This window comes from Hibiscus syriacus, unplaced genomic scaffold, assembly GCF_006381635.1.
Source record: "Hibiscus syriacus cultivar Baekdansim isolate YM2019G1 unplaced genomic scaffold, ASM638163v2 tig00110319_pilon, whole genome shotgun sequence".
In the NCBI taxonomy this organism is placed as follows: domain Eukaryota; kingdom Viridiplantae; phylum Streptophyta; class Magnoliopsida; order Malvales; family Malvaceae; genus Hibiscus; species Hibiscus syriacus.
In genome coordinates this window covers 3162934-3234527 of record NW_024062678.1, presented here as the reverse complement: position 1 = coordinate 3234527, position 71594 = coordinate 3162934, and the positions used below count along the sequence as shown (strand labels likewise).

At 34.0% G+C, this 71594-nt stretch overlaps 8 protein-coding genes, 1 long non-coding RNA gene and 1 pseudogene across 11 annotated transcripts; 3 read left to right on the top strand and 7 right to left on the bottom strand.

Annotated features, from left to right (window-relative positions):
- Positions 1-3663: 3663 nt before the first annotated feature.
- On the top strand, positions 3664-9986 carry LOC120117404 (probable copper-transporting ATPase HMA5). Of its 2 annotated transcripts, XM_039137689.1 has the most exons (7): positions 3664-3755; positions 4909-5223; positions 6670-8070; positions 8176-8430; positions 8578-8700; positions 8808-9287; positions 9376-9986. In XM_039137689.1, the coding sequence occupies exons 2-7, from the start codon at positions 4942-4944 to the stop codon at positions 9790-9792; spliced, it is 2958 nt and encodes a 985-aa protein (XP_038993620.1). In that variant the 5' UTR covers positions 3664-3755; positions 4909-4941; the 3' UTR covers positions 9793-9986. The 2 variants fall into 2 exon arrangements, with proteins under 2 accessions (XP_038993620.1, XP_038993619.1); XM_039137688.1 differs by lacking the exon at positions 3664-3755 and having other exon boundaries at positions 4851-5223.
- Positions 9987-12108: 2122 nt separating this feature from the next.
- On the bottom strand, positions 12109-15467 carry LOC120117463 (FT-interacting protein 3). Its single transcript, XM_039137743.1, has 2 exons — positions 15435-15467; positions 12109-15301 (listed from the first exon to the last, which is right to left on the bottom strand). The coding sequence occupies exon 2, from the start codon at positions 15228-15230 to the stop codon at positions 12210-12212; it is 3021 nt and encodes a 1006-aa protein (XP_038993674.1). The 5' UTR covers positions 15231-15301; positions 15435-15467; the 3' UTR covers positions 12109-12209.
- Positions 15468-24596: 9129 nt separating this feature from the next.
- On the top strand, positions 24597-26219 carry LOC120117223 (probable xyloglucan galactosyltransferase GT20). The gene has a single exon (XM_039137512.1). The coding sequence runs from the start codon at positions 24597-24599 to the stop codon at positions 26217-26219; it is 1623 nt and encodes a 540-aa protein (XP_038993443.1).
- A 2292-nt stretch (positions 26220-28511) lies between these two features.
- On the top strand, positions 28512-30961 carry LOC120117401 (probable phospholipid hydroperoxide glutathione peroxidase). Its single transcript, XM_039137687.1, has 6 exons — positions 28512-28637; positions 28775-28851; positions 28972-29033; positions 29564-29682; positions 30043-30210; positions 30774-30961. The coding sequence occupies exons 1-6, from the start codon at positions 28590-28592 to the stop codon at positions 30798-30800; spliced, it is 501 nt and encodes a 166-aa protein (XP_038993618.1). The 5' UTR covers positions 28512-28589; the 3' UTR covers positions 30801-30961.
- LOC120117403 lies at positions 28918-29511 on the bottom strand. The gene is made up of 2 exons (XR_005515626.1): positions 29434-29511; positions 28918-29095 (listed from the first exon to the last, which is right to left on the bottom strand). It is a non-coding gene; the product is annotated as an uncharacterized LOC120117403 (long non-coding RNA).
- An 831-nt stretch (positions 30962-31792) lies between the features above and the next one.
- Positions 31793-35319, bottom strand: LOC120117399 (AT-hook motif nuclear-localized protein 5-like). The gene is made up of 5 exons (XM_039137684.1): positions 34364-35319; positions 33837-33904; positions 33207-33338; positions 32519-32677; positions 31793-32125 (listed from the first exon to the last, which is right to left on the bottom strand). Exons 1-5 carry the CDS (start codon positions 34800-34802, stop codon positions 31904-31906), a joined length of 1020 nt encoding a protein of 339 aa, XP_038993615.1. The 5' UTR covers positions 34803-35319; the 3' UTR covers positions 31793-31903.
- A 2202-nt stretch (positions 35320-37521) lies between these two features.
- Positions 37522-41280, bottom strand: LOC120117400 (putative pre-16S rRNA nuclease). 2 transcript variants are annotated; one of them, XM_039137686.1, is made up of 7 exons: positions 41178-41280; positions 40851-41006; positions 40518-40575; positions 39426-39494; positions 39253-39348; positions 38831-38920; positions 37522-37800 (listed from the first exon to the last, which is right to left on the bottom strand). In XM_039137686.1, the coding sequence occupies exons 2-7, from the start codon at positions 40997-40999 to the stop codon at positions 37744-37746; spliced, it is 519 nt and encodes a 172-aa protein (XP_038993617.1). In that variant the 5' UTR covers positions 41000-41006; positions 41178-41280; the 3' UTR covers positions 37522-37743. The 2 variants fall into 2 exon arrangements, with proteins under 2 accessions (XP_038993617.1, XP_038993616.1); XM_039137685.1 differs by having other exon boundaries at positions 40851-41003.
- Positions 41281-51738: 10458 nt separating this feature from the next.
- Positions 51739-56484, bottom strand: LOC120117222 (lysine-specific demethylase 5C-like). The gene is given in 12 exon segments (XM_039137511.1): positions 51739-52028; positions 52104-52305; positions 52381-52469; positions 52552-52647; positions 53139-53275; positions 53385-53442; positions 53927-54049; positions 54354-54411; positions 55051-55896; positions 55898-55988; positions 55991-56381; positions 56434-56484. Coding segments are annotated over 10 exon segments (1926 nt in total). The 3' UTR covers positions 51739-52028; positions 52104-52305; positions 52381-52394.
- Positions 56485-60602: 4118 nt separating this feature from the next.
- Positions 60603-62881, bottom strand: LOC120117398 (tubulin beta-7 chain-like). Its single transcript, XM_039137683.1, has 3 exons — positions 62398-62881; positions 62059-62328; positions 60603-61484 (listed from the first exon to the last, which is right to left on the bottom strand). The coding sequence occupies exons 1-3, from the start codon at positions 62789-62791 to the stop codon at positions 60814-60816; spliced, it is 1335 nt and encodes a 444-aa protein (XP_038993614.1). The 5' UTR covers positions 62792-62881; the 3' UTR covers positions 60603-60813.
- Positions 62882-65961: 3080 nt separating this feature from the next.
- Positions 65962-71343, bottom strand: LOC120117397 (annotated as a pseudogene).
- Positions 71344-71594: the final 251 nt, after the last annotated feature.

Sequence of the window (71594 nt, the reverse complement as noted above, 5' to 3'; positions counted from 1 at the left end):
TTTGATATAGAATTTATTTCTTTTTAATATATATATATATATATATATGATTTTTACATATTTTATTAATCTATTTAATATTTTTTTAAATTATTTATTGCTTTCAATAAAATTTTAACAATTTTCTACTTTATTTATTGTTTTAATTATTTAAAAATTCTACTTTATTTAAAATTTTAAATATTTCTATACTTTTCATTATTTACTTTCTTAAAATTAAATAAATCATCAAAATTTAAAAGAAAATTATTCAAAACCCTCTATCCCATCATCGTTAACACGTTAATTGTCGGATCAACAAAGAAACAACCATATCAGCACAATAATAATTGATATAAAAGTTATGGGTCAAAGAGTTGATCTCATAAAGTTAACTACTTCAATAAATTAATCAGATGTAAAACAATAAATAAATAAATAATATATATATATATATATATATATATATATATTAAATATTCTTATACTGTAAGCCTGATTTCATTTACTTCAGTAAATGGTTTGCTTTGTTAATACTCTGGTATTCATAAAATACATAAATAATCCCTTGACTATAGAATATCATTTTATTAAGTCCTTTGACTATTAAAATTTATAAAATGTTCCCTCGACTACATGGATTTGCCTTGTTGAGTCCCTTAACTATTAAAAGTTATAAAATGATCATCTGACTTTTCATTATATTCCAAACTCATTCTTTCTCTTTAAAAAAATTAATGGCAATCTGAGTTGGACGTTAACCTGCTGACTAAGATATGATAAAATATGATTTCCTAATCTCTAATGATTATCATATTTCAGTCAACATGTTAATGTCCTGCTCAGACGATCATTAAATTTTTAATGAAAAAGGACAAGTTTGGAACATAATGAATAGTTGAGTGATCATTTTGTAACTTTAATAGTCAAAGGACTCAACAAAGCAACTCCCTATAGTCGTAGGACCAATTTATAACTTTTAATAGTTAGGAGAATCAATAAAATAGTATAATAGAGTCGGAGGACCAATTTATAACTTTTAATAGTTAGGAGAATCAACAAAGTAGTATAATATAGTCGGAGGACCATTTGTGTACTTTACCATTAATAAAATATTATTCAAATTATTTAAAAACAAGATTTTTGAGATTATATAAAATATAACTGTATGATTGAGATATTTAATTACTTTGTTTTGGTAATGTTAATGTCTTTTTCAGTTCCTGAATATAAAATAAATGGTAAAAGAAAACTGGTAAATACGATAAAATGAAATAATTGTCTATTGTTGTGCTGACTCGAACTGACCTCAGTGAAAACGTAAACTACACTGGCGCAACGACAAAGGATTTAGTTTTCACGTCCTCAAAATTTTATTAACTCTCAGGTCATTCTCGCGTTGTCACGATAAATTGTTTTATCCAAAAATTTGTTATGTTTATTGATTTATTATATTAACTGTCTAATAGTTTCAAACATAATTATTATATTCGATTAATACAAAACCAAACTACTTCAGTAATTGAATGAATGATTATTATTCTTAGAGATCTCAAGTTCGAGCACCGAAAATTACAAGGATGATTAAGTTTTCATTGTCAAATACTTGAGAATCTCTAAAACATATATTATTTTGTAATCACACTAAATTAATAAAAAAAATATTATATTTAATTAACATTCATAAATCTATAATTCATAAAAAACTTCAATGGTAAAAAATAAAAATATATTCGCTTTTATAATCAATTAATTAAGAAAAATACGTAATCACTTTGTACTAATAAAAAAAATCTATAAATCTACAATCATATAATATTTTAAATATATATACAATCATACGAGAATTACAATTATATTTAATTATTGTATTTATATATCAATCAATTAATAAATATTAGTGTATTTATAAGATATATTATACTCTTAAAGAGAATATAAAAAATTATTCTTAAAAATAATATTAATAAAAGAGGTAATAACGAACTTTATTATGTATCATAAAATGAATATAGAAATACTAAAAAATATATTGATATATAAGGTCTAAATTAACAAACTATATGATGGATTTTTTATACAAATTTCAGCTTATTAAGTTTAATCTTTATTTGCAAGCAGTTTTTGGAGAATTTCACAACTTCCGTCCTAGACGTTTTTGAGGTCTGATGCATAGACGCCACATGGATCAAATTACTCCACTAATTTGATAATGAAGCTATTTCTTTTTCAAGAAAATGTGTTCCTTAACCAAACTTAGATCATAGTGTAAATAAACATAATGATTGATGAGCTATTTGTGAACCATTTGTATAACATTCATTTATTAAGTTATATAAATGAACAAACATGAATAAAGATGTATTTAATTTATTTATGTTCGTGAACAAACTCGTTTATTGGCTCTAAGATAGTTTATCAACTCGTTTTTATGCTTGTTTATTTTTTGTATTTTAAATATTGATGAATATAGGGACTAAATTGAATATAAGGTGAATTTTAGAGTTCAAACTGTGAAGTCTAATGAACTTAATGACTAGTGATGTGATTCAACCATTTTTCTTTAGACAACTCTGTCCAATTTTAAATTAATTGTTAGGAGGAGCTTCCGAAATAGAAAATCAGCACATTTGTTGTGCTCTCTAGATCAAAGTCATGACTGCTCCACGGAGAGACCTCCGTGTCGATAAGAAGCATATTTTGCCGCAACTTTCGAGCCATGTCATTTTATGATATTCTTTCAACTAAGGGGAAAATTATTATACTTCCTCTACAGGTCACGTTAGACAAATAAACCCTATACCTAACACCAACATTAAAGGTCAATATTTAAGTCACTACATGAGATTGAAAAGGATGATCGTCTCCTTTTTCTTTTACTTCATCGATTATTTTCCCTTTTTAAACTCCATGAACCAAATGATCTTAAATGTTTGTAATTCTACCACGAACAACCGATTGTGGTTATTCGTCCAAATCAAAAGAGGTAAATTGTCAAAAGCTAAGATAACCACTTTATTTCCATAAATAATGATAATTTATTTAATGAATCATTCTAGGTAGAATGATAAATATATATTTAATGATTGTTATATTTTTAAATAGTATTTTTAAGTATTTTTTTGTTTTTTTTTTGATAAATTTGAGGTGAATATAAGGTAATATTTGTTTTAAGACTTTCAGCACTTTAGCAACGAATGCTCATACTTCTGCATACGCAGTGCTTGAATCAGAAACTTCAAAAAATAATAACAAATCTCTTAACCATTAAAGTCGCTTGATTTATACCAAGAGATTTGATTTTTAAATTACCTTTCTCACTACTCAGATTAACCAAGACAAGTAACCCAACCAAATCAGTTGGGGTATGCTAGTGGTGGTATAAGAGCAAATCAGGCTCCAATAGTTTGGGACAATATTCTATGTCTCAAACCAAAACAAAAAAACCTCAGCAGTTTTGACCTGGAAAAGGACATTGTTGACAAAAGGGAATCTTAAATGAAGAATCAATTTTGTTTTTATATTGAATTCAGCAAACTCAAAATTAAACTACACAAGTTGATAACTCAAAGTCATTGCTTGGAAGGGAAGATAAGCATATGATTAAAATAATACCTGCGTATGTAACCACGTTTCCACCCATTTTTTTTATATTTCATTTGTACATTATATATACGTCTTGCAGAAGAAGAAAACCTCGGACTGTTCTCTGGATTCAATCTCATTATCTTTCACGTAAAGTCTTTATTTTCTGTTAACCATTTTGTAGAAAATTCTATGCATTCATAGCATAAACTAGGGATTTAATTGTTGTTGTGGTCGTGTTTTGCTTCATATTATATTTATCACGATCGCATATATAACTGATATTATTACCATCATCACATATATTCGTAGAATAGCATAAGAGTGATCTCTGAATTCAAATCTTATTATCTTTCACGTAAAGTCTATTCCCCATTTGTAGAAAACTATAGGCATTCGTAGCATAAACCTAGGAGTTGTTTGTCATTTCAGATCACGTATATCCATAGCATAAACACGTTGGTGTATTGCATGTTACATATTTAGGTAAACTACACATTTAGTACATCAACTATTATTTTTGTTCCATTTTAGTCATCAAATTATTTTTTGTTTTGAAATCATACCTAACATTATGTTTTGGTTTCATTTTGGTCACTCACCGTTAAAAATTAAGGGTAAACTACATGTTTAGTACCCCGACCATCACTTTTGTTCCATTTTGGTCACCCAACTATTTTTTATTTCAAAATCATACTTAACATTATGTTTTGGTTTTTGGTCACCCACTGTTAAAATATTAACGGTGATGCTAACGTGCTTCATAAGGTAATGCCATATCATCGTTGAAAAAAATAAAAAAAATTATCATGTTAATATTTTTGTTGCTTTTTAACGGCAGGTGACCAAAATGAAACAAAAATGTAACATTCTATATGCTTTTGAAACAAAAAAATAGTTGAGTAACCAAAATGGAACAAATGTAATAATTGATGTACTAAACATGTACTTTACCTACAGATTAACGGTGAAACTGATGTATCTACATACGATAATATTATGTCATCATTGATTTTTTAGAAAAATTTCACGTCAGTAATTCTATTAATCTTTTAACGATGGGTGACCAAAATGAAACCAAAACATAACATTAATTATGATTTTGAAAAAGAATAATAGTGGAATGACCAAACTAAAATAACAAAAATAGTTAGGATACTAACATGTAGTTTACCCTAAACAGTTCTTAATGTTTTATAATCCAAAAGCTAAAGAAACATGGAATCCAAGAAATCAAACAAGTAACTTTAAAGGGAAAGAAGAATGCTTTTCTCCTTTTCTCCTTTTCCTTGAAAATACCAAATATAATTCACTGAATCAAACTTCCAAACCCTGTTTCTATTACAGTAAAATTTAAGGAGCTGCAAGAGGTAGAAGATGGCGAGCAAGTTGTTAGCATTGGCATGCATAGGGAAGGAGAGTTATGGAGATTTGTCGCCAAGGCCTCATTATCCATCGATGCCTAAGTACCCGAAAGGGATATCGGCACAAGTGCAGGGGTCAGAGGCCAGGGCAATCTTTTCTGTCATCGGAATGACATGTTCCGCCTGCGCCGGATCCGTCGAGAAGGCTGTCAAGAGGCTTCCGGGAATCAAGGAAGCCGTCGTCGATGTTTTGAACAACAAGGCACAAGTTCTCTTCTACCCAAGTTTTGTTAATGTAAGTTTTGTCTGATTTTCTTGTTATTTCCGGTTTTCAGTTGGGTTCTTTGTTTCTCGTTTGTTGGGATATTGTTTTCTGTTTTTTCCCCCATAAAGTTTGTCGTCTTTATCATTTCTTTTCTTCCCAATTACTTTGTCGCTTTGCTTGTGGAGGATGAAGAAACACGTCAAGCTCACACTATTAAACCTTTATTTTTTGACTTCCATTAATGCTTTACCAACAAAACTGCAGCTCCTGGACTAATTACTCAACCTACATCAATGGGGCAACGTAGTCCTCGGATGTAGGATCTCAGGTTAGGGGTGAATTTTTAAAATTTTATGAGGGAGCTAACTTATAAAATTGACAAAATAGATTATCAATTGAAAATATCTGAACTATATGCTAATTTGAAATTTCCATTAGGCGAATGTCCCACCGGTCCCCTCGGTCCCCGATGGTTTTGGACCATGAGATTGAGACCTGAGCTGGTGTGTTAATCAAACAAACCCCAACTGTGTCCTCTCAACACAGTTTTTTTGTCTCATATTGTCTTTGAAAGATTAAAGTGCTTATCTTTGCTTAATTTTGTTTTCCATAACTTATGTTTGAAGAGATAAATGGAGTTTAAGATATCTGAAAATACAAAAAGCATAAACTCCATTATTATGAATGAGTATTCACCTGCTTAGGTTATGGTTTTATGACCATTAGTTAACTGAAACGACCAAACACCTTTCTAGTACTTGATTTTAACAAGAGTACTCGTATGTATGTCAAGAATTGTGTTTTATCTTGTTCCTTTGATATGGCTTAGGGGAAAAACAGCCTTCAACTGGTATAATTAAGACTGAAAATTAAGTAGAAACAAGTTGGAACTCTAAAAAAGCCTCTAATTTCTTTCTATTCATTCAAGAAAATAGTAAGATTAATAGTGTTTACTGTAAAGCTTACAACTTATTTACAGCACCTAAAACCAGATATGCTCTGTTGCTCCGGCTCCACATAATGAACAAGGATATGGGATATGTGTTCATTTCATAATAATCTTATGACTGGCTGAGAACTGAGAAGAGAAGAAAACATTAGAAAAAGAAGAAGAGGGGTTGGGTTTGAAGGTACAAGATACATAAGTGCCATCTCGGAGCAAAAACGAATTAGACCAAGAGCTTTAAACAATTAATCGTTGTCCATGCAGCAAGGGAAATAGTCATGTGAAATTATATATGATAGGCAAGTTTTGTAACAGGTTGTGCATTATTACTGCTGCAAAAGAGCTTACTTGATTACTGTGTGTGAAAAGTTGTATATTTCATTGTTCTTGCAATTTCATGAAGGTGCAGTCTGACTCATAACTTAATAGATGCATGCTGGCTTAATTCTGTTTTGCTTTCTTTTATTTCCTATTTGTTGTTCTTTGTGCACTTGTGTTATGCAAGCTTTTGAAATTGTAAACATTTATAGGAGGAGAGCATTCGGGAGGCCATTGAAGATGTTGGATTTCAAGCTGCATTGATTGAAGATGAGACAAATGAGAAATCCATTCAAGTATGCCGAATACAGATTAATGGAATGACGTGCACGTCTTGCTCCTCCACTGTTGAAAACGTTTTGCAGGCAATTCCTGGTGTGCAAAAGGTCCGAGTTGCTTTAGCAACTGAAGAAGCAGAAATTCATCATGATCCAAAAATTGTGACCTACAATCAACTTATGGAAGCAATAGAGGACACTGGATTCGGGGCCATACTTGTTAGCACGGGAGAAGACATGAGCAAGATTAATCTTCGTGTTGACGGTGTAAGGACTGATAATTCAATGAGAATGCTTGAAAATTCCATTCAAGCACTTCCAGGAGTTCAAGTTGTAGAAATATCACCTGAGCTCAAAAAGATTTCAGTCTCATACAAACCGGATATGACAGGACCGAGAAACTTTATCAGAGTGATAGATTCAACCGGGAGTAGCAAGCGTTTCAAGGCAACTATATTTCCCGAAAACGAAGGAGGTGGAAGGGAGTCTTATAGAAAGGAGGAAATCAAGCAGTACTTCAGATCCTTCCTGTGGAGCTTGATTTTCACTACTCCTGTATTTTTAACTTCCATGGTGTTCATGTATATCCCAGGAATTAAGCATGGTTTGGATACCAAAGTAGTCAACATGCTAACTATAGGTGAGATTATAAGGTGGGTGCTAGCAACTCCTGTGCAGTTCATAATAGGGCGGCGGTTCTATACCGGATCCTACAAAGCATTGCTCCATGGCTCTGCCAATATGGATGTTTTAATTGCATTGGGGACTAATGCAGCCTACTTTTATTCTGTATACACTGTGATAAGAGCTGCTACCTCTCCAGATTTTGAGGGTACCGATTTCTTCGAGACAAGCGCAATGCTTATATCATTTATTTTACTTGGTAAGTATCTGGAGGTTCTGGCCAAGGGAAAGACATCTGCGGCCATTGCGAAGCTTATGAACCTTGCACCTGAGACGGCAATATTGTTGACTTTGGATGAGGATGGAAATGTGATAGGTGAAGAAGAAATCGACAGTCGATTGATACAAAAGAATGATATTATCAAAGTTATACCCGGTGCAAAAGTAGCTTCAGATGGTTTTGTTTTGTGGGGGCAAAGCCACATAAATGAAAGCATGATAACAGGAGAGGCACGACCAGTGGCAAAGAGGAAGGGTGATATGGTTATTGGAGGCACCGTCAATGAGAATGGAGTACTGCATATTAAGACAACAAAGGTTGGTTCAGAAAGTGCACTTGCGCAGATTGTTCGGCTTGTCGAGTCTGCTCAGATGGCCAAAGCTCCAGTGCAGAAGTTTGCTGACCGCATTTCCAAATATTTCGTTCCTCTGGTGAGGAAAAACTGTTGTTGCTTCATGTCTTTTTAGTGTTTTTCCCCCATAAAGTTGTTTCACATGTGCAACTCTTTGTGAGCTACTCACTGTTGTCTTTCACAGGTGATTATGCTTTCATTTTCGACAGGGCTTGCATGGTTTTTAGCAGGAAAGTTTCATGGCTACCCAGAATCATGGATACCACATTCTATGGATAGCTTTGAGCTCGCACTTCAGTTTGGAATCTCTGTCATGGTCATAGCCTGTCCATGTGCCCTTGGCCTTGCAACCCCAACTGCTGTTATGGTTGGTACCGGCGTTGGTGCATCTCAAGGCATATTAATTAAAGGAGGTCAAGCATTGGAAGGTGCACATAAGGTTAGCTGATGCTTTTCTTCTTTTACGTCGCCAATTTTCGTGAATTGGACTAATTTATTATTTGTCTTAAAAAAGAAAAAAAAAAGTTACTGCTTCAGGACCTGTTTTCTGCCTGGAAATCTTATGCTGCAATGCTTGATATTGCAGGTAAATTGCATTGTATTTGACAAGACAGGGACTCTCACAGTTGGAAAGCCAGTGGTTGTTAACACACGACTCTTGAGAAACGTGGTGCTACATGAATTCTACGAACTTGTTGCTGCAACTGAGGTAAACACTTTTTGTAGACCTACTCGAGTGGATCTCAATGAGATTCAAATGGATTGAATCAAACATTTTTTTCATTACAAACGCTGAAAATATGGTGAATTGGTTAGGTAAACAGTGAGCATCCGTTAGCCAAGGCCATCATCGAGTATGCCAAGAAGTTCCGAGAAGATGAAGAGAACCCTGCGTGGCCAGAGGCATGTGACTTCATCTCTATTACAGGTCATGGAGTGAAAGCCATTGTGAGGAACAGGGAAGTGATTGTGGGAAACAAGAGCTTGATGTTGGACTACAACATTTCTATTCCAGCTGATGCTGAAGACATGCTAACAGAGACGGAAGGGATGGCACAAACCGGCATTTTAGTGTCGATAGACGGGGAAGTGACTGGAGTCCTCGCCATATCCGATCCAGTGAAACCAGGTGCTCAGGAAGTTATTTCCATTCTCAAGTCTATGGATGTAAGAAGCATCATGGTGACTGGTGACAATATGGGAACTGCAAGTTCCATTGCTAGGCAAATTGGAATCGAAACTGTCATTGCAGAAGCCAAACCCGAACAAAAAGCCAATAAAGTTAAAGAATTACAGGTACATTTATACACACACACATATAATCATTGGTGGTTCATATAAAAGATTGATGGCATATCTGTACTTTCTTTCCCCTTGACCGCAGGCGGAAGGTTATGTTGTGGCAATGGTAGGGGATGGCATCAATGATTCACCGGCACTTGTGGCCGCTGATGTCGGTATGGCAATCGGCGCTGGCACAGATATTGCTATAGAGGCAGCTGACATTGTTCTGATGAAGAGCAACTTAGAGGATGTGATCACTGCCATACACCTTTCCAGGAAAACCTTTTCTCGTATCCGCCTCAACTATATATGGGCTTTGGGGTATAATATTCTTGGGATTCCGATAGCTGCTGGAGCTCTTTTTCCATCTACCGGATTTCGTTTGCCTCCATGGATTGCTGGAGCTGCCATGGCTGCCTCCTCTGTTAGTGTTGTTTGCTGCTCCCTCTTATTAAAGAATTACAAGAGACCCAAGAAGCTGGAAAACCTTGAGATAGGTGGAATAAAGATTGAATAACATATGATAAAAAGCTCTATATCCAGTGTTTTATGTGTGTAGTATGTATATACCAGTCACACACGCACACACACATATAGGTTTAGGGGTGTGCAATTTGTCAAGTAAATAATAAAGCTATTATGAATAGAGTGCTGCCAAATTCTGTACATATGTTGGGGTTTTTATGATTTTCAATGTATGCTTAGTTTAAAGTTAGGCCAAGGGATTGTATATTATTTGGCTACTTGCTAAATGGTTTTGAGTTCAATTAATATAAAAGTTTATGGAGTTTGAAAATCCTGTTATTTTCATATAATTATGGGTTTAATCATTTTTCTATTAAAAAAAGTTGGTTGTGCAATAACCAAGCGACTTCAGTAGTTATTGTTGTTATCTTTTGAAGTTTCGGGTTATAATGCCATGTAAATTAGAATATGAGCGTTTATAGTTAAAGGATTGAGAGCCTTTAAATTGATACTATTTTCTATTCACTTTAAATTTATAAAAAAAAATTACTTGTAAATTCAAAATTTTAATAATAGAAATAACTTGCTTTAGCATAAATTTAAGACATTAAAAATTGATCTGTTAATAAATTAATTAAGTATTTTATTTCGTCGCATAAAATTTAAAGGTATTGTTGATAATTAAATTAAATATTAAAATAATTCTTTTTAAGTAAAATAATAAATGCATAAATTTATATTTCAAAAAGTTTTACTGTTTTCCTTGGCTTTACTTCAAGGATAATTGATAAAATGAGTTTTAGGTGATGTTTGGTTCGCTGGAATCATTTGAAATTAGGGGGAATTGGAATCCAATTTCATCAAGAGAGGGAAAGTAAATTTCATCCATAACATGATGAAATTGAAATCCTTTGGAGGAGAGAATGTGAAATTTGACCATATTACCCTCATCAATCTTTTGGTATTTGGGTTGGATTTTTTTAAAAAAGTTTTGGGATCGGGTTGGATTTTAAAAAAAAATCGGATTCGGGTCGGGTTTTTTTAAGCGTGATATTCGGGTCGGGTCGAGTCGGGTGAAACTTTATTTTGGTCGGGTCGAGTCGGGACTCGGGTGGAGGTTTCCTTGTTCTCGGGTCGGGTCGGGTGGACCAAAAACCCGACCCATGACCATCCCTAATTGGGATGATTTTAACTTATGATGTTTATTAGTATGATTTTTATAAGTTATAAAACAAACTAAAATTAAGCAAAAAAAATAAGAAGGGTAATTCTGTCATTTTACATTACTGAAATCAAATTCATCTGACATGTGTGCGAACCAAACAGAATATGAAATTGAATTCCAATTTAATTTACTGCCAACCAAACAAGTTTCAGATTCAGATTCCAATTCCTACAGATTCTAATTCCTTCACAGATTTCAATTCCCTTAGAAACATTTCAGAGAACCAAACGTCACCTTAGAGTAAAGTGGGAATTTATAGTCCTTTCTTTTTCTTTATTTTGTTTTAATTAATAAATTAAATTATTAATTTGTTGTTGTTGTCATTTTTAGAGTGAAATTGCAATTTGAGACTTGAGTTACCTTACATATGCTTGGATTTGAACCCAAATATACTATATCTGAGTTAAAGTTGGATACGTAAACTAATTATGTAATATTCCGAATTCATTATATTGCACTCTCAGAAAAATTCAACTTCAAACAGCATAAAAGATTTAAAAAATATTATATCTTTAAAAATATCTCGAGAAACTATCAATTCTCTTGACTCGTTCACTTACTAAATTTTTAAGGTATTTTTGTCCTCTGAACATAGGAATTCCATGGTTTCCGAATCAGTTACAGTACATAAACAAAACCTTTGATAAATCCACGTAATCTACAATAATAAAATAAAAAAATCTAACAATCAGATTTATTTAGTATGTTGACCTACATGTAACTATAATTATTCTACGCCTGACATCATCAATTAAAGATGACCATGACCATTTTTTCTCCTTCTTTATCCCCATCTTCTCCTTTATGTATTTGTCTCTCTTATAGTGAAATATTGACCAACGATCGTTATCTCACCAAATACGATTTTTCGTCTAAAGGGTGAACCGTTAACGGCCAATAAGACACAATTGTACTCATCAACAAAAATATATATAGTATTTATACTTTTTCAGTTGAAAAATCATTTGCTACGGTATAAACTAGACCTTAAGAGAGCATAGAAATCAGACGTCTGAAGATTCATTGGACAAGTCAGCATATAAATAAATAGAGCATTGAAAAAGTTTGATTATTGAAACTACTCTTCATTTTATTCGAATACTGAGTCAGCATATAGAGAAAACACATTACTTATGGATCAAAATATCGGCAGAACACTTGGCAGATAATAACCATGATGCACCAGGAAAAACATAACGACTTGGAGAAACACTAGGAGGTTTTGATTGTCTTTAAACCATCCCTTACAACATGCTATCTGTCCTGGAAGGCAGCCGGCGGAAGAAGTTAATAGGCACTGGTGGCAATCGATAGCGAAATCTGGGGTGTCTCATCGCAAAGAACCCTGCCAAGGCTGCTATCACCTGAAATGGTGTCACGAACAACACGATGGCAGCTACGAGGCAGAATGTAATAAAGATGGCAGTAGCACGAGGGTCTCGCCAGCTTAGCAGTGCTTGAAACCGCTCGCCCTGTGTTGCAATATCACCAATCACAGTCTGAATTCTACCGGCCACACTCCTCAACCGATCATACCTCATTTTGACAAGCTCTGGACTCTTGCTTGTTGGAAAAGTATCGAATTCCTCGTCAAGCTCATCGGGGTGCACTGCTTCAGCTTGGCAAATCTTTGTGTTCATGTGAGGAGGATACCTTGGTCGATACCGGTAGTTCCACACCCCTATCATAAACATGTAAAGGAAAACTGTAGGCAATATCAGTTCGGGGAGGCAAACAAGCATTAGAAAGAGCACGTGAACCAAAACTGTTGTGATAGGATTCTTCCACATGCAGATATCTCCAAACCACTTCCCAACAGCAAACAATCCCGAGAAAACTGTCATTAGTCGGAAGAAATTTGCTTTGCTTTTACGCATACTCCAAAGGTGTGAGTCCACATCGGACATATACTCAATTACCTCCTTCCGAAGTGGAGGCTCTGCTCGACCTAACCGTGCTGCCACTATACTGACAGCTTGGTGGCGTAGCATGTCAAGCTGCATCACACTAAAGGGCCTTACATAGTGCATTTTGGGTAGTAGTGGTTTAGAATACTGGTAAAGCAGGTTTATAAAAGACGTACATGTAAACCGTATTGCTAAATGCAATTCCCCCATCTTCTTAACTCCAGTAGGATGAAGAACCAACAAAGGATAAGAATGCGTGTACACACGACCTGCTTCCAATGTGGAAATACGAATCCTAACTTTCCCGATCTTCAGGTCCTTGTTTCCATTTGAACCCTTTTCTCCAAGCTGGCTGCTGTCAAATACACCAACGGTGAGCACGGTAGCTGGATCAAATACTTCCCAAGTGTACTGTTCATTGTATTTTGGAGACACATTATCAACAAGTGTGCGTGTGCGGACCCATTTGTGACCATACTTCGCTACACAGTAGGTATCTGATGTTCCTCTTCCTTCTCGTGTTTTCATAGGATGAAGACCTACAGCATTTAAGATGCCAAGTTCCAACACGCCAATTGGTGGCCTCCAGATTTGCTTTGCTGTTGGTCGGAGATCACTACTGTAATGAGTAGACTCATCCAGCACATGATATCCTCCATCTAAACAAACACGAAGATGGATACGGCTAGAAAACTTCTCTTTCTTCAACTGGTCTACATCCACAGCAACTGGCTTTTCAAGGTTGAACCAGCGGGAATGAATCATTCGATCATCAGCACGCTTTTCTATGGAGTTCAATGGTATGATGGCTCTCCCAATGATCTCGTCTTTTCCAGGAGCCACACGATCCTCAACTGAAAGAACCAGATGATCTTCGAAGGGTTCAGCGGCAACAAACAGAAGATCTTCATTCCAGATTGCATTCAGAGTACGAGCCTGACACGGCTTTGTCTTCAGCACCTGGTGGCCTATTTGTGCCTTAACATACACATCAGGAAAACGGTTTTTCTCCAATGGAACCAGGTCTTGTGCCTCGACAATATTAACACGCACGTACCACAACCGTGGTGAATGGTAGACTTTTGATCGTAGCACTGTGAATGTAGCAGGTGTGCTATCAACCGGTGTAGCTGCATCAGAGTGCCAGGCATCAGAAAAAGCCTCATCTGCTTGAGTTCCAATCCAGACAGCAAGCATAAGCTCACCCTTTATCTTCTCTCCTTTCTTATCTTCAAGCCGGTACCACTGTGGAGCCAGAGGACTATCTGGCGGAACACGTAATGGAACTTCACTGATGTCGAACCTTACAATTCCAACAAAGTCATCTTTCATCAGATCCTTGTCCTTAATCACAACGTCTAGAACAGAAGCTTGCATTCGATCCCTTGAAAAGGCGAACACCTGGTTCCACTCAGGATTTTGCTTTTTCTCAAAGTGCTTTGTTATGCCTTTGTAGTTCCCAACCCTTACCTCCACGAACGGATCAAGACTCCCTGTAATGTCCATCGCAGGAAGTTCACGAGCCTTAACAACCCTCACATAGAGAAAATGCATACGCTCAACAAGATCATAAGTACTCGCAGTCTTGTCCCCATGGATAACACGTCCTCCCACAACTCTTCCCCCACCAAGAAAGGGACTGGTTTCTTTTAGTGCAAAATCAACAGGCTGTGCAGATGCTGCAGAGTACATTCGGACCAGCTTTGGAGGAGGTGGTTCTGGTTTCATCTCATCAGCAATATACTTGGGTACATGATGATGGTGAGCGGCAGGATCAGAAGAATGGTTATGATGATGATCATGTTGGTGTAGATTTGGATTGGGAAGATGATGGAAGGTGTGTCTCGATTCGACTTTCACGGCCGGGGTTTGAGCTGCTTGGGAATGCATATGAGTCACATGAGGTTCACTATTGGGCAAAGATTCAACAGCAGGTGAGGGGATGGAGGACTTTATAGATGGATCATCTGTAATATAAGCTTTCAAGCCAAGCTCTCCTCTAACACGTGAAAATATGCCACGCTTTTCCAAAGGGTAATGCAAGACAACAGCATCAGAGTAAGGAACAAATGAAGTACCGGTTAGACAAACCTTGCCGAGAAACGCTCTGGTGTTAGTACCTCTGATATTATTGTAGACATAGGCTTCAAGAGTCAAATAATGTAGGATGGAAGGATCCCTGATGTTGAAATAAAAGCTCTCGTTCCAAACAGGACTGAGATCCTTTTCCTTGATGGTGGTACGGAATTTCTGACCGTCGAAGTAGAGCTCGACGAAGGAACTGGATGAACCTTGCCCATCTTTAGGCAAAAGATTATGGGCACTGATCACATCAACCCCCAACTTAAGGTTGCTCATCTGATGTGTAAGAAAGTGAGCTTGTACAAGGAAATATTGAAGCGCAGAAAAAGATAGATAGCTAAAGGTACCTGCAGCGGCAATAAGAAAATATTATTATCATCATAGTCTATGAACATCTGAAGCAGAAAGTGAAAACATGGCAGGGAATATAGACAAAATCACAAGAAAAACTAATTGAAATTACTACTGGTTTAATGATACCTTAAGCAGCGATCTTGGAACCTTCACTTTTCAAGGGAACATGCAATAGCAAACAGAAATTGATCACAACAAGCAAGGCAACCTGAGATACATGTAAATGCGACAGTTCTTATCATCAAACAAATGAGAAACCAATCAGATGCAAATGAAACAAATGTTCATAGAAAACATTACTCATTTAATGGAATTTTAGCTTACAATTTTTGTCTGCAAAAATAAATGGAGACTTGGAAAAAGATGACTTTGTAATAGCAATTCAAGAAGGCTAATTTAAGTTGCAATTAACATAAGCATATTGAGGGGGGGGGGAGTTTGTATTTTCTTATCTGCGTCCATGTTCATGATTTAATTTTTAAAAAACCAAAACAATCAAGTTTAAAATACTAATTTGACTTGTATAAAAAAAAAGAAACGATGGTCGGCAGTTTTTTTTTATATTTATGTAAGTGCATGAGCAAACTCCCTCGTAAAGGAAAATCTAAAAGATGAATAATATATATAAAAGAAAATGAGGCGACTACTTTGCAGTATGCACATGATTCTGCACCGTTTAAGCTAAAGATCCTTATACCACGCTTAACACACATGAGTATTTGGCTATTTGCTCATATTATACGCCACTAAAGAATAGGATCTCAACAGTGTCTTCATCCTAAACAACATAAGGAAACAAAAAGGGATAACAATAAAAAAAAGTGACAAAAGAAGGAACCGCTTTAGTTTACTCCGGAAATAATCATCTAAGAGCACACGGAATAGTGTAGATTGCTAATTAATTTATTTTTGGTTTTCTCGGCAACCAAACAGAGATTTAAGGAACGATAACTAAACGAAAATCTATTTACCATTGAATGTTCTAACAAAACCGAGCAATGTAGGAATTTGATTGAAATGCTTAAGAAAAAACGTTGGAGGTGATGGTTGAAATGGAAAAAGGAATTTGAAATTTACCTGCTTGACGTTTCCAAAGTTGAAACGTAAATGGCTGCAGGGTGGATCCTATACAGCTTGGCAATTGCAAGGCATTAAAGTTTCTGAGAAAAGTGAGAGTGGAGACTTAATGAATCGTTGCAGGTTAAAGGCTATGCACGTTACACGAGATATAGAACCATGCAGCCATTTTTTTTAATTAATAACATATATTTGATTTATAGATTTATTAATTTTGATTAAATTATATAAAAGTCTTTTGTGGAAGTCATTCTCTTAACTCAGTTTGTTTCATTCGTAAATATTAAGATTCAAACTCTAATATTACTTAAGGAATTTAGTATATCGTCCCACTAAATTCGATGGAGATGCAAGGTTTGTTCAAAATGGGTACGTGCCCACCTGAAATCTAATTTTTTTATATTAATTATTCATTTACTATTGTTGCACAACTTAAAATTTTATTCGTGTTTATTCTATTTAAAAATTTATATTATTAATATATATGTATCTATGTTAATAAATATTTCTGAATCTGTTATCGATTAGATCAACTATCGTCGGTAATCATACAACCGTTTGATTTGGAGCATATTTCTTTTTGGTTTCAAGTAGTCGTCGTTTTCCAATTGGCATTAAGGTGTGGACAGGACCACCTTACTGTAATTACTAATTATCTTGAGTTGCCAACGTCTTTAATCTTTTTTTCAGCTAAATTTAGTTGGGTATGATTTTATAAAAAAATGAGAGTTATGTGATTAAAACAAAACAAAAGTGATAGTTATAATACTAAACATATAATTTATCCTTCAAATTAGTACTGAAATGAATAAATAAACAAAGAGTTCTCGTTTAATGGTGAAATCAGAAAAATTATATAAGTTAGGTCAATATAAACATAATAAATTTTTTATCTAAAGTAATTTTTATACATTTTTAATTTAAAAATATAATAACAATTATATATATATATATGGTTTAAATCTAGAAAAAATATATTAATTTGACCAATATAATTTTTCTTAATATAATTCATATATATATATATATATATATATATATATATATATATATATAATTTAGGGTAAACTAACTATTTGGTCATCCACCTATTACTTAATTTATGTTTTGGTCATACAACTATTATTTTTCAAAATCATGCATAACCTTAAGTCTTAGTTCTGTTTTGATCACATACCGTTAAAAAATTAACAGTGATGCTAACGTGACATTTTTTTAATTATTTCCAATCATACCGTGACATTACCTTATGATGACACATTAACATCATTGCTAATTTTTTAAATACGAGTGACCAAAACATAACAAAAACGTAATATTAATTGTGATTTAAAATAAATAATAGTTAAGTGACTAAAACAAAAACTAATTAATAAGTGAGTGGCTAAATAAATAATATATACTTTTATAGATATGGGGTGGGTCATGGCCAAGATAGGCCTAGGCCTAGATAATGTAGATATAGAATTTGGACCACTTTGATTCTATTGTAAGTGAAACTTTAAATTGCCTTCCATTTTTTTGCGTACTCACCTAACTGTGACATTGTTAGTTAGCAAATGGATTTGGTTTCATTTCTTGTATGCAACACATTATCTTCTTCTTATTGTTGCCCTATTGGTCCCTCGTAATTTTACACTGATTAATTCAAATTGAATTATATTGTACATCTGATTTTGATAAGTGAATCTTTCGACGGAGATTTTATATATTCACAAAGTCTAAAACTCAAAATTTATTTAAACTACCAGACTACTTACGACTTGAACAAATCTCGTTGATTATTTTATTCTTCTTTTTAATTTATAAAACATTTAACATTTCAATTTTGGAAATAATAAATTAAAGTTTATTAGAAATCATTCTAATATATCCAAAGATTTATTTATTTTTATCATTAAAAGTTTAATCTTTGCAAATTTGTAAAGATAAATATTTCAGTCTAAAATATTGTTCTACTTTTAGTTTAATTAGAATATTTAATTTAAATACTTCTTAAGGCCCTATCAATTTATAAATTAAGTATCGTGGCTTCTGAAAAATTAATAATTTAATTCGTATATATTTTGAAAGTGAGAAAATCAGGACAATATGTTACGAAGATAATTTTTTTCTTTTAACATTATCCAATTATAATTGATATCTTAAAAACAGAAATTTAAAAAATTATATACTATTCAAAATAATTATTAAGAGAGTTTAAACTAAAAATATTTTTTTTTTGAAAATATGATTTTTAAAATAAAATAAAAAAATTTAGAAATATGAAGAAATGATTAAGAAATTATAAAAGTCAAAAAATATAAAATAAATAAATAATTTGAAAATAAATAAATATAAAAAATAAAAGAATGAAAAAAAATATTTCTTTTAATATTTTATTGTTAAAATTTTATTCCTCTTTATATTTAAAAATAGTATAATAAAAAATATTTTTCAAAATAGTGGACCTTTTAAAACAGTTATTATATTTTTATTTTTCATATAGTTTCTTAATAACAGTCTTTTTTTTAACCACTAGTTTCTGATTTATCAATCGACTAATCTGGATTAGGTACTGTAGATGTAAGAGTGACATTCTTAATATAATTTACTTTATTCACAAACATCAAGATATTTTTTCATGAATAAAACTGTTAGTCAATAAATAATTAAAATTCTAAAATAGAGATTATTTTACTCTAAAACAAAATGTTATGATCAAAATATTTCAAAAAATAATTTTTTAGAAATAAAATATTAAAAGTCAAAATGAAAAGAGAATAGAAAGTAAAATAATTATTTTATAAAGTACTGGGACTAATATTGATATTATGGGAAAGAAGTTAGGAAGCGGAAATTAAATGTGGAAGTGGTCAACTCAAAGGCCACGTAGAGTCTGTCGACGCAGCCATGTGGCGGTTTCAGTGTTTCTCATTTTCACGAAAATAAATAAAGATTTAATCTGTTGGGATCGCGATTATCCAACTCCCAATGATTAACTACTGCGCCTGCCCATTTGTGCAGTTGATATCATGTGGATACTGGGATTACACGTGTAGAATCTTTGGCGACGACGGTGATTGATGAAACTATGATGAGGATGGGTTAGGAGTTGAACCCACATGGGCCAAAGGCTTGATCTCAAATCGAGGCAAGTTTCAGATTTACATGATTGGCATCAAGATAGAGTGAAATTAGATTAAAAAACAACGGAAATTAATGTGATTGAAAATTAATAAAAAAATAATATTTTAAATAGGATGTAATTAAAAAAATGACTTTTTATAGTTAGACATCGTTAAAGATCTTTATAATCGAAATTCAAAAAACGAGGAAAAGAGTGCCCAAGATTTTATTCAATTATCGACAAACAACCGAGTACACAATAAGCAACATTAACCCTTTACAACATTCACTTACTCAACTGACTTACAGAAACCTTACACATCAACATAATTAGGAGAAAACCTACATTCCTAGACCAAAGCCTCCTAATAATAACTGGATAAAAAAGAGAATTACATACATACAGAAACAACACAATAACATACAAATGCATTCGACTATATCAACATGTGACATAGATACTATAGCATGCGACTATTCTTTTCCTCTTAATTAAATATGTGAAAATAAATTTCATGCAAGTCAATTATAAATATAATAAAGAAAGAATATAGATGTATTTGGTTTAATAAAACAAACAATTATGAATGCGGTTGGTTTAAGTGATAAGTAATTTGATATTACCCACCCCATGGTCCAAAAAAAATAGAATATAATTTAAATAAGGATAAACTACACGTTTAGTATCTAAACTATTACTTTTATTTCATTTTGGTACTTATACTTTATTCTGTTTCAAAATCATACTTAACATTTAGTTTATGTTTCAATTTGATACCATGTCGTTAAAAAATTAACATAACTGTTGATATTGATTTTTTTCCAATGTTGATGTAGCATTACCTTATGTTGACACATCAACATCGTCGTTAAACTTTTAAGAGCAGGATACCAAAATGAAACATAAACTAAACGTTATGTATGGTTTTGAAACAAAATAAAGTTTGGGTACCAAAATGAAACAAAAGTAATAATTTAGGTACTAAACATGTAGTTCACCCTTTAATAAAATATAGAAGGTTATGTTAAAAATTGGGCAAACTACACGTTTAGTATCTCAATTATCATTTTTGGTCACCCAATTAATTTTTTTTAAAATTTGTACTTACCATTACATTTTAGATTCATTTTAATCAACCATTGTTAAAAAATAACAGAACTGCTGACATGATATTTTTATTTTTCGGTGATGATGTGGCATTATCTTATGGTGACTTGTTAACACCACCATTAATTTTTAATGACAAGTGATCAAAATGAAACCAAAACTAAATATTATGTATGATTTTGAAAAAAATAATAATAATTGAATGACCAAAATGAAACAAAAATGATAGTTGGGGGTACTAGACATGTAGTTTATCCTAAAAATTGTTTTCTAGATTCAGTTTAAATATATATAATTGATATTGTATTTTTAAATTAAAAAATATATGAATTATGTTAGATTTTTTTTAGCCCACCCAATCAATTTTTTTTATATTCACTACTAAATTTAAAGCCTTATTGTATATACAGAAAATCTACGTTGGAATACTCACTAATTAAAATTAATTTTTTTCAGTATTTAATAATAAAAAATAATTTAATTGACCTTAAAAAAATAATTTAACTTGATCATCTAATGTCTCAGGCATATCCCTAACACATTATCAACATATCATATACATCAAAATACACATGCATGTTGATTTTCATAACAACAAAATACATGGGATCATAAAGTTCATTTCATTCACTTTTTATACCATTTTAGGCTCTAACTGTGTTAAATTCCAAGTGTCATTACTCATTTTTAACAAGCCCCATCATTCTAAATCATCAATTTAAACACAATAAATTTTAGAATCTTAAAGATTCGGATATAAATAACTTTAAAATTGTTTTCTAGCATTTGACCATCACTTAACAATTTTGTTTTATATTGATTGATCATTTCACTTAACAAATCATTCTAAACCGTTCTGCTCTCTCTTTACATGGCAACAACACCATGAGTTTAAAGAACTACTTCGAAAAACCTGGGTGAAGGATGAAGATGTACGCATGAACCTGGCACCGGAATTAGTAGAATGGAACAAAGTGGTTGTGGGATTGATCGGAAAAAGAAAGCAGGAACCGCTTGCCCGATTAAGGGGAATCGATAGAGCCCTAACAAACAGAAATTTTGCATTCCTGACGGAGTTGGAAGCAAGGCTAAAAACAAAGTTGGAATTAATGCAGGAACAAGCAAAAAGCGAGGTGTAACTGGATCATTCATGAAGACCGCAACACAAAATACTTCCATGCATATGCCAAAAATCGAAAACGTAGAAATACCACTCTATCGCCTAGGCGAGAGGATGGATCATGGACTACCAACCAGTTGGAGTTGCATCAACTAGCTGCTGCCTTCTTTACCGATTTATTTACTAGCACAGGGACATATTTTCAACGTGCGTGGAAAATTTGTTAAATGCCCCAACAGAATGTTAAAAGCCATCGGACATTGTCACTGATGATGAAATCCGACAAGTAAAACTAACTTGCTTGTAAATTATTTGTAAAAATAGTTACAAAGTAAAGGTAGTAGCATTGACTAGTAAATAATATAACAAATAAATGAAAAATAACAAAATAAATTTACTGTGTCATGTAGTCACTACTTAAGAATCAATTATGTCTAGACTAGTATAATTTCTTAAATTAACATTGCCCCCAATCTTAACAGTCTTCTAAATTTTGCAAACATGAAATAAGGAAGTGAAACTCTGAATAGTGTTGTTCTTTTCTCAAAAGGAAAAAAAACGATGCTTTTAACCGAAATAAACACTACAAGAAAAAAAGACGTCGAAAAGAAAACCGTTCACAAAGAGAGGAGTGTAAAAGAGGATGAGAAAATGAGTAAGTAAAATTGAGGGACAGATCACCCTTTTATAATTGAAAATCGGAGTCAAATCAGAAAGAAAAAGGCTAAAAGAAATTCGTAAATATCTCATGAATTTAAATTTTAAATTCAAATAAAATTACCTTTGACCAAATAAAATCTGATATTTTTATTGAAAATAATATTAATATGGTTAGAGCCCATCTAGCTCAGTTGATAAAACTCTTAATTTTAATTTATTTTGATTTTATTTTCCTATTTTTTATGGTAGTTATATTTTGTCCCTATTTATTTATGGTTAATTATATTTTATCTCCCTTAAATTAGAGTCTTGATTCAGTTCCTAAATATATAAACCAAGATTATATCTACCAATGTGAAACACGAACAACTTCATTGCATAACACTACCTTACCAACACATAGTATCCAAGGTCTGTAGAACCTAATGAATTACATCAAGGACAACTATGGTAACCCTACTGTCATTATCACTGAAAATGGCAATCATCAAGAACCTATGATTTGTTAAAATAATATAAAACAATTTAAAATAATTTCAAACCTTTTTCTAGCATTTGACTATCACTTAACAATTTTGTTTTATATTACATGGAAATATATTTCTGATTAGTTTTGTAGTTGAAAAACTTTTTATTGCTATGGTGTCTTTGCCTTTAACAACAATACAATCTCCATTATCAAATTATACTATGAAAACTATTTAAGCGTGCACCTCATTGAAAAGTTGATGACCAAATGTTGTGTTATTTATACAATCATTATTAAAAGTCACTTGAGCTCCTGGTGCAAGTGCAACGAAAGGAGTTTCGTTTTTTTTTAATAATTTCTTTCTAAGGGGAGAGAAAGAGAATTTTTGTTCCTATGAATATTGAACTCGTAACTTAAAAAATTTAAAAATAGAAGAGGTGTCACCTGAAGATTTTTAACCAAAGAGTTTTTAAATCCATAGATGAATGGTGAAAATATTTTTCATAGTTATAAGTCCTTCAAGAAGAGAGTTTTAATACCACTTTATTGAAATTTAAAAATTAAATGTAACATCAAGAAAGTAAATAAATGTTAGATATTATCTTTCCACCTGTCCCTCCTTTAGTCCATCCCTATTTGCGGATGAGATTTAATTCTAATTTTATTATATATTATCTTTCAATTATGAATAAAATGAATTAATTGAATGAAGCTTGGGTTTTTATTTTTATTTTTATTTTTTTGTATTGTATTATCCTTTAGAGAATATAGGATGTGATCGTGGCTTTGCATAATATTTTATTTCCCATGTTACTAGCAGTTCTCTCTAAAGGCCATACAAAGCATCCAAAATGCCTGTACAACAACTCATGTTCGACCATTAGAAAAAACTATACAGATATAATGGTCGTACCATCAACAAATATTTTAAACCATTAGAACAACTCATTTTCTTACCCAAACCCATCAAGCAAATTTAATGGTTAAAGGTAATGATAAATAAAAATCAACTCGACTCGACTCAAATTGACTTTGAGTTGTAATTTCACAAACTCGATTTGACTCGAAAAATTTCAAGTTCAAGTCGAGTTATAAAATACAACTCGAATAACCTGAAATTTTTAGTGATTAGTCGATTAATTTTTAAGTTTGAGTAAAGTCACTCGATTCTGTACGGTATATGTATATCACATATAAAAAAAAGAAATATATATGTACTGTATATGGTTCTAAAAATTTATTTAAATATTTATAAAAATTATTATAATTTTATAAACATTTATAATTAAATCTAAATAGAAACTTGAAAACTCAATTTGACTAAAAAAATTTAAAATCAAGTTTGAGTTATAAAATAGGACTCATCAAGTCGAATAATTCGAAATCTTTTGACTCGACTTAACTTGATCGAATGCCACCCCTAGTTGCAGTTACATCTGCAGGGAAGTGTGTGCATTATCAATGACTAAAGGAGATTATGAACAAATATTATCTTCTTACCCACCCCAAATTATTTATAAAAAAAAACCCTACTAGTTGACCATTGGAAATATGTACAACTATTTTTATGCATTGGTCAGCCCATGAATGTTGCACCTAATAATCATTGCAAAAACAAACGTGCATACAATTTTGGAACCAACCATAATACGTGCAGCCATGTTCCATGCCAAATTTGTACAGCTTTGTCCCTTCCTCTAGAAAAACCAGAACCAAAGCAATGAATTGATGGTAAATCCATTAGATATGGCAATCTCAATGTTAAAAAAGAAGCCTAAAGCATCCAAAAAGTTCGAAACAAAGCAACATCAGCTCTCTGATACAATTTATTTCAAAATTCTGTACCGTATCCCTGCTGCAATCTTCTTGTTGATCCTTATCTTCCTTTGGTCTTCTTCCACCACTATCATCTCCGGGAAATTCCTTCACGTATGCGTTTCGTCGCGGAAGCTCAACAACCTCTACTGTCTCTCTGCAGGTACACAGCCCAACTTTGAGATCCCAATTCAAGCTCTGAACAAGGATGGTTCAATTAGTCCTAATGTTACTGCAAGTATAAAAGAGGTAGTCGGTATTGTTGGGGAAGACCCGAATTTGATGGTCGCTAACAGGGTCCACAACAATGGAAGTGATGGAGAAGTTGCCTTTGCTGTGACGGTAGTTGAAAAGCTGCTGCAAGTTCAAAGATCATGGATATCGAACAAGAATCATGCTGCGTCGTGCGAAGGGAAAGGGATTTTTGTGTATGATTTGCCATCGAAGTTCAACAAGGACTTGGTAGGTCAATGTGGAGACATGATTCCTTGGACAAACTTGTGCAAGTACTTCGACAACGAAGCCATGGGAGAACCTATTGTAGAGCTTGGGAATGGATGGTACCACACTCATCAGTATGCATTGGAGCTGATATTTCACACAAGGGCATTGAAGCATCCTTGCAGAGTTTACGACGAAAACGAGGCAAAGCTGTTCTATGTTCCATATTATGGTGGCCTAGATATCTTGAGGTGGCACTTCAAAAATGTGTCTAATGATGTTAAAGACAGCTTGGGCCTAGAGCTTGTCAAGTGGCTTGAAAACAAGAAATCATGGCTCAAACACTCCGGGAAGGATCATGTGTTTGTGTTGGGTAAAATTTCATGGGATTTCCGGCGAAAAAACGACGCTTTGTGGGGGACTCGTTTGCTAGAGCTTGATCAACTGCAGAACTCAATGAAGTTGTTGATCGAACGGCAACCATGGCACATAAATGACATTGGAATCCCACACCCTACCTACTTCCATCCCCATTCAGACGACGATATCACTGATTGGCAGCTAAAGATCATACGATCGAATCGCAAGAGTCTTATGAGTTTTGCAGGGGCAGCAAGGCCTGATGCACCAGAGAACATAAGGTCAATACTTATCAATCAATGCAATTCAGATGAAACCAAATGCAGGTTCCTAAATTGTAGTTCAGGTGGATGTGATAAGCCAGCATCGGTCATCAACCTCTTCATGGACTCCGAATTCTGCTTACAACCTCCAGGAGATAGCCCAACAAGAAAATCGGTATTCGATTCGCTGGTTTCGGGGTGCATTCCGGTTCTGTTCGACCCATTTACAGCATACTACCAATATCCATGGCATTTACCAGAGGATCATAGCAAATATTCGGTGTTCATAGAGCAAGAAGAGGTGAGAGAGATGAAGGTGAATGTGGTAGAGAAGCTGATGAAGGTAAGTGTGAGGGAGAGAGAGGATATGAGAAGGTTCATTGTTTATGAACTATTGCCTGGTTTGGTGTATGGAGACTCAAATTCCAAGCTTCAAAAATTCCAAGATGCATTTTCCATGACAATCAACAACTTGCTTCAAAGGGAATAACAACTGCCTCTTGTATATTGTTGTCTCCATCTTTCTTTCTTTCTTTCTTTCTTTCTTTCATGACACGCCACACATGTTTCAGTTTTTTGCTTTTTGTTCTAATATGGAACTAACTAGTTCCAAGTTTGTAAATTGTATTAAGCAATGTCACGTTCAGTTTTGGAATATCCCTAGATCGGGATGGACATGATCTTATGTTAGGAGTAAACTTTTATATTTTTTAAAAAAGAGTGAACTTATAAAATTTAAAAATATATTATTAATTAAAAGGATAAAGTACATAAATGGTCCCGACTATATGACGTCCAAGTCCCTCAACTATTAAAATTTACGAAATGATCTTCCAACTATAGGCCGTTGCGTTGTTGAGTTCTCGACTATTAAAAATTATAAAATGACCACCGATTATTCATATGTTCCAAACTCATCATTTCTTGTTAAAAATTGACGATAGTCTGAGCTGGACGTTAACCTGTTGATTATGATATGGTAGTCATTTGATATATTTACCTGAAAATGACGAGTTTGGAACATATAAATAGTCAGATGACAATTATAACTTTTAATAACCGGATGACTCAACAAAGTAATGTCCTATAATCGAAGGATTATTTGTGTACTTTATCCTAATTGAAAATACAAAAAATCTATATACTAATTTAAAATTTCCAATAAACGACTGTGCTCATCTGTCTTCTTCGATCCATATCTGTATAAAATGCTTAGCAAAATCCATGGGAATAATGGTTTCGTCCTTAACAATAAAGGTAAACTACATGTTTAATACTTAAACTATTAGTTGATATGTTTTATTATTTAATTTTTTTTTCCAAAATCATACCTAACGTTTAGTTTTTATTTCATTTTAATACTTTGCTATTAAAAACTTAACAGACATGCTTACGTGACATAGCTCTGGTGCACGGATAACAATTCTAAATGGTGGACTACGAGATAATGACGAGTCGACCAATATAGTTCAGTTTTAGGTCCATCGGACGATGAATCATCGAGATTGGAGGATGAAGAAATCGACGAGTCTATCATCGATTTGGAGAGATTGAGGTTTTTCCCAATGAAACGAAGATCCAAATCGTGTTTAAAGGGTCGAAAAGGTGCGAGTTGGAAAGTCTAGATTTCATCGACCGATGGATGTGACAACTGTAAAAGCGACTGTCGGTGAGCCTGTCGATTAAGTTTTTAACGGAGGATACTAAAATGAAACAAAAACTAAATGTTTGACATAATTTTTAAAAAATGAAATTTTATATACTAAAACATATCAAAACTAGTAAAATTTTTGGAAAAATGATTAAATTTAGTTTGATTTGTTAATAAAAATAAAGAAAAATTACATACTCATTATTTTCAAGAAAATAATATTAAAATTAAACTTTAATTCTTAAATTTATAAATCTGTCACAGCCTAACAAAAGAAAAAAAAAGCTTAAATATACATTTGTTACGCCCACGTTTGATTTGTTTTACCCTTCGAAATTCTTCTCCAAGCTTGTAAAAATTATTTGAATTTGAAATGAAATTTAAGATTTTTAGATATTGAGACCTTTAAAGAGAGGAGTGACACAATATGATTATCTTGTATGATCAGTTGATATCAAATTAATTAGTTTAACGTTAAAAATCAATATTATGATAATTTTATAAGTAAATAGATTTATTATGAATTGATAAATCATTATTTTTAAAACATCAATTAAAAAAATACATAATGATAAAAGTAAACCGTAGTATTTACATAAATGATCATTTTATCTTTTTTTAACATTTTAACTATTTTTAATTTTTTTTATTCAAAAAATTATATTGGATATAAATCATTAGTTGACTAATAATTAAACGATATTGATGATATAATATTTTTTATATATGTTAAATTAATAACGTTATATGTATCATATCATCCAAAAAATAATATAATATGTATTAAGTTACTAAAATAATAATGTGACATATTTTATTATTTTTTAAAATGATATAATATATATTATATCATCAATACTACATCGGTATCATGAGTCCACCATTTATGTAAAGGTTGAGAGTAATTATCAATATAATTTACCCCCTAGTTCCTAACGCAAATTGGCACCATACTATCCGACGTGTAAACAAGTGAAAACTCCACGTGTATATTTCATCTTCACAGACATTGAAACGCGTATCCACTCGACGGTTTGACCTTATACTCAAATTCACTAATCGTATAAATAATGGCTCCATAGATAATTGTTTTACTTGTATTGTGCTCTTTTTAAGAAAGCTTGATATATTTGTTCTGCCTCTGCTTGAGTTCCAATTAAACCCCTTTTGATATCTCTGGTTAGTTTCCGATTTGAATTTGATCGTACCATGGCGGGTCAATCCTCCAAGGGATCCATTCATGATTTCACTGTTAAGGTTGGTTTTGGGTATAATTCAAATTTATGCTCTATAGATGAATTTTGATTTGTCTTGTATTTATTTTACTGGGTTTCTTTTATCTCGTTAGGTTTCCTATGATTATGGGTTTTGTTTTTTGTATTTTGGCTCTTCAGGACGCAAGAGGGAATGACGTTAATTTAGGCATTTACAAGGGCAAGGTCCTGTTGATTGTCAATGTTGCATCTCAATGGTACCCTTCAATTTTGGATAGTTTTTTCCCCAACAGGAGATTTTTTCATTAGATTACATATTTAGATTATCTGCTAGTGCCTACACAAAGTTTTTAATTTGCTGCTTAAAATTGATGCAGTGGCTTGACCAATTCCAACTACACTGAGCTGAGTAAATTGTATGAGAAATATAAAGATCAAGGTTTGCTTTAGGCTTTTTGTATCATTTTGCCTTCCTATATGTGTATGTATATCATTTTTTACCTGGAACATTTACATGTAAATGTGTATATGTATATGTATATGTATATGTATATCCTTTTGCCTTCCTATATGTATGCGTATACATATATGTATATGTATATCCTTTTATCCGGAACATTTACATGTAAATGTAAATGTAAATGTAAATGTAAATGTAAATGTAAATGTAAATGTAAATGTAAATGTAAATGTAAATGTAAATGTAAATGTAAATGTAAATGTAAATGTAAATGTAAATGTGTATGTATATACTTTTGCCTTCCTATATGTACGTGTATATGTGTATATATATGTATATCCTTTTACCTTCCTATGTGTATATGCATATCATTTTTTACCTGGAACATTTACATGGAAAATGGTTAACGACTCTTTAGTTTTCAGATTTATTATTTCATAATATTCCAGGAATAGTAATTTGACCAATTGATTTGTAATTTTTCTCCAAATTGTTACTGTGTTGTTCAGGTCTTGAGATTCTTGCATTTCCATGTAACCAGTTTGGAGGTCAGGAGCCTGGGAACAATGAGCAAATCTTAGAGTTTGCTTGCACTCGATTTAAAGCTGAATACCCCATATTTGATAAGGTATATCATTTGGCTATACGAATGAAATCACTGCTTGTAGTATACTTTAATGTTGTTTGGAAACTTGGAAACCATAGATGAGTCAAGGATCGAAGATGCATAAACAGACTCCACAGTTGAACCTAGAGTAGGACAACACTGTATAATCATCTCAAAACTCTTTATTCTGTATGCGTCAGTGATAATGCTGATGTTGTGCCAGCCTTTTTAATGCTTTAGTGAAATTATGAAATCAATAGTGTTTTCAGTTAAGTTGTATTGTATCATATAGTCCCGTCTTCTCCATGGGATTGTAGGTTCTACATTTTTGTTCGAGCTGATTATTATAGACATTATCGTCATGTTATTATTTGATTACAGGTTGATGTGAATGGTGAGAAGGCTGCTCCCATATACAAATTCCTCAAGTCTAGTAAAGGTGGACTTTTTGGGGACAGCATTAAGTGGAATTTCTCCAAGTTCCTGGTTGATAAGGAAGGCATCGTCGTTGATCGTTATGCTCCCACTACTTCTCCTCTTAGCATTGAGGTAAGGCCTGCTTATCACATTCTGTGCCATTCTTTTCTTTTTTTATCCTTGTTTTTATTTAAGGTAAATACATAAATGGTCTCCGACTATAGGATGCTGCTTTGTTAAGTTCCCGAATATTAAAAGTTTCAAAATAATCTTCTGACTATATGATGTTACTTTGTTGAGTTCCTCTAGTATTAAAAGTTACAAAATGGTCACCTAACTACTCATTTGTATATAAACTTATCATTTTTCGATAAAAAATTGATGGCTGTCTGAACTGGATATTAACATGTTGATTGACATATGTTAATTGTTTGAAATTCTGGGATCAAATTTTAATATATCTCAGTCAGTATGTTAACATATGAATAGTAAAGTGATCATTTTGTAATTTTTAATAGTCAGAGAACTCAACAAAGTGACGTTTTATAATTGAATGATCATTTTATAACTTTTAATAGTTGAATCACTCAAAAAAACAATATTCTATGGTCGAGGGATATTTGTATACTTTATCCTTATATTTACTACTTGTGTTGGGTGTGAAAACTTCCGACGGTTGCTATTTGTATTTGCAGAAGGATATAAATAAACTGCTGGCCTGAATTTGATGACTGGAGAAGGCCACAGAGTCAATAAATTAGAAACTTTTATGAATAGAAAGACTTTTCTATCTCTGTTTATGTTTCATCATCCCCTAATTATGGTCTAGACTGTCCTGCAGTTTAGAAGTTGTACCTTACCTTTTATAATATCTTATTCACCATGGAAAAGGACATCTAGTAGGGGAGATTATTCCATCGTATCTGTGTGAAACTGATTTTTTTTTGAGTTAGTCAAGTCAACAAATTTTATTTTATGGTTTAAACTTTATCCTAAAAATTTTCAAGTTGAGATATTTGCTTTTTTGTTTAAATTTAATTATAATTATTTATAATATTATAATTATTTATAATATTATGGTATGAATTATTTAAAATTTAATTTAAATAATTTTATCTAGTTATATAAGATATATTTTCGTATTATTTTTCACATGTGTTGATGAAATTTAGAATATTATTTAATAAATTAAATATTTTTAAATTATAAACTATATTTATGATTTTATTTTTTAAATAATGAATTTGATGAAAACATTAACGAAAAGTCAAAGAATTAATGAAAAAGAAAATTATAAAAATATTACAATTGAATAATCAAACTGAATAAAATGTAAAATAGTAGGATTAAACTATAAAAAATATGTTAACATTTTTTTAATAGTATGAGAATATTATGATAGGGGTGAACCTCTAAAATTTTAAAAAGAATAAAATTTACAAAATTTTAGGGGATGAAAAAATATTTTTAATATAAAGTAAATAAAAAATTTAAAATATATGATAGTTTTAAAATTTTCAAGAGAGTAATCATCTCCACTTGTTTTCTGGGTCCATTCTTGATAATAAAACATTTTTTGGCGAATTATTGATTCAATCCAAATGGGTATATTAAGAGTGCAATATTGTATGTAAGCAGAAATGTCAACTTAAATTACCGTAATGGCTACCAATATGCCCTCAAAATGGCATCACAACACAGCCATACTTGACTATTACAATCTTAGGTTAGGACAAACCCATTGCCCCCTATTGGGTGAATTGGGAGGACTATAAGTTTTACTAATTCTCACAGATTCAGTACAACATGTACAAATGTGCCTTTATCATCCTCGTGTCAAGTCAATATCCGTGTGAGGGTATCTCAGATCAACCGGCATTGAACCAGGCCAAATGCTCGTAGACGGGGGAGCAAAATTTTGAGCCAAAGGTTCCATAGCTGATTTATTGCTGAACTTGGAGGGTGCAGAATCTTTACTGCCTTGCGGGCTTGCCAGTTGTTTGGTCTTGGTTTTGGATCCCCCATAAGTAAAACTGCAAACAACTAGCTACACAAATTGTACAATGCATTAGACAATTCAGATGCATAATGTATCCTCCACTAACCAACTCCAACATAAATGGCTCGGATGTACGTAGTGCAAACACCATCCAGGTCACATGAATTCATGAAGAGAGTGAGTGCCGATTGAAATGAGCGGGTTCGACTGAGAAGAATTTGCAAGGCACTCAACCTTGCACATTTCGCCCAGTACAGACACCACTGGACAAAACAAGCCAAGTAATATGCAGCATGCTATACCATTGAGCCCAAATCTTCCTTTCTATGACTTTTTTTCAGAAGAAAAAGCTAATAACAACAATACAGGAATGCTTGCTGAGCTCATAAGCAAACAACAAAGTACGCTCGTAAGTAAAATTTGGAGAAAACACGAAGATACCTGAACTAGGCTCAATGCAACCAATGTTGCAACCCCACCACCTATGACATGACCATCAGAAGTAGAAAGAGCAGCGCTTATGCCACCAGTTCGACTGTGTGGTCCTCCATCCTCGGCAAGCAAATAAGAACCCGACAAGCATAGTATCTCAAAATGACCCTAAGAAAAGCTAAAACATGTCAAACAAGTTTCCACCAAGCTGTACAAGTATCACTAAAGGTTCAAAAGGAAAATTATAGAAATGAAACGTTGATTGGGTCTAAAACTAGCTTAAAGCTAATAGGTTGAACTGACTTTGTTTGCAAGCTAAAACAATCTATAGCTCTTTCCATTAATTTAAGCCCCAAGACCAAATATAAAAAATTCAAATCAAGCCCCAAACTCATCCTGACACAAAGGAATACTAAGTAGCACTATAGACCTTTAACCATAACTATGCATCACATCTCTATATTAAGCACAAAACCCAATTTATAGTCATATGAAACACAAAAAGCACACACACAGAAAATTGAAAACCTAATTAATACATGGTTCAGGATACTATATTATGACTTTGCCAAATGTACTTGAACAGGAGAAGAAGCACGTGGAAGTCACGCGCCACATTCCAAACTGCTATACTTGAATTTACCTTTTTTATTTTTTAAAAATACAGAAAAACCGAAAGGAGCAGAAGTGCCACCACCTCATATGTCACAGTAGGAGTTGAAGATGCAGGTTGACGTAGAGTTACTGAGGAAACTGTACCACTTCCTGATAAGATGCAGACAGCTCTTGGCCTTTGTTGTGCAAAGGACAACATTTTTGCCACAACGTCCTGAAAAAAGAAGATAAAAATGTGAAATGTGAATCCCAGGTCAAGCTTTAGTTTTAAATGCCTAGGAAATTGCAGAAGCTATTTTCAACTAATCATATAAGTGTAAACCCATTCATGTTTATTTGAACCATATATTGGGGGTTCTGTACACCAATTCACAAGGCTCATGCTCACTTGCAGTGGGGACAACAACTCACATTCAATTCATACATAGACAAATAGTCATGGCACTGTGAACTGTTAAGTGCACTGCAGAAGTTACCATTATGCAAAGAGCAGTGCCCTTCTGAAAAAGTTGAACGATGTTATCGCTACAGTCCCCTCAAGTGAACTATCAAGACAATGTGCGAATACAGTGCCCTTCATCTATACTTTTTCTAATTCATATCACCCAAACAACCCTTCATTTGGAGATGGACATGCTTGTAATCTCCTTACATATATATATATACATACAAGTGTATTAAATGTGAGATGAACTAGAAAGATGTATCATACTTCTCCAATTCCAACGGTGACAACATGGGGAGCAAATGCCTGCCCTGCCGAACTGTTCATCCATTCACCTACAAAGAAAAACAACAGGACCTTTAAAGACAAACACAGAAACCAGGCAGCATATATTTGCAATAGATGTAGTAAAAACTCTTCTAATCGAGCACTGAATTCCATACTCATGTTTGCAGTCTAAGTACAAGCAAAGCAGCCCACTGAATCGGGGTTAAAACGTGAAACAAATTTCATTTAACAATGATGATGTATAATGTAAGGGCAAGCAATACATCTCTTCCAAAAGGAAACACCTTTTTCCTTTAAAATTAACCATAAAGGGTGTATTACTATTAACTGTGAATGCTCAAATAGCATAATTATCCATATCAAATATGAATTTTAACCTAAAACTATCAGATCACGGAGTAGGACGATAAAATAAAAGTTTAAAGAGATATAGTCATTTCCTACCAGAATATATTTGCTACAATCGAAACATCAAAATCCAAATAATAATAATAAAAAAAACTAACCTAGAGCAGCTAACTGTTGCTTCCTCCCAGTCCCAGGAGGCCGGCCTCGGTTTCTTTTTTGACCAGAAGCATCCGATCTAGATGAAGGCTTAGGCTTGGCAGACATAGGCAAAAGTCCCAATGAAACCTGCCCATCAGGCGCATATTTGCGCGGCCTCCCTCTCTTCTTCTTTACTGGCTCGGCCGGTGGCATCCCGGAGGAGGCATCGATGTTAGTCCCACGAGGCAAACTGCTATTTTTAAGCTCCCCTGTAAAGTTTGAACAAACATTTGACTGGAGCTGAATCTGAGGGTTAGATAAAGGCCGGAACCCTGGTTGAGAATGAAATGATGCTACACCAGTGTGTGTTACTGACCCAGAACTAGACCCACCAACCCCTGTATGAATATAATAAGGAGCTGACCCGCCTGATAAAGCCATAGCTTCTCTCCCATCCATGCATTTACAATTAAGAAACTGGCTCAACAAGAAACGAAGTCCTCAGAAAAGGGTCTTGGTAGATTCCACAAGAAAATACTCTAACAAGTTAGAAATTAAAAAAAAAATCCCTGATTCCCAGTAACGCCTTCTAAACCCTAAATATTTTAGAGCAAACAGAATGAGGTTCAAAGACGGGGGTTTTCAGGGTCCTTTTGTAAATGAATAAACCCATGATTGAAACATGAATAAACAAAGCAACAAAACAAGAGTTTAAGGTTGATTTTCACTCCAGGAAAACCCATGATTGAAAAATGTTAACCATTCAGCCGGAAAAACAATGCCCGCTATGAAAAGCTTAAAGAAACCGAACAAAGCAGGAAACTTTTTGAAGCTGTTGCACTGACACTCATAACTCAACTCATCGAGAAACTAAGACACCCTAGATATGGAAACGGGCCTAAAGCTAAAACTTTGAGAAGAGAAATGCAAGAACAAGGAAAAGAGTGACCGTAACAAAGAAAGAAAAGACATAGGGCCAAACTGATTTGAAATTTTAGTATCTTTTTCAAATGAAGGTGTATGGAAATGAAGACGGATGGGAGACTTGATAAACTACGTCGCAGGTTACTTTTGTTTTTTTTATCTTATTTTAATTATTAAAATTTAACAAAAATATATATTTTAAATATTTATGTTATTATTTATTAATGTAAACTATGAGAATAGTCTCTTTTATTTAGAGTCTTATCAGTTTTGGTCACCAATTTAAAAATTAAGAGTAAACGATCTCTAACATTATCGGTTCGTTCAGTTTAAGTATCTCTATTATTAATTTCAGTTAACCCCCTTTTGTTTAAATTCTTAACATGGCTGATAGATTAAAATCGAACGGGAGTTAACTATTGAAGAACTAAAATCGAACATATTAATAACGTTAGAGACTAAAATCTAACATATTGATAACGTTAGGGGTCATAGAAATTTTAAATTGGTAACTATCAAAGCGAAAACATAAGATACTATTTTCATAGTTTACACTATTTATCATGATTAAATCATTTAACAATTATTTCTCGTTATTTTGATAATGTTATAAGTTAATTAAAAGAATTAATTTTTAATTTGACTCATAAATATTATATAATAACTTAAATTCGACCTGAAATATTAGAGAAAACTGAGAATGTCTAATTATTCTAAGATGGGTGTAAACCATAGTTTAATCATATTCAAATAAGTGATTATAAGTCTGAAGCTCTGTTTGATAAACCAAATTAAAAATAAAACAAAATTGTAAAATTTATTAATGATTTTGACATAACGAATAACGATGATTGTAAAAAAAGATATTGTAAAACTATTGTTAAATTTACATTTGATTTAAACAAATTTTTAAAGTAATTTCAAGAAGTTAAATATATCTAAAATAAGTTTTTAAATATTCTGAAACTCTTTCAATATTTAAAATACTTTTAAAAGAGTAAAAAAATCCAATTTTTAAAAAACATGAGCAAACTTTCGAAATCAGGTTAGGAGGTTTTGATAAGTTTTTAATAGTGTGTTAAATATTTTAAAAACTTCATCAAATGTTTCGAAATCCCCATAATTTTTTTTTTTTGAAACTTCTTTGTTTTAATAATCAAATTTTTTTTTACATGTCTTAAAAGATTTCAGAATCTCTTTAAAGATTTCGAAATCCTCTCAACATGCAAATATTAAATGCGATAATTAAAAACTCCCAATAGCTCTAAAAAACCTTTGAGAACCTCAAATGGCTTAAACATCATGAGGGCATATAAAAGTGTCAACCTTATCACAAGTTACGTAGTCATTTTGTACATTATTAGTCATTCCATGCTTATTACGAGTCTAACATATTATATTATCTTATTGTAACTTGCCTAGATGATCAAGACATGTAATTAAGGCATAAATCATAATTTGGTCATCTTAGGCATACTTGTGAGATCCAACTTTAACAATCACCAATCCATTGCTCATTCATGAATCAAAGTTCAACATAAGTCATTAAAGGTCACTTATGTGCTAACAAAGAGTTGAAAGTGTAAATCATCATACATCCCAATTAAGGATCTCATAATGCCTCGCAACAAAACTAAAGTTCAACGTTCTATTACAAATGCTTTCTTGCTTTGATCACTATCAAATGTCTTGTCTCTCAAGCTCCCAAATCAACAAGTAATGATTTGAAAAATGTTAAACAACAAATGTGAGTTATAAAGTTCGGTGAATAGCTAGACATTCAAGAATGATGCTCACATCAAAGCTAAAGAAAAACATCCTATATGTCATGAGATCTCAATTATTGATGTGATCCTGTTTATATCTTATTTACTTATTTTAAAAAAGAAAAATTAAGAAGTTACTTAAATTTAAAATGTAAAACTATTAAAACGGTGACAATAAACGCAATAAAAATATTATCAAAAAATATAATATTTTAGATTAGACAATTTAAAATATTATTTTATTCATAACATTTTTTATTGAACCTTAAATATTATATTATTCATAATGTTTTTTGTTGCAACAGAAAATATTATGAAGAAAGTAACATTTTAAGTTTCGTTCAACCTAAATTGTTATATTTTTTTGATAACATTTTCTATCGCGCTTATTTCCTCCGTTTTTTAACTTTAAATTAGGTTGCTTTTTTTTAGATTTACCTCTATCATACACCTCTAGAAAAATAAACAAACGAATTCCACAAAGAGGCTCACCAAAATCTTATGTCTGTCTAAATTATAACCAACAATCATGCATAACGTTAATGTACTACAATAAAATTAACAGCGGTATGTGTAACCATTACTTTTACAAGGCTGAAAGCTGTTTGTTGGAGTGTTGGCAATGCCAAACACCGTCAGTATTTTCATTTGCAAAGCTACAATCCTGGTATAAACCAGATGATAGAACTGGTAAGCGTATTCAAATCAGGTTACATCTCACCTATCTGTTTTCGACTCTCATTCTTGTTCGTGTAATCCAGGTATGCCTGCAAATGCCAAATATCGGAAAATGGAAATTATAACATGTCTAGAAACCGACTAAAACCAATGCGGATTAATAGGTTCAGTATCTCAGAACTATCATTTGTCATTCTCTCTTTGAAAGTTGTAGAAAATTTAGTAAAAGAGGATCGTTAAACTTTTGGGTAAATTACATAAATAGTCTCTCAACTATAAGACATTGCTTTGTTAAGTCTTCAAACCATTAAAAGTTATAAAATGATCATCGATAATATGATGTTGTTTTATTGAGTCCCGGAATATTAAAAATTACAAAATGATCACCCAATTATTTATATGTTCCAAATTGGTCGTTTTTCGTTAGAAAATTGACAGTAGTCTGAGTTGAAAGTTAACCTTCTAACCGAGATATGATAAAATCATATTTTAATGATTTCTACTGACAACACTGTTGCTTTCAAACACTGGCTCGACGATATAATGTTTCAAGTATTGTCTCGACGATATAATGTAAACGAATAGTCAATCCACAAAATACAACAAACAGTTTTGGGATCATATTTTATCATATCTCAGTCAACAGGTTAACGTCCAACTTAAACGGTTGCCAATTTTTTAACATCAAAGGACGAGTTTGGAATATATGAATAGTTGAGGGACCATTTTATAACTTTTAATAGTTAGAGAACTTAACATAATAATATTCTATAGTTGAGGGACCATTATGTAACTTTTAATAATCGATGGACTCAACAAAATACCTTCTCATAGTCGGGAGACCATTTGTATAAACTTTAACACGCCTAAGAAGGCTTTAGGACCATCATCATCAAGTCAACATTTAGTAATGGTATTGTATATAATTTCCCTCAATTGTCAATCAATAGACTACCAGTTTATGAAATGTTAACTTGCAATGAAGTGTGAAAATGTAGCTGTACTTTATTTATGATTTGAATCGACTCGTGCTGTTTTAATGTTTAAAGTATCATATCTATTGCTTAAACATGTTACTCAAGGAACTTACAAACTTTCATAGGATCAAAAGAAAGATACCTGAAGAATCTGAACAGCAGCAAACTCATCAACTATAGTTTTCGCTAGTATTGGATGCAAACTCAAAGGCTTTAGCAGCAATTCCACATTCTGTTGAGAATACAAACTATGAGATTTTTTACTGTTTGTCATATAAAGCTGCAGCAGTGACATTGAAAGGCATAGAAATCAGTTTGTTCAGATAGGTCGCCATCAGCTAAACCTGGAATTAATGGTTTCATCTGATTTAATCAAATATGAAAGGAATATGATTGTGTCAAGGATTTACGGTAACACATTTTAGGTAAATGAAAAGGAAAGAGAATCAAACCCGTGCTTATATTTCAAGTCTACTAATCTACTCATGTGTTAAAGATTGTGAATTTTCCGGATTAACTTTTTGAAGTTTTTTTGACACATCTACAAAACTGCAAGGGCCCTACCTTTGATGTAAAGCACTCATCCCAGAACGTATACTTTAACCCATCAAGTTTTCCTTTTTCTGAGAGGTCATCAATGAATAGCTTCACTTGTGAAGCCTAATTAAAATGAAAATAAAGCAAGATTTAGGGACAAACTAGAGATTATGCTGATAGAACATAAGAGAAATACACACATTGGGAGCGAGTCGTCGTCTGTCAAATGGATAGCCAACTATGAAGCCTACCACAGAGAGTTCAGAAATCTGCATAAAGGCAGAGGCAAAAAAAAAAAGATCAAGGGTCATGAAAGAAGATAGCTCAAATTCAAAAACACAAAACATCATCTAAGCATAACTCTGCTCATAATAGTTGTTCCATGGGGTACAACCATGACATGAATATAAAGAAAAAAGGAGCAAACCAAATTCTGTTCCAGTTGTCCGTTGGAACAACTAAATACAGCTAAAGTACTATTGTGAATTTGTTGTGGAATGTTTCTGCAAATTGATTAAATGAGTTTTAACCCAAAAGTCCTATATTATTATGCTGCTTAAATCATTCTAATGAAGGCACATACTGGACTCCTTGTAGGTTAAAAAAGGAGCACCCAAATCAAAAGCTTAAGAAAAGGGACAAGAAGATTTCATTAAAAGATTCCACACAGCAATGTAGCAGAAAAAAACGCACTCACATAGGTGTCAAAACTAAATGATGCAGACACGTTCATAAAAGAAATCCGGCAATCGAAGCAAACAAGAATGGTGAATCAGGATCATCCCAGAAAATTTACACACGCCCACATATGCAACCCCCAGTCCATGAAACGATAGGGAGATAAAAGTAAACAAATTGACACCCTCCCATCTAATACCATGATCCAGAAAGAAGAAAACAAACTAGGGCACTTCTCTTCCCTACCTCTTTCCGCCCCAAACATGCTGCTTGCTAACTCACAAACAACACAAGCTTGGGCATTAACATTTACTTACCCAATAACCTTAACAAGTGGCATGAGTAGCTCTTTGTGGGTAAAATTATTATTGGAATATTGCAGTCAGGGATTTAAATTGCGGTTGTGATAGCGGCAATAGCGGGTGCTAGTGCAGTCATTGCATGTATCACGGTCGTGCAATAATGTTTTCGGACACACCTTTACTGCTATATAAAAGCCACTATTCCGATGGTGGATCGCTATTTAAATACCTGACTGCGGGTATACTCTCAAAATTTTATCTCAGATAAATTTTAATGTCAATAACAAAGAAAGGAAATTGAACCATCCTCACCAGGCTTTGAAAATCACTAGCCATTAGATCAATATTTATCTTCTTCCGAATCAAAACACTGCACGGATATTTAAAAGAACATAAATTAGCTTTCTAGTGGTTCTATATCTTCTAAGTGATATATCAATAACTCAGGGATATTAAATATCAAGTGTTAACAATCATCGGCATAATAAAGAAAGCCCATCAGCAATATTGAGATATTTGATGAGAAAGAGACAAATATTGAATTCTATACTCAGACCCTCAAAGGCTTGTTCCAACATGGAGACCAAATAGTTGAAAAAAATACTTAGAATTGTCTAATCTCTGCAACAATATGAAATCACAAACCTTAGAGGTGATGCGATTTTATTATCGAGGTCAGAGACAGCTAATCCAACATACTTATCACCAACATCTAAACCAAGCAGCCGGCCTCGTTCCAATGCATGTGCTTTGAGAAGATTTTGGAACAAGTGTAAAGGCTTTACGTACTGCATCTGTCTGTCTACCAATCCATAATATCACGACTAAAAAAATTGAACAAAACATTTCTTCGAACATTTTAAGGGCATTAACAAAGTTAATTGCTTGGCCAGGAAATTGAAAACCAAGGGCGAAACAGTAAGAAGAAGAAAACATAATGAAGAGGGGAAAAGGGAAGAATCTTCAACTTACAGACAAAAGAATGCCTACTTTGTTTTTGGGACTAATTTGGAGGTGCTGCTGCTGAAGGACACCCTATGTAAAGACCATGTTTCGTATAAGGTCCCGCTGTTACTTGTACTACCCAGAAATTCTAAAATAAACTTTTTAATATAATTATATAAGGCTAAAAAATGATAGAAATTTGTTGTAATTAAAAACTTTATCAAGAAAACTTTTTAGGTTTGATAAAATAACATTTTTAGTTATATTTTTATAATATTTTTGGTTATAATCTTTAAATTTCTACAATGTAATTATAATCGAAAGTGTTATAAATTTATATCAACTTTAAATTTAATTAAAAATAAATAAAATAATAAAAAATAATTACATAAATAGTAAAAAATACCACATCAATATTGCCATTAAATATGATTTAAAAAAAATAATAATAGAATGATTAAAACAAAAATAAAATAATGAAAGGATGACTTAAATAAGTATTTCGCACTAAATTCCTTTTGGATTTTATTTTAAAAAAATTCCGAATTCAAGCTCAATTTAATTTAATATATTACACATCGTAAAGTATAGTTTTAAAAATTAAAAATAATTAATTGACTAAAATAAAAATAAAGTAATAAATATGTGACTAAGTAGATAATTTATCCTGTTTTTTAGTAATATATTAATGGTAATTTATCCGGATTCAGTCCTAATTTAATTTAATATATTAGAGAAAAATGACTACATCAGTCTTATATTATATCAACAAGAAGTTACATTCCGTAGCCTATCAATGAGTCAGCAAAACTCCACCTTACGAAGACGCCAGGCAGTCGATCAACAAGCATTCTATTATTATTGGAATAGGTATAAAAGATTTTTTTATTAATCTCGAACAAATACAAGATAATATCTATTTAAATACTTTTAATCATTTAACATTTAATACTCATATACTCCTGCATATATTATGCTCAAACCTGAAACCTAAAAAAATAACAATTTCTAACCATTGACTCATTGAGGTCGCATGGATAAGACTTTTAAATAAGTGCCAACTAGATAATTTGATTATTGGGGTGACATTTACAGGGGCTTAAGTGTAACCCCCTAGACCCGGCCTATGCGTTTCGACTAAGTCTAGTGGATCACATTATGATTATTAAAGACATTTTTCGCAACCGTTATTCCATCAATATAAAATCACATTATAAATAACATGAAATTATAAACAAATTATACTAAAGACATTTTCGCAACCGTTATTCCATCATATAAAATCATTATAAATAACATGAAATTATAAACAAATTATACTATCAAAATCCAACTCGTAAATATAGTACAAATAAATAATAATTTAATTTAAAACATGTCTTCAAATTCAAAATCACAATAAACCGAGCAGTACTAGCAAAAGAGTTATCATTATAAAATCCGATATTTTAAAATAAGATCCATGTCACCAAAATAAAGTCAACTTGTCAGATAAAAACATTACAATCTGATTTACTTCAAGAAAATAAAGTCAACTTGTCAGATAAAAACATTACAATCTTTACTTCAAGAGATATGTTGATCCTCCAAGTGCTCGAACCAAGGTATCTAACCACCAGTATCTGAAAGGGGGAAACATTTTCAAAAGGTGAGCTAGACTCAGTATGTCCCAACATTTCCATAAAATCACAATAGGTACAAATCATAGTCCAGTAATCTCACAAATTCGTAAAGAGTTTAAACTTTTTGAAAATCATAGTTTAAACCCTTTTCTGGTACACCATCAATAGTTCCCAAAATTATTTTCCATATAGCTTACTTTATGCACAGCAAAAGAAAGTCGACTTAAAGATAGGCTCTGAAGCTTGTATCCTTAAGCCCAAGTCAATAGTCCATATGCTTACCCTAAGCACACGCAAGGAAAACCGACCTAATGAACATCTTGGGGCCCTCAAGAGTCATTAGCCCAGTTAGCTTGATCAGAGCTATTCCATCGTAATTCAATTCCAAATTCATTGCACCGTGACATAAATTCCATAAATCCAAAAACATGGTAATCATATACCATTTCAAAACAAAAATTAGATAGCAGCCATATCCATAAATTGTCACATTAAATTGGTACATCCATAAAACAATAACCAATGAATTCGGTGTACCCATTAAAACCAATAAAACAGTTCAATAATAATAGGGAACACCTCGACAATAGATTCAAATAACAAATCTACTGATTGCTGGTTTCACCCGCTCTGTTTCTGAATTTGGCCAAACAGATTGCGGAATCGAAATCAGGGCGTCGAAAAACATAAAGTATGACTTTTTGAAAATTCAAATTCTTGGTCAAAGTCAAAGTCAACCACTTTGACCATAGATTTGGAGACCTTCGGATTCGAATTTGACAAAACGGACCACGGAAACGGATTCGGCACGTCGAAAACTATCAAGATAGGTATACTCGGAAAAGATTAACGGTCGTTTAATGCTCGGTCAAAGCCATTTTAAGTTTTGGTCAAAGAAAGTCAACGGTCAATGGTCAACGGTAAACGGTCAACGGTCGGGTCGGGTCAGACCGGTCAAACCGGTTCGAACCGGTTGAAACCGGTCAGAACCGGTTGAAAACCGGTTAAACCGGTTTCCAGCAGCCACTCGCCCTGCGGCGGCGCGTGTGGCGCGTGAGGCAGCGGACAAAATTTTGAGCGATTTCAAGATACTTACAACGATCGGTTCAAAATTTTGAACGGCGGAGAGCTCGATTTCAAATCGGCCGAATCTTTGACTGCACCACCTCCTCACGCGCCGCCGTCTACAGCGACAAGGTTGACACCGTGAACTCGGAACGGCACAAGGAACCTCACCGCCGCCGTCTACAGCGACAAGGTTGACAACCGTGAACTCGGAACGGCACAAGGAACACGATGGTGCGGGAGGTGTCGTAAAACGGAGCACGATCAGCGGTGAATTTAAGATTTCCTCGGCGATAGAGCTAACAAAACCGTCGCTACTTTGACTGGAAATTCCGACGTTTGGCCGCGTTTCGCTTCATTAATTTGAAGGGTTTTGTTCCTCGCTCGATGATAAACACAACGGTGGTTTCAAAACAACGATCGGAATTCGGACGGCGTTTGGATCGGACTTGAAAATGGAGGTGTGAGAGGAAGAAAATTGAAGAAAAGCTTTTGTGTTTTCTGATTGAAATCAGAAACACGTTAGTTAAACAAACTTGCCGACACTTTTAGGGAAATTCAGAGCTTGGTCCCTGAATTTCCTTTACTTTAAAAATGGCATACAATTTTCATAAATTATACTTTAGTCACTTATTTCACCCATTTCATATTTACCTCCAATTTCATTTAATATTATTTTGAAAATCGGGTTGTTACAATTCTCCCCCTCTACAAGAAATTTCGTCCTCGAAATTTACCTTATGAGAATAGTTGAGGAAACTGAGCCTCCATTGACTCCATGTCTCCCAAGTAGCTTCTGAGGGCCTCGATTACTCCACTGAACTTTGACCATTGGAATTCGTCTATTCCGAAGAACTCGTTCATCTCTCTCCAGATCTGAATGGGCTCCTCTTCATATGACAAATCAGGTCTCAACTCTACTTCTTCAAACCTGAATAATGTGACCTGGATCTGGACGGTATCTCCTCAACATTGATACATGAAAGACATCATGAATACGACTTAGCTCAGAAGCAACTCAAGCTGATATGCAACAGGTCCTACCCTCTTCAAGATACGAAATGGTCCATAAATTGGACTCAATTTACCCTTACGCCCGAATCTCAATACTTTCTTCCCAGGGTGAAACTTTCAAAAGACCCGATCTCCCACTTCAAACTGTATATCCTTCCTTCTTTGATCTGCATAAGATTTCTGCCTATCAATGCCTCTTCAGACGGTCCGTATTAATCTGACTGTGTCCTCCGTCTCTCGCACTAACTCAGTCCCAACGTTTTCCTATCACGCAACTCAGTCCAACAGATCGAAGTGCGATATTTACGCCCATATAGCGCTTCATAGGTGCCATACGAATGCTGGTCTGATAACTGTTATTGTAAGCAAATTCACCAACGGCAAGTTCTCCCAACTACCATGAAAATCGATTACGCAACCCCGCAACATATCCTCCAGAATCTGAATTACTCTCTCAGATTGACCATCAGTTTTGTGGATGAAAGGATGTACTATAATCCAATCTTGTTCCCAAAGCCGTATGTAACGCCTTCCAAAATCTCGAAGTAAATCGATCTCGATCAGAAATAATAGACAATGGAACACCATGCAATCTACAATCTCTGAAATATACAATCTTGCCAGCTTATCCAAAGTATAATTTACTCGTACAGTAATGAGTGAGATGACTTTGTAAGTGTCAACAATCACCCAAACTGAATCTTTTTTTTCGAAGGAGTCATCGGCAAGCCAGTAACAAAATCCATAGTAATACGCTCCCATTTCCATTCAGGAATCTTGATAGGCTGTAACAACCTGATGGATGTTGATGTTCTGCCTTAACTTGCTGACAAGTCAAACACCTAACCACAAAGTCAGATATGTCTTTCTTCTTCAAACCAATCCAATAATACCTCTCTCTCAAATTCCGGTACATCTTATCTCCTCCGGGTGCATAGCATTTGGACTACTATGAGCCTCAGTAAGGATAGTCTGCCTCAACTCAGCATCATCAGGCACACAATATCTACCTTTAAAGCATAAAACTTCATCCTAATCAATTGCGTAATCTGTGTTTGTCCCCTGCTCTACTTGCTCAAAGATGGAAAGCAATGAGCTATCAAGGGCTGCTTAGCTTGATCTCATCAACCAAGGTCGGCTTAACTTGCAATTCTGCTAACAAAGTGCCATCGTCATATAAATTCATCTTGGCCATTAAAGACCTCAACTCTGATACCATCTTTCGACTCAAAGCATCTGCTACAATGTTAGCTTTACCAGGGTGGAATCAATCACGCAATCATAATCCTTTAGGAGCTCTAACCAGCGACACTGTCTCAAATTAAGTTCCTTCTGGGTCAGAAGATACTTTAAGCTCTTATGATCTGTGAAATGTAACACTTCTCTCCATAAAGATAGTGTCTCCAAATCTTCAAGGCAAAAATTACTGCTGCCAACTCTAAATCATGATAGGATAGTTACTCTCATGCGGCGCAGCTGACTGGATGCATAAGCCCCACCTTACTTTCCTGCATTAAAACAACCAAGTCCTGATGTGAAGCATCACTATACACTGTAAAATCCTTCCCGGACTCTGGTTGAATCAACACCGGTGCTTGAGTCAAAACCGCCTTTAATTTCTCAAAGCTCTCCTGTTGTGCCTCGCCCCAATCAACAGCACATTCTTCCTTAACAACTTTGTCAAAGGAGAAGCAATGATCGAAGCCCTCAACAAAACGTCGATAATAACCAGCCAAGCCCAAGAAACTGCGGATTTCAGATACGTTCTTAGGTCGTTTCCAATTCATAATAGCCTCTATCTTGCTGGGATCAACCTGAACACCTCGCCAGAAATAATATGCCCCAGAAATGACACTTCTTGAAGCCAAAACTCACACTTGCTTAGTTTGGCATATAGACGATGCTCTCTCAAAGTCCGCAGAACGATCTTCAAATGCTCGTCATGCTCTGCCTCAGTACGAGAATAGATCAGAATATCGTCAATGAAGACCACCACAAATTGATCCAAATATGGTCGGAACACCCGATTCATCAAATCCATAAAAGCTGCAGGAGCTTTCGTCAAACCAAAAGGCATCACTAAAAATTCATAATGACCATATCTAGTGCAATGGCCGTTTTGCAACATCAGATCCTTAACTTTCAATTGATAATACCCCCCGAACGAAGATCAATCTTAGAGAATACAGTAGCTCCTCGCATTAATCAATAATCATCAATCCTAGGTAATGGGTATTTATTCTGACCGTCATCTTGTTCAATTTCCGATAGTCAATACATAATCTTAGCGACCCATCCTTCTTTTTCACGAATAGAACTGGAGCTCCCCATGGTGAAGTACTATGTCGGATAAATCCTCGATCGAATAATTCTTGCAATTGGACTTTCAACTCCTTAAGTTCCTTTGGAGCCATACGATAAGATGCCATAGAAATAGGTGAAGATCCTGGATAAGTCTAAATCTCGAACTCTACCTCTCTATCAGGAGGTAACCCAGGCAACTCCTCCGGAAAAACATCAGGAAACTCGCTAACTGTACAAATCTCCTCGATCGTGGACAATGCACATTTGGTGTTCAAAATACAACCAATGAAGGTCTCATATCCCTTCCGGATCATATGATCAATTTCCATCGCTGAAACTATATTGAAGAGATAACCACGCCGTTCACCAATTAACACAACAGTCCGACCATCTGAAGTCTTCAGAGTAGCCCACTTGTATTCGCAATCCAGCTTTACCTTGTGTTTATTCAACCAATCCATTCCAAGAATTAGATCGAACTCCCTTAAAGGAAGTTCCATAAGATCAGTGAGAAAAATTTCTCCCTGAACCTCGAGAGGACAACGCCGAAATACTTTATTCACTAATACTGCTTGTCCTATTGGACTTGTAACTGTAACAGTATTTTCAGTGTTCTTGATCAGAATCTGAAGGTTTCGAGATACTGAGCTCGATACATAGGAGTGAGTGGAGCCATTGTCCAATAATGCAAAAGTATGGGGTAGAATAAATAGTAAATGTACCTGCAATAACCTCAGGCTCATCTCTGTCATCACGACGTCTAGTTGCATAAACTAAAGCTGACTGTCTAGCCTCAGAAGCTGTTGGCCCTCTATTTTGCTGAGGTCGGGCTCTACTGTCTGTCCTGGACGCTGATCCTCGAGTCTTTTCTTGACTACGATCTCTAATTGGGGTCTATACTGTAGTCTGCGAACGCACAGGAGTTTGGGTAGTGGTATGCTCAAACGAAACTAACTGAGGACAATCCCTCCGATAATGACCACTAGATCCACACTGATAGCAAAGACCCATCTTCTTACGACACTCTCCTGAGTGCTGTTTACCACAATACTCACAAAGGGGCCCATTATAATACGACGAGGAACCGCCTCGACTGACAGCTAAAGGTGAGGATGCTGCAGGCCTGAAACGTGTATTGTTTCTTTGAGGGGCTGAAGTACGAGTCCTCTTCCCGGACTGTGCTGATGACTCCATCGGGCCTGAAAATTTCTTAGATCAATCTTGATCAACACGCTCTCTACCAGAAGCTAAAACCTCCACCTCTTCCGCATCTTTGGCTCTGCCCACCAGCACATCAAATATCTCATCCTGATGGGTTACAACTTGCCTACGCAGCTCGTATCTGAGTCCAAGGGCAAATTTACGACATCGATCTCTCTTCTAGGTACATACTGAATCCATACTTCAGCAACTTCAGGAACTCGATCTCATATTCAGAAACAGTCATATCTCCCTGAACCAGGTCTTGAAACTGTTGTCGTCTCTGAGCTAAGTAGCGTTCTCCCAGAAAACGGCTCCGAAAGCGATCCTTAAAGAAATTCCATGTCAAACGATCGGTAGGAACACTACTGGTCACTGACTCCCACCAAGTGTAGGCATTGCCATCTAACATCGCCACAGCACCCTGATATCTCTTAATTGAGTCCAAACCCAACTGATCCATGCGTCTCTGTATCCTGGAGCCAATCCTCAGCTTCAGTAGGAGCTCCACCTATCTGTCCCCCAAAAGTTCTAACTCCATTGGCAATCAAAGTCTGCGAATAGGACCTCAGATACAACACCATAGCTCTGACTGCTCCCTGTATTAACTGCAGAAATTGTCTACCAAAATTCTCATCTAAAGCAACTCCGGTAGACTCTGACTCAATATCGGTCGCTCCTATTATCGGTGTAGTCATGCCAATACCAGCGGTAGGAGGCAGATCCGTTGGGGTCGTAGGAGCATGATCACCTATCGGAGGTGGGGGATCTACCCGTATCTCATCGATCGGATCTGCGAATCTAGCCACTCGACCTCGTCCACGGCTAGTTCGACGACTACGTCTAGCACTCATTTTGATGGATCTCAAGTTTACTACAGAAGATAAAACTTAGGGTTAGATAAGCACTTGGAGTCTCAAACATAGTTAAAATCTTAATAACTTTGTGACATGTCCTTAGTAACTCGTTTTGTAAAATATTTCAAAACCGTATTTTCAATGTGGACTCATACACAGTCCGATGGTTAAAAACTAAAAGCTCTGATACCAATAAATGTAACCCCCTAGACCCGACCTATGCGTTTCGACTAAGTCTAGTGGATCACATTATGATTATTAAAGACATTTTTCGCAACCGTTATTCCATCAATATAAAACACATTATAAATAACATGAAATTATAAACAAATTATACTATCAAAATCCAACTCGTAAATAGTACAAATAAATAATAATTTAATTTAAAACATGTCTTCAAATTCAAATCACAATAACCGAGCATAGCAAAAGAGTTATCATTATAAAATCCGATATTAAAATAAGGTCCATGTCACCAAAATAAAGTCAACTTGCCAGATAAAAACATTACAATCTGATTTACTTCAAGAGATATGTTGATCCTCCAAGTGCTCGAACAAAGGTATCTAACCAACAGTACTGAAAGGGGAAAACATTTTCAAAAGGTGACTAGGCTCAGTGTGTGTCCCAACATTTCCATAAAATCACAATAGGTACAAATCATAGTCCAGTAATCTCACAAATTCGTAAAGAGTTTAATTTTTGAAAATCATAGTTTAAACCCTTTTCTGGTACACCATCAGTAGTTCCCAAAATTATTTTCCATATAGCTTACTTTATGCACATAGCAAAAGGAAAACCGACTTAAGGATATGCTCAGAAGCTTGTATCCTTAAGCCCAAGTCAATAAGTCCATATAGCTTATCCTAAACACACAGCAAAGGAAAGCCGACCTAATGAAACATCTTGGGGCCCTCAAGAGTCACATTAGGCCCAGTTAGCTTGATCAGAGCTATTCCATCGTAATTCAATTCCAAAATTCAATTGCACCGTGACATAAATTCCATAAATCTAAAAACATGGTAATCATATACCATTTCAAAACAAAAATTAGATAGCAGTCATATTCCATAAATTGTCACATTAAATTGGTGCATCCATAAAACAATAACCAATGAATTCGGTGTACAACATATTAAAACCAATAAAACAGTTCAATAATAAGTAGGGAACACACCTCGACAATAGATTCAAATAACAAATCTACTGATTGCTGGTTTCACCACGCTCTGCTACAGTTTTCTAACGGGTGAATACTGGCACACGTGGTTTAACTGATCTAGAAGAGCTGGGTCGAGCTGTCGAACGATCCGGAGAGTCTCTTGTACCTTCAAACAATAATATTTATCAGTCTCAAATCCTATTTAATTGTTCAAAACTAAACTTCTTAAGTATATACGCATTTTTTTGGTTTTGACTATCAATTTGAGGTATTTCGAGTCTGAATTTGGCCAAACGGATTGCGGAATCGAAATCAGGGCGTCGAAAAACATAAAGTATGACTTTTCGAAAATTCAAATTCTTGGTCAAAGTCAAAGTCAACCACTTTGACCATAGATTTGGAGACCTTCGGATTCGAATTTGACAAAACGGACCACGGAAACGGATTCGGCACGTCGAAAACTATCAGGATAGGTATACTCGGAAAAGATTAACGGTCGTTTAATGCTCGGTCAAAGCCATTTTAAGTTTTGGTCAAAGAAAGTCGACGGTCAACGGTCAACGGTAAACGGTCAACGGTCAACGGTCGGGTCGGGTCAGACCGGTCAGAACCGGTTGAAAACCGGTTAAACCGATTTCCAGCAGCCACTCGCCCTGCGGCGGCGCGTGTGGCGCGTGAGGCGTCCTCCGGGGCCCTAAAAATCCCAGAAAATTTTGTAAAAATTATTTTGAGCGATTTCAAGATACTTACAACGATCGGTTCAAAATTTTGAACGGCGAAGAGCTCGATTTCAAATCGGCCGAATCTTTACTGCACCACCTCCTCACGCGCCGCCGTCTACGGCGGACAAGGTTAACACCGGTGAACTCGGAATGGCACAAGGAACACGATGGTGCGGGAGGTGTCGTAAACGGAGCAACGATCAACGGTGAATTTAAGATTTCCTCGGCGATAGAGCTAACAAAACCGTCGCTACTTTGACTGGAAATTCCCGACGTTTGGCCGCGTTTCGCTTCAATTAATTTGAAGGGTTTATTCCTCGCTCGATGATGAACACAACGGTGATTTCAAAACAACGATCGGAATTCGGACGACGTTTGGATCGGACATGAAAATGGAGGTGTGAGAGGAAGAAAATTGAAGAAAAGCTTTTTTGTTTTCTGATTGAAATCAGAAAACACGTTAGTTATAACAAACTTGCCGACACTTTTAGGGGAAATTCAGGGCTTGGTCCCTGAATTTCCTTTACTTTGAAAATGGCATACAAGTTTTCATAAATTATACTTTAATCACTTAATTTCACCCATTTTCACAATTTACCTCCAATTTCAATTAAATATTATTTTGAAAATCGGGTTGTTACATTAAGCCTCAAGAATCAATTGAATTAATGAAATGCTTTCCAACTCCAAATTTATGAGATCATTGGCTGTGTGGTCTATGCAAAAATGAAGAAAGACTATGAATCTCACAACGCTTTTTCACTGCTCTACTATAAGGCTTCCGGTTTCACCACCTCAATCGATCTATCCTGCACCTGCTCGGATCTACAAATATACCACTCTTCTTTCTAATTGTCACCTTCAGTCCCATTCTTGGTTTTTTATGTCGTGGAGATGGGGTTTGTGGTTCCAAAAATTTGGCGTCCTTGTATCTATCAAAAACCATTATTCAAAAAACCATACACGATCCTTGTTCCTGAATATAAAACAATGTTCCATTGACATACCTCACATGATCCAATGAGGACACCGCCACACCAGGTATTCAATCCCAGGCATGCAAGCTGCACAGATAAAAACCTTCGGTGTGAAGGTTAATTTAATGCATCTGATATGGTACCACTCGCCGCATCAAGTGCAACTAATCATTGTTTTCTCATCATACGGCTTCCAACAAATGCAATGAAGCATACTTCGTGCTCTTAATAACTGCATTAAGAAAACCAACAGATTTTATTTTCTTTTTCTTTTAAAAACCAGTTTTACAAAGATGCATTTTGATACCTCAAGTTCCTTCTTTAAGCAAACTGGCAAACTTTCCCCCTCTGTGATAAGTTGATAAACTCCATCAAAGCCAAGTGCCCAAGAATCAGCTGCGACCCGTTCAGGAAAAAGACAGTTTAGTTGAAAGGACATGACAAGAGTTACCATACATGCAAACAAAGGATCCCCGACCTTATTGGCATCACCAGCCCACTGCAATCCAATGTCTTTCAATTCTGAAAGCTTCAATCTAAAGTGATATTCAGGTAAAATGTTCATCGCATCTCCCTATAAAAAAAAACCCTATCTTTAGATGTGCCACACGCGAATGAAAATGCATTCATGATACTCTCCCTATAAAAAAAAACCCTATCTTTAGATGTGCCACACGCGAATGAAAATGCATTCATGATACTGGAGACATACACATCCAGAAAAGCTGCTAACCATCGGTTTGTTGAAAGGAAAAATTGGATGTAGCAAAACAAAGTCATGTGATCAATCCCCAAACGTTATCACTTTTGACAGTTTGTACAGTATCAGCTAATTCAGCCTAGATAATTTGTTAATTAGTTCTAAAAAGCTAACTGACCAAATGGCTAAATCTAATGAAACGTGTGAATTTCCAATGAATAATCATCAAGGATTTAGAAAGAAGAAAAATGCAGGATTATATCTTCAAGAGCATGAAAGAATCCGCAGTGAGCAAATAAGGAGACTTAACCACTCACATTAGATACCACCTGTAACTTTATAACTATGGGTATGGAAACTTATACCTTGGCCACCACACAAAGAAGCTCCTCATGAGATAAAACTGCAGCTTTACGATATAAATCATACAGCTCTGCCCCAGACCCACCATGTGGTAACCAATCAGCAGGAGCAAAATTTACAGCCTCTGCACAATTTAAACCTGAAAAGACAAAGCAAAGGTCACTGAAACTGATTCATTCCAAGTTTAGATGTGCTAAATCCAACCTTTAATTGAGACATGACTAGCTCATAAAATTATGACAACTTACCCAAATTGAATCCTCCATGATAAGATCTAGGGAACGTATTGACAAAATTTCCTGGCTCCTGGGAAAAGGCAAGCGAGAAACTATTATATAAAGGGTATCTAAGACAACTCGCAGAATTGATATTAACACATTGCCCCTCTTGATTTTAGCAAAAAAAGGGCATTAAATGCCAAAGCCTTCTTAAAATAGAATTTTAATACCCTTAACTAGCGCCTATAGGCACCTTTTAACCAGACCCAAAGGAAAGTAACAATTATTTGAAAAAACACAAACAGCCAACTCAAAGTTCACACAACAATAAAAACAACTCATATATACCTAACCATGTAATAGCATTAATGCAAAGTCAACAAACTTCCACTGGAGATTTAAATGAATATATGAAGTAAAAACTACATATACACATGGATTGCAATCACTGAACATCAAACTTAGCCTACTGAGTTATATACCTATTGCCATTTTAAGAAATCGATAGTGTTGAGCAAATATAAAACATGAACTGTTTTCTTCATTCAATTGTAAAATAATGAAAAGAAAACCTGTAGCACACTATAGACTGGGACACCATTTTCTTGCAAGACGGATGGATTTAACATTGTAATAAGCTGAAAGAGCAAGTCAGCTTGCGCATCAAATAAATCAGGGAGACACTCCCGCATCACCTACAAAAACAGGAAAATCTCAGCTGCATTCATACTTTGGAAAGAAAGAGAGAATAATACTCAAATTCATGAAATGCTAGAGAGGAAACATGAGTCACAAACACACAAACCATTCAACAGAAAGAAAATAAAAACAGATGAAACCATAATGCTAATAACAAAAAACTTATATGTCTAAATATTGCTATTATATAAGTTAAGGAAAAACAAAATAAGAAATAGGGTATAGTCACAAGATAAAAGAGGCTTTAAAGAACTCACATGTCAAGGTGAAACGTATCACATTAAATCCATAAAACACTACCTTCTCAAAAGCACTAGCTTCACTACCAGGGACACTGTACCAACATTTAGGCTCTCCCCTGCAAACACAAAGTATAACCATCAAACTTCACAAATAAAACTTCATGCACGTATTCTATAAAACATAAGAGGCACAGAGCAACCAAAACCATCAAAAGATTAAGAATTATAGATGTATTCATTAATTCTGTCCTTTTTCAATAAGATGTGCCAATATCATGCAAGAAAAATGAAACATATGTCCACTGGATTATTTATATTATTACTTAAAATAGACTCCTCAGTCCTCAATAATGTCTTAATTGCTTATAAAGGAACTTAAACAGAGAATTGATAATGAGAAGCATAATAAGTTGTAAATGGACCGAACATCATAGATGCATGAAATATATCTGAGCATGGACATATGGACACACCCAGACTCTAATGCTGATCTAATCTGAACCATTTTCCAGATATTGTAAGTTCTATCCTCAGCTAACTTTCATCCATGCTCTAATGAAATACATTTGAACCATTTAACTTTAGCTGACTTTTTGGCTTGCTTTAAAGCATATGGTCTAGTAATAGGAATGCCCAGACAAATTATATAACATAACTGCACAAATCAGGTTTCAGTCAAATCACAAAAGCAGTAACAAGAATGTCAACATGATCTACTGAAAAGGTAAGTGCATAAGACATTAAAAGAAACATACCAGTGAAGGTAATTCATTGTATAGAAACAATGGTCTTCAAAATGCCAGCAGAAAGATGAGAATAGCATTCCAATATACAGCCAAGGAACCATGACACCAGTAATGTTATGATGAACAACCCTCAGAATCGAACCATTCAACTTGGGCAAGTTGTTGAGATTCCATGGGCTCCTACAGTATTCATCCCATACCTTAAGCTCAACAGATTCTGGCCTCTGATCATTTATACGTGGAAAACCACTCAAATAAACAGAAGTATCCAGATCACTTCCATACATAACTTCCACCTCACCTGCCAAACCCTCCACAATCTCCCAAAACTTTTTCTCTATCTGTACCCTCGAAACACATCCTGACCCAAACCATTTCTTCTTGGCTCTATCAGCCAAACGCCCAAAAGCTTCCAATGTAAACTGTTTTCCAGGAATAAAACCAAAACTATCTTTGTCAGGATTCAGGCACTCAAAGCAATACCAGTTACCTGGTGGGACCTGCTTCAAGGGTGGTGACAGACAATATATATGCCACCCCTTATTACATCTATCACACAGTAGCATCACTTCCCCATGTAACCCACTACTGCATTGCTCACATATCTGATCAAGATCTTCCTCCACCTTACAGACCTTAACATTCCGATGGTCACTATTTTTCCTTCTCTTCTTGCAGCTATAAATTTTAACCTTCTTTTCACTCTTTGCATCCTCACTGATGCCTCTCTTGTAGCTCTTTGCCCTCTCCTGATTCAGCCGTTTATAATAAGCTTCATAATCATACAAATGCTCTCTATACAACTGACATAAAACATGCTTAGCACACTCCGAAATCTTCTTCCCTGACCTCACCTAAAAACTTCCCCCCATTTTTCCCCTCCACAACCTTATCATAACCCCCATACCTCCTCACTGCATTAAACAATTTACACAAATCCAACTCCTCCCTTCAAAAATCACCCTCTTCTTCATCTTCTTACCACAATGTCCTTCTAAAAACCTATTATACTCTAACTCAAAAGTCTTTGAATCACACGAAGCAGGCCGAGCCTGCAACTGGTGAATCGCTTGTGTTTTAGTAGGAAAAGTAAACGACTCCACGTTCAAGGCAAATGGAGGGTTCCAAGTCTTAGGTGGAACAATCTTACAAATCCCATATGGCTCAACCTCAGGCCTGATCTTATAGATATACGCTAATGGATCCCTAAAATCCTCTTCACTGGGGTAATAAACCGGCCCTGACTGTATATTCAATGACCCAGTGGATGAAACACTCAAATTTTGGCCTGTTTTAACTGCCCTAAGTCTCCCCTTCCCCATTACCGCCACCACTCCAACCTATACATACAATATAAACAAAACACCATGCATATAAATAACGATCACGTACCAGCTTTTGAAAAGAAATAATTAACAGCAACAAACCCTTTGATTCAAACATATGTAATAAAGATTTAGAGTAAGATTTTCTAGGGTTTTAAGCGTACCTTCAGCGGGGATCGTGAGGTTACCTTTGTTAGTGAGAGAAAAAGAAACGACTAAAGACGAAGTTCCGTGGGAGATTTTGTTCTAAACTAAATGAATTGAAATAAAATGTTTGTTATTTATAAAAGTAAGGGTAAATTACAACAGATGGTCCTCCAACTATAAGATACTATTTTATTGTGTCTCTCAATTATTAAAAATTATAAAATTATCCCCCAACCATAGAGAGTTATTTTGTTGAGTGCTTTAACTATTAAAAGTTACAAAATGATCACTTAATTATTTATTTTGTTCTAAACTGTTCCTTTTCTATTAAATAATTAATGATCATCTGAGTTGGACGATAACATACTGATTGAGATATAATAGTCGTTTGAGATTATGAGATCAAATTTCGCACAAATGAAAGGAAATAAAATGTTTGTTATTTATAAAAGTAAGGGTAAATTACATAAATGCTCCCTTGACTATAAGATACTGCTTTATTGAGTTTCTCAATTATTAAAAATTATAAAATTGTCCCCCAACTATATGGAGTTATTTTGTTGAGTCCCTTAACTATTAAAAGTTACAAAATGATCACTCAATTATTTATTATGTTCCAAACTCTTTCTTTTCTATGAAATAGTTAACGTTCGTCTGAGTTTGACGTTAATATATTGATTGAGATATGATAGTCGTTTGAGATTATGTGATCAGGTTTTACCATATCTTAGTCGATATGTTAACGCCTAGTTCCGACTGTCATTAATATTTTAACAGAAAAGGCCAAGCTTGGAACATAATAAATAGTCGAATGATCATTTTATAACTTTTAATAGGCGGATACTCAATAAAGCATTATCTTATAGTCAAGGGACCATTTGTGTACTTTATGTAACATCCTCAATATCGAGTTAGTGACTAAATTGTAAAATTTCAGAATTTAATGATAAAAGTAGAATAGTTGAATATTTCAATGATTTATTTAAAAATATTACCAAAAATTTATTAGTAATTTTCAAAGGAATTAAAGGGCAAATGGGTCTTTGGACAAGGAAATAATTAAATAAGAATTTATGGGTATTATAATAACCCATGTGGAGCATGTTTGGAAACAAAGTTTCCAGACAATTCTCATCTTCTTCCCTTCTCCAACGTGAAGACCCAAGTCAAGGTAAGTTTAATTTCTTTTGGTTAATTCTCAAAATTCAAGAGTGGGTTTTGATCCTTAGGTGATACTTAAGCTTAAGGAAAGCTTAAGTTGTCTTATAATCAAAAGATGAAGAAGTTATGAAAGATTAAAGAGAATGGGTTTTAAAGTGAAATTTTGAATAAGAGGGTTTAAATGAATTTAGAGGTTGAATTTGACTTGTCATCAATCTAGTTAAGATATAAGAAGTGTTAGAATTGAATTTAGAACATGTTGAAATTTGAGTATGATTCTTGAATTTCATAAAGAGGAGAGGATATTGAGGTTAAAGATGGGATAAATGAATATTAGTGAGGCTAAACATGTGTATGTATGTTAGGATTATTAAAGGAGGTAAAAGATGGAGATTTGAGCTGAAAAGAGAGTGAATTTCGTGCTTAAAATGGAATTTATGGGTTGTATGCATTGGATTATCTTCAATGTATACAGATGCACTCTCAAATAAATGAACATCGAATACAATTAGTGCATCGATGCACCCCCTTAAAATACAAACATCGAATGGGATTTGTGTACCGATGCATAGATAGTGCATCGATACACATGTTAAGGGATGCATCGATACACTGTAGAGTGCATCGATACATACCTTCATTAAGAGATGAAATTAGCCTTTCTTTTAGCCTAAGAAGTGATAGTTTAGAATATATCAATTAGTATACTTATATGTATCAACGTATTACTATGTAGATATAGAACGTAATCCTGTTCCAGAACGTAATCCTGTTCCGGAACAATCGAAGGATTAAAATCGAGTCAAAGTAAGCAAGGCTAAGGTGAGTGTACATACTAGATAGAATTGTATGGAGATAAGACTTGTGATAAGTATATCTCTTATAGTTGAATTCATGATTTCATATTCATGTACATGCATCCATATATATATATTGAATACATTGATTTCTTTCATAATTCGTTTATGCTTTAATATAATATTATATGAAAGAATGCAGTTGTCAGAGAATCGATCCAGGTATGTGAAATAATGGAAATGATCATATGTATACATGTGAAGTGAAATATGTGTTTATATGAAAAGTGATGAAAAATAAATGAAAATGAGAAATGTAAAATATATAAATTAAGATTAAATTAAGTATGCAAATATGTCTGCAATTAATTATGATTTTATTTTGTGTTGAAATTCCCAGCGTTATGTGATTGTATCTATTTATCAAAACTAGTAAATATATAAATTATTTTTTAAATTACGGTGAAATCAATGCTTCAGACCATATACTACGTGCATCTTTATCTAAAGTAACAAATTAAATTAAAGTAATTTTTGTTATACCATTTGCTACACTCTACCACTCTCAAGGGCTATATCCCAAAGTAAATGAAATTTAATAACCAATAGCTCACTAGACCTCGTAGATCTGCATAATAGGTTATATAGTAACATTATTAAGCTAGTAATGGTTTAAGCTCAAATTACATAATTTTATATTCAATTACATAACACAATAAATGATGATAGAAGTAGAATTCTCTCTCTCTCTTTCTGTTGAGGAGGGAATCCATTGTACTCCTTATTTCTAAAATAGAACCGATTATTGGCTTTCCACGCAAAATAGAAGAGGCAAACCATAATCATCGGTTTAACTATCTCCTTTCCTATCATCTAAGATAGTGTTAACCACCACCTCCTTTCATTGTAAATCATATTGGTGTAATGAGTATATACCTTTCTCTTATAAAAAAAAATACAGTGGCGGAATCACATGGGGGCGGCAGAAGGGGACATAGCTCACCCCAACTTTTATGGTTTAATTGTATGTTAAGCGCTTAAAAGTTTTTAAACCATTAAAACTAAGTCTTGACCCCTCCTAAAATTTTAAGGTTTAATTAGTTTTAAGAAATTATCAGTTTTACAGTTAAATTAAATTAAGTCTTGCCCATACATTTTCTAGTTTAATTACCTTTTAGGACATGACAATTTCAAAATTAGTGAAATTAAGTCTCAATCTTTTATTTTTTGTGGTTTAATTACCTTTTAGAACATTGTTAATTTCAAAGATAAGTAACTTGGTCCCTCTCATAATTTCATCCTAGTTCCACCCTTGAACATAAGTTAGATAGAAGAAAACCCATATATGCAACACCAGTCTCAAACTCTAATCACCCTAACCCTTAAAGAGGGCAAGACGAGCACATGCAATCCTTATCCAACTCAAAATAGTGTACGTAGCAATAAGCATTGACAAATGATGCGAAGATGTAGAAGAGATCCTACAAACTTGACATGCAAGCATGGTAACAGAGAAAAAAACGAGTAGAAAACATCATATGAAGAAAGTGACATATTGTAGAAGTACAAATGAAGTGCATGCAACCCAGTAGCACATCAATGAAGAAAATCTCTAACAAGTATGAACAAAATATAACATCACCTTAACTTACTTGATTGATCATAATTTAATTCAATCTTCCTGAAGTGAATAAATTTAGTGTATTCACCTCAAGTAAGCATTCAAAATCTTCATTTAATCTTCTACATGCTTCTCTTAGAAGAATTATATTTCTTCTCTTCCCTTGGATCTCCCACAAGACTCTTAGCGCAAAATTTACTCAATGTCATTAAATGTAGTCTTATCATTCTTAAAACACAAAATATAAACATGAATAAAGGAAGAAGTATGGAGACTTTTACCCTTCGTTTCTAATCTTTAAGAATTCTCTCTTCCATAATTTGAGTTCTTTACTTGTCTCTTGAGAATACAATCTTGGAGGTCGAAGCTCTAGGGATAACAACTATTTCTTCAACCACTAAAACTGCTTAATTCGTGCCATGTATGTTGTATATATAAAAGATATATCTGATTTCAAACCTCATGAATACTATGAGTTAAATATAGTGTAAAAGCTGCGTGAATCAGTGGTTTGGTTCATCAAGTCACTCCAAATTAATTATATAAATAAACAATCAAAGCTGCAACATTTACACTCCCAATTCAAATAAAATTAATCTCCAATTCCCAATTCACATTGTTAAAAAAAAGACACCAAAATCCCGACACAAATGAAAACATGGCCTCCTTATTTAGAGCATCAAAATGCTCTGTTTTTTCACTCAAAACAGTCCCAAAACACTCAATTTTCCTCAGCTTCATCCTCATACCCTTCACCATCATCATCTGCCACAGCATCTTGATATTGCTGATACTCAGATACCAAATCATTCATGTTACTTTCTGCCTCGGTAAACTCCATTTCATCCATCCCTTCCCCTGTATACCAATGCAAAAATGCCTTCCTCCTAAACATGACAGTGAACTGTTCCGAAACGCGCCGAAACATCTCCTGAATCGACGTCGAATTCCCCATGAACGTTGACGACATTGTTAACCCTGTTGGTGGAATGTCGCAAACACTTGATTTAACATTGTTCGGGATCCACTCAACAAAATACGACGAGTTCTTGTTCTGCACGTTGATCATTTGTTCATCAACTTCCTTGGTGCTCATTTTGCCTCGGAACATAGCCGAGGCTGTCAAGTACCTTCCATGGCGTGGATCGGCAGCACACATCATGTTCTTGGCGTCCCACATTTGTTGAGTTAGCTCAGGTATCGTTAAGGATCGGTACTGTTGCGAGCCCCGGGATGTCAAGGGTGCAAAACCAACCATGAAAAAGTGCAGGCGTGGGAAGGGGATTAAGTTCACAGCTAGTTTTCGAAGATCGGAATTGAGTTGCCCAGGGAAGCGAAGGCAGCATGTGACTCCACTCATAGTTGTTGAAATCAAATGGTTCAAGTCCCCAACTGTTCATGTACACATATAGGCACAAAAGGTTAATAAAAAAATAGTTAATTGCATCACGCATCCTCAAATTATGACTCTTATTCTAAATTAGTCTCTAAACTTTTCGATATTTTAATTTCACCCCTAAACTATGACTATCATTCTAAATTAGTCCTCAAACTTTTGAACATTTCATTTTCTTCCTCAAACTATGATCTTCATTCTCAATTAGTTCTCAAACTTTTTGAACATTTCAATTTCATCACAAACTATATATATATACTAATCACATCCGTTGTTAATAAAATCGTTAAGCCAAGTTATATTATTATATGTTTGAAAAAAAAATTAGGTTAAACTATGCTTGAAACTAATTATATATTTGAATGACTTTGGGGATGAAATTGAAAGACTCAATTTGGGATCAACTTAGAATGAGGGTCATAGTTTGAAGATGGAATTGGAATGTTCAAAAGTTTAAGGACTAATATAAAATGAGAATGATAGATTGGGGACATATAATGCAATTAACCCATATAAAAATGAAGGTGTTGCTTAGAAATAATAATTCAGTGTAAAACTTTTGAAACTTACAACTAGGATTTGTGAGTTTTAGAGTTCTGAAGCAGATATCATAGAGAGCTTCATTGTCAAGGACCATGCATTCATCAGCATTTTCCACAAGCTGGTGGACTGACAGTGTGGCATTGTAGGGTTCAACCACAGTATCCGAGACTTTGGGTGAGGGGAACACTGAGAACGTTAACATCATACGGTCAGGGTATTCTTCCCTGATCTTTGATATCAGCAGTGTCCCCATTCCTGATCCTGTTCCACCTCCCAGTGAATGGCATATCTGAAAACCTGGTTATTTACATATAACTTCCCATTAGGAAAACAAACAAAACATCATGTTAAAATGAAGTTGTATACCTTGTAAGCAATCACAGTTCTCAGCCTCTCTACGAACAACATCGAGAACCGAATCGATCAATTCGGCTCCTTCGGTATAGTGTCCTTTGGCCCAGTTGTTCCCAGCTCCGTTTTGGCCGAAAACAAAGTTATCCGGTCTAAACAATTTCCCATAAGGACCTGTTCGCAAGCTGTCCATAGTCCCTGGTTCAAGGTCCATCAAGACAGCTCTAGGCACGTAGCGTCCACCACTGGCTTCATTATAGTAAACATTAAGCCTCTCGTTCTGAACTGGAGAAGTTCCAACATAGTTTCCAGTGGGATCAATGCCATGTTCATCACATACAACTTCCCAGAATTTGCCACCAATTTGATTACCGCACTGACCAGCTTGAACATGGAGAATTTCCCTCATATTTTTTTTCTGGTGATGGAAGACAAAAAAGCTGAAAAAGATAACAAAGAGGAGAGAGCAGTGAAGAATCAAGTTGACGGGGGTGGGTGTGGTGGGATTAAGCAGGCAAAGAGCAGATATAAAGATGTGTAAAGATTGTGACACTGATTTTTCTTTTACTTGAATAAATGGAGATTATAATCGGGGCAAAGTACACAAATGATCCCCGATTATAGTATATTATTTTGTTGAGTCTCCGATTATTAAAAGTTACAAAATGATGATATTTATATTATAGGATGTTGCTTTGTTGAGTCCTCCTATTATTAAAAGTTATAAAATAGTCACTCTACTATTCATATGTTCTAAACTCGTCTTTTTTCCGTTAAAAATTTGACGACACCCTAAGCTTGATGCTAACCTACTGATCGAGATATGAAAAAAAAAATCTGATCCTAGAACCTCAAACGACTATCATATCTTAATTAGCATATTAACGTCCAGCTCAGACGGCTGTCAATTTTTTAACGAAAAATGACGAATTTGGAACATATGTATAGTTAGGCGATCATTTTATAACTTTTAATAATCGAGGGACTCAACAAAACAAAACAACACCTTATAGTCGATGAATTATTTTATAGCTTTTAATGGTCGACGACTGAACAAAACATCACTCTATAGTTAGGATGATTCGTGTAGTTTTACCCTTATAATTGTTAGCGGATAAAAGAATGATAATGAAACAGTGGCATGTGTCTTTGTTTGGAAGAGGGCTTGTCAAATTTCAATGAGAGTTTTGTGAGCTGGAAATTGAAGGAGACAGTGAGATGCATGTTAGTTGCTTTGGCTCTATTCAATATATAAAATATCTGACCAACTCCAATTTGATTCCTTATCTGCCATTACCATTTCTAAAATATAAAAACAAAACCCTTCGATTTCCCTGCCATAATCTCTATTATTATTTCGTTTATTTTTTAAATACCTCATTAATGATTCTATATGCAGTTGATACCGACAGAAGTGGCAATAAACTCTTTCTGCAGATATTTGAATTCAATTCTAATTTTAAAGCCATCATATCATTATTAGGAGAATTTTATTTAAATAACAAAATTATTCTCCTAAAGTAAAATAAATAAGAACACATTATTGGTAGGACTTCAATTGTATTTATAATTTTATGAGGAACATAATTATAAATATTTAAAAGATTGACATAATATTTAGCTTATAGTCTCAAAGAAATATGTTAACTTGTATTACTCTTATCCCATCGAAGAATTTTTATGGAAAAATAAAACATAACTTCTTAGAAGATCGTAAAAAGAAAGACTCGAACATTTCAATGTATCATCCACATCAAGTAGTTTATTCTTGATGATTTAACATGATTGATTTTGAGTTTAGATTTCATGGTTATTATGATTTGATTCTAACATAATCAACTAGAAGAGTATTACATATTATATTGATTTAAACATTTGAGAATCAAAATCGTCAATAAAACTTGTAGACTTATTAATTTAGTAGAAATAATGCATGAAAAAAAAAGTTAAAATAACATTTGCAAAGATTGGTTGTGAGATCAAGTATCGAATTAGGTGTGTTGAGAATAAAGATGAAAAATTAGGGAAGAGATGGAATGCGGTGGCAAATGAGAAGGGTTTCAATTATTGGAAGGATAGAAGAGAGATGCTCAATATTTTCTTTAAAAAAAAAAAACTAAACCTTCCCTGGTCCCTCTTTCCACACCACAACCATATACTTGATGACTGCCCGGAATCCAATGCTCTTTCTCCATCGTATATCAATATACCTGACCGACAATCAATTAGTCTAGTGGGATGAGACACAAAATTCATTAAGTAAGATCAAGAGTTCAAATTCAACGTTTGTAAATAAAGTAAACTGAGTTGAGACCATAATGAGCATGTACAAAATTCAATTTGAATTAATCGATTAATAAATAAGATACTAGTGATTAATTAAAAATAATAATACACCTCAACATACATAATTGATATGGGATAAAATTACTTAAATTGTTACCTATATTTGAGTAAGTTTATGTTTTAGTCATATTGTTTGAAAAGTTAAATTATTTTTATTGACATTATTGATTTGTCACATTTTAGTCATTGATCTCCATTGAGGTGCAACAAGTTGATGAGACAAAATAAATGATTAATAAACAAGAAGAAGAAAAAATAGAGGAGACGAGAGCAAAAATAAAAGGGCATTATAGCATCCAACAGTGCACTACCACCAACTATACAGCCAAACAACTCGTCATCATCTCCAAAACCAAACACCAACATCCCTGCAATACTTGATCCTCTCTCACCAATCTCACCACAATCAAACTTAACCATCAGCACCAATTACTGGTACTACTACTCGTATTCGTTTCTGAGTTTTTGGTGGCCTAAGAGCAAATATAAAATTTACGTCTCTAATAATAAGTATAGAAAGAAATTTATATTGTAGGAATAAGCAAAAAAATAAAAATCTGTTTGTAAATTATATTTTTATTACGTTTAACAACATATCTAATAAATATATCAAATTTCAAATAGAAAATATTAGACGTAATATCAAAATTAGCCCCGAACGTTTAACAAAATGATCATTTTGGCCCATATTATGTTTTAGGGCATTTTGACCTCAATGTTTCGTTTTAAGATAAAAAAAACTTCTAACATTGACCAAATAGTCACTTTTTAACTGCAATCTCAAACAATTAAATTTTAAATTATATTTTTAAAAATACTTTTGAAATTATTTTTTTAAAAAGTATTTTTTTTAAAAGTATTTTTCAAAGACAATACCAAAGTGACTAGATCTATTTGCACCTTGAAACTATGGCATCCAATAAATATCAATACCAAGTTTGCAAAATCTACAAACCTTCTCTTATTATGATTTCTATATGCAAAAAAAAGAAAGAATGCAGATGACACCAATTTGTGGAACAAAACAAAGGCATCTCCTAGATCTTGAAATGTTTAAGGAATGCCCTTGTAATGGATGTAGAGGCGTTTGAATCAGAAGCAAAATTACAGAACATATGCTGTTTATTCATAAATAAAAAAATTTACACCAAATAAACTGAATCCCTTTAATGCCATTATTCAGTGTATCAAAGACTAGATATAAGATTGAAACTTTTTGGTGCCTCAAAATATGGGGTATTTACAAGTGGGTCAAAGCAATTGAAAATCTTGTGAATTTCAGATTCTGTGCGTCAACTGGGGTATTTGCAACTCCTCATAATCATATCCACCACAACCTGCTTTTAAAAATTTCAAGTCATGTAATTATTGGTTAGGAGAATAAGAAATGCGTGATAATATTACCTCATATCTGTCACCACCGTAAGTGTACTCTACATGTAGTTGCTTAGGTTCCCCAGGGCAAGGGTCGCAGAAGCCCATAATGCCCGACTTTTTTACACCATCATGAAGCTGCGTCAAAACATAAACGACCCAGGTTAGGGATGAGCAAAATTCGACTCGAAAAACTAATTTTTTCGACTCCACTCCACTCAAAAAGACTCGACTCGAATTAACTTCGAGTTATAATTTCATAAACTTGACTCGACTCGAAAAAATTTCAAGTCGAGATATAAAATAGAACTCGAATAATTCGAAATTTTTAATAATTAGTGGATTGGTTTTCAAGTTTGAGTCGAGTCTCTCGACTCTGTGTGATATATGTACATCACATATGAAATAAATATGAAGAAACATATATGTATTGTATATGGTTATAAAAAATCATTTAAATTAGAATCAAATAGTATCATAATATTACAAATATTTACAATTAAATCTAAATAGAAACTTGAAAACTCAACTCGAAAAAAAATTCAAATCAAGTTTGAGTTATAAAATAGGACTGTCAACTCAAATAACTCAATTTTTTTGACTCAACTAGACTCAGTCAAACACTCACCCCTAACCCAAGTCATGCTAATGGGATTTTTTTACATGTATATTTAGCCAAAATTCTTGACAAGTTAAACAAAGGGAATTATCACAGCAAAATTGAGGACAATTATAGAAAATAAAAATAAAAAGACTAATCAAAGTCAACAAACAGGCAAACAGAAACAAACCTTAAGTTGCCCCGAATCGTTAACGAGGAAATTAAGAGGTAATGTTACATCCAGCACTTGTGAGGCTAATTCATCATTTGTTTCTGTCTTTAAAGCTTTCTGACTTCCATAAATTGCCTTAGTAATAACTAGTCCACATGTTTCCTGTTGCTTATTTCTTTTCCTGTTGGCCACATTCTCCAACAACTGCTGAGCTTTTGCAGCTGCTTTCCTTGCTTCTCGAACCTTTATGCACATCAAGTAACATATATTCTTAAATTACTTGAACAAGATTCAGATGCTTCTAAAGTACAATATATTCTATCTCAAAATTGTTAAAGGTCATATGCAACACCTCTAGCTGAAAAATTAAGAAATTCATTCACCAATGCATGACTATGAAAATTATGGTGAAAGACTACATGAATTGCATCTTGGCACTCATTCATACGAGAAACACCATAACCAACTATACAAGTATATAACCAGGAATAAGCAGTGTCGTTAAGGTGTGCGCCTAGGCGCTAAAGCATAGCGGGATATGAAGATTTTGCTTTTAACTTTTTCAGTCGAAGCTTTGCTTGGTACGAAAGATGGAAGATTTGTTTACCAAAAGTTTAAGATTGATAACCACTTTCTTACTTTGTAGCTTAACCATTAGATTAAATTTCTTTCCATCCTCAGGCAATATAGAAGATTTCAAGCATCTTGATGAAGTAGCAAAATGGAATATAAAATTGACAATGCCTAATGCATTTGTGTAAACATACCTCACTGGCAGTCCTTTCCATATTTTCTAAGGTCTTCTGCTCTTCCCTCTTAAGGTAATATGGTTTAAAAACATATTTCTGCATGTGTATATATAAAGATGGTCATTTACATATATACAAATATAGTTACAAAATGCAAAAAGGAAAATATAGAGACATATCCAGTTTATCCTATGCAGATGATTTTTAGCTTGAACTGGGTACAAAAGATATAGTACCCGGTGTAATTTATCTAACCCATAATTATCTAACCCGAAATGACCCAGTGAAATTTAGAGGTTACCTTGAGTATAAAGTAAACTGATGTTGGAACTATGAATGCTCCGGTTGCTAACGCGAAATTAAAATGACTGGAAAGCAAAATCTGCATATAACACACATAAGCAACAGATTAAAATGCAGGAACTGTAATCAATATGATAGATCAATCTCTATTATAAAAAATCCCAACAGGAAAAAAACTAAAATTCTTCTGCTAACACCAAGCTTACATCCAACATCATATAGCTTAACTGTTATTACACTTCAATACATGGATCTAAAAGTTCAAACCGTATGCACGTTTTTGTGCATAACACAGAAATGATTTCCCAGTAATATACTACTCAAGTGTATACCATTCAAATCTAATTCATCATAAAGAAAACTCAGAAGTCATATACACTTGTGATGCACTTTTAGTTTCTGCCAAACATCAACAACCAGACAACGTTTTCTAAATGATAATAGCATACGTTTTATAAAATAGCTGCTGGTGCAGTTTTCAAACATTTCATTTCTGAGAATTGAAAATATTGCAAAGATAGACTAATAATATCCTATATGAAATTCTATACGAGCAAGAATCCCTGTTCTAGATCAACCCCATAAAAATTAAGCAGTACAAAAAAGAAGCACCACCCATCAAAATGTCAAATGAGAACATATATAAAAAGGCAATTTCATGCCTCAAATGTAAATAATCTTTGAAATAAGTAAGAGGATATGCTATTCTTACAGGAATAATTAACTTTTGGCTTCCACGGTGCAATTCAAACCTCCAAAAGATACCCTGGGCAACAAAAGAAAAAGATTCAAAGTTTGTACTTTTACCCTATATGACAATATCATCATACACAAAATTCATGAATGTACAAACAAGTCTATAAAACAAAACAATGCCAACAAAATGGTAACCACTTGGTTGGGAGCAGTAGCACAACATTTCTTAATAGCCATATTTATGAATAAGTGAGATTTTACAAAAATATGTTACTAAGATGCGCAAAATAGATGCAATTACCTGAATTCCAATTGTATATAACATGCGAACGGTACTAAAATCCAATACTTTCCTCCCACCACCAACTTCAACCTCAAGAGCAATGCTGCAAAAAGAAGAAAAAAATATTAGTCGGTGCACACCCTTAAGCTTAGCAGCCACTGTTCTAACTTAACAAAAATAGTTACTCAATATAAGAAGCAAATTTGATATTTTGATTTCTTCCAAGGTGCTACAGATAAATGAGAGCAGTAGATAACCTCATACACAGTGAAGAAGAAACATGCCATACTAAACATTGCACTGGATTTTCATCTAAAAGGTACATTATATTTCATTTAACAGCATAAACTGCATAGAAGAATAAATACTAAATTGCCTCACTTATTAATCATCAGAATTGATTATGCAAGCATACCTTCCAAATCTGCCTACAATACGACCATGAGATTTTGAGGAAAAACGACGAGTATAACGAGCGGATACCCCAAAAGAATGTGTGCTAAACTGCAATTACCAACATGAACGAAATCATTAAAAACAAATACAACTGGGATCATGCTGGCAGAAAGAAATAAGAAAAAATGTGAGGTTTTGAATAAAAGGTGGACAAAGAAAGGCAAGAATACTACTTTACAGTTTACAAGTACGGTGCAATGATATGGCATCGATAGAATAATGCAAAATACTATTCTGAAACAAAAAGTTATAATAGCTGAACCAAGATTGCCACTGATTGAAGCTACTAATGCCATCAGCTTTTGCACAAAATTTCATAGACATCCATTCAAATTCAAGCTCAGGTGCACAAATGGACCAAGGATAACAGAATTTCACTAGAAATTCTGGGATGCTTATTGATTATTTTTGAGCCAGAGTGTAAAAGACTAATGTAGCTTTAAACCCTAGTCATGGAACAGGACAAACTAAATATAATAATTCCACAAAAGTCTTGTGGTGTATTAAAGGTACCTTCTAGATCCATCAGGGTTTTCTTTTTGTTAGTTATTCTCAAGTAATCTGGAAACCTGAACAGTGAACATTGACTTACCTTCACATCTCCAGCAGCAGACATATTTTTGTCTTCCATTTTTCATCCAACTCCAATAGATGACTCTGGACCTAGCACAAGTTCTATCTGTAAAATGGACAAGACCAAAAATGAAGTAATTGAGATTTGAAGCCTCACACAGATAAGCAAAAACTAAGAGTTAACATTTCACAATTTCCCGCTGAAGAATGATAAACCAACTTAAATTAAAAGTAGCATACATTTCCACTTGCTGTATCAGTGAGTATCAGTGAGTTGACGGGTCCAGGAATTTGAAAGATTAACTGAACCATCATGTAAAGACTTTGCAAAGGCCATTGTTGCCGTTGAGTGTAATGATAACTTACTGGAAGGAAAAAACAAAAGAAGAGAGAGATGATATACAGAATAAAACTACTAAATGAGTAAACAAAGAGATGATATACAGAGTAAAACTACTAAATAACAAAAAGAGGTATAACCCAAAAGCCTACCGTGTCGTCTGCACACCTATAAGACTACGTAAGCCAAGGGATCCTATAAGCTCTATGGAAGAATCTGAAGAAATCTGATGCCTAAATACACATGAGGCAACCCCACCACTAGAATTTTCTTTGACTTCCAAATCTCCACCAATCGCGATAGTATTACGTTTCGATAACTGAGACTGAACTTCACTTGTCATAGCCATTCTGAAATTTTAAGAAAAAATCCAACTTGCTATATTAATTCTAAGGTCAATATAAAGAAACACGGACTAACAAGCGTTCAACTAAATATCAAATTAAGTAAGAACAGCACAAAAAACTGGGGGCAATACCCTCCCATAATGCCATCACTGTCTAGATACTGCGGCAGCGACAAATTAGCAACAATTGTACCCGAAGGTAGAAAATGGGACATCTTTTCTTGTTCCTTCAAGCGTCTTAACTTCTCGAGCTGTTCCTTATCTCTTCCACTTTATTCAACTTTGGGCCAAGCTCTAATCCAGAATTCAAACCTTCCATACCATAGATATAGTATACTTGCCTCTTGTTTTCATCAGACAATATTTCATACGCTTCACATATCCTTTGGAAATTCTCCGTAGCGATTTCCTTCATCTAAAAAATGAATAAGAAGCTAATCCATTCAAGTAAAACTTGGAATTAAAAAAAAAAGTTGCTGAATGAGAACGACTAACACGAGGAGCTTGGTATTTGTCAGGGTGATAAACTTGAGCCCAGTGCCGATAAGCTCGTATGATTTCTTCGTCGGAAGGTGTAACAGTGCGTACAGCTCTCTGGTTGGAGCCCCGCTGGCGTCGTCTTCCGTCATTTTCTTTAAAATCTTGATATCGGAAGATAGAAGATTATGGATCTGTTCAAGTGTACACATGGAAATTGGATTCCTTTACTATTACTATTACTATTACTATTACTATTACTATTGAGGTTTCAGGGGTTTTTTTGGGGGTAATGGCAGGAGAAACAGGGTGGGCGTGGACAGTGGGATTTATATAATTTAAGATTAAATGCCTCATTGTCTTCTAAAATATGTTATTTGTATTAATTTTTCTTTAAAATATTTTTATTTTTATTAAAAAAATCACTGAGCAATTAAATCACGACATGTCATCATTAAATTTACTTATTTATTTTTTTCCTACAAATATAAAATTC

Coding starts and splice junctions, on each gene's coding strand:
- LOC120117404 (XM_039137689.1), top strand. CDS start 4,942: ATGGCGAGCAAGTTGTTAGCATTGGCATGCATAGGGAAGGAGAGTTAT. Junction 5,224..6,669: donor TCTACCCAAGTTTTGTTAAT/GTAAGTTTTGTC, acceptor AAACATTTATAG/GAGGAGAGCATTCGGGAGGC. Junction 8,701..8,807: donor AACTTGTTGCTGCAACTGAG/GTAAACACTTTT, acceptor TGAATTGGTTAG/GTAAACAGTGAGCATCCGTT.
- LOC120117463 (XM_039137743.1), bottom strand. CDS start 15,230: ATGAGCAACCTTAAGTTGGGGGTTGATGTGATCAGTGCCCATAATCTT.
- LOC120117223 (XM_039137512.1), top strand. CDS start 24,597: ATGGCAATCTCAATGTTAAAAAAGAAGCCTAAAGCATCCAAAAAGTTC.
- LOC120117401 (XM_039137687.1), top strand. CDS start 28,590: ATGGCGGGTCAATCCTCCAAGGGATCCATTCATGATTTCACTGTTAAG. Junction 28,852..28,971: donor GTCAATGTTGCATCTCAATG/GTACCCTTCAAT, acceptor AAATTGATGCAG/TGGCTTGACCAATTCCAACT. Junction 30,211..30,773: donor CTTCTCCTCTTAGCATTGAG/GTAAGGCCTGCT, acceptor TTGTATTTGCAG/AAGGATATAAATAAACTGCT.
- LOC120117399 (XM_039137684.1), bottom strand. CDS start 34,802: ATGGATGGGAGAGAAGCTATGGCTTTATCAGGCGGGTCAGCTCCTTAT. Junction 33,905..34,363: donor GCAACAGTTAGCTGCTCTAG/GTTAGTTTTTTT, acceptor TTTTCTTTGTAG/GTGAATGGATGAACAGTTCG. Junction 32,126..32,518: donor TTGCATTGAGCCTAGTTCAG/GTATCTTCGTGT, acceptor CAATTTGTGTAG/CTAGTTGTTTGCAGTTTTAC.
- LOC120117400 (XM_039137686.1), bottom strand. CDS start 40,999: ATGCAGTACGTAAAGCCTTTACACTTGTTCCAAAATCTTCTCAAAGCA. Junction 40,576..40,850: donor AAAATCGCATCACCTCTAAG/GTTTGTGATTTC, acceptor ATATCCGTGCAG/TGTTTTGATTCGGAAGAAGA. Junction 39,349..39,425: donor GACGACGACTCGCTCCCAAT/GTGTGTATTTCT, acceptor CATTTTAATTAG/GCTTCACAAGTGAAGCTATT.
- LOC120117398 (XM_039137683.1), bottom strand. CDS start 62,791: ATGAGGGAAATTCTCCATGTTCAAGCTGGTCAGTGCGGTAATCAAATT. Junction 62,329..62,397: donor GAACTGTGATTGCTTACAAG/GTATACAACTTC, acceptor GTAAATAACCAG/GTTTTCAGATATGCCATTCA. Junction 61,485..62,058: donor AAAACTCACAAATCCTAGTT/GTAAGTTTCAAA, acceptor GTACATGAACAG/TTGGGGACTTGAACCATTTG.